This window comes from Suncus etruscus, chromosome 1 (genome assembly GCF_024139225.1).
Source record: "Suncus etruscus isolate mSunEtr1 chromosome 1, mSunEtr1.pri.cur, whole genome shotgun sequence".
NCBI lineage: Eukaryota > Metazoa > Chordata > Mammalia > Eulipotyphla > Soricidae > Suncus > Suncus etruscus.
The window spans coordinates 206,377,947-206,446,536 of record NC_064848.1 but is presented as its reverse complement, the minus strand read 5'-3'; the positions used below and the strand labels follow the sequence as shown (position 1 = coordinate 206,446,536).

Genomic DNA, 68,590 nt, shown 5'->3' with positions numbered 1-68,590 from the left:
TTAGAATTCCTGAACCCGTTCTATTTTTTTTTTCTTTTTTTTTTTGGGGGGGGGGGTCACACCTGGCAGCACTCAGGGGTTACTCCTGGCTCTATGCTTAGAAATCGCGCAGGGGGGAGGCATATGGGATGCCGGGATTCGAACCACCTTCCTTCTGCATGAAAGGCAAACGCCTTACCTCCATGCTATCTCTCTGGTCCCTTTTCTTTTTCTTTTTCTTTTTTTTTTGTTTGGTTTTGATTTTGGTTTTTGGGCCACACCCAGTGACGCTCAGTGGATACTCCTAGCTATATGCTCATGGCTTGGGGGACCATATGGGATGCCGGGGGATCGAACTGAGGTCCATCCTAAACTAGCACGCGCAAGGCAAACGCCCTACAGCTTGTGCCACCGCTCCAGCCCCCTGTACCTGTTCTTGCACCCTTTCATTGTGTGGATTATTTCCTGCATCAACGTTTGATTCCAGGCCTGTGTCTCTCTAGGTCCTAGTTTTGGAGCCTGAGGTTTCCCTTACACTCCTCACGCCTCTGGTTGGTCCTCCCAAGCACATCCTGCTCATGCTCAGTGCGAGCCTCTGCCCTATCCCCCTCGCCTGTCTCCCTGAATGCTTTCCCAGGAGCATGGAAAATCACTACGGTGCCCTGGGATGCAGGTCCAGGCACTGCTGTTGCACAAAGGCTGGGCTGACCCAGCAGGCAGCAGAACTCTCTAGTGAAGGAGCCATCTTGAGGAGAGAAGAGGTGTGACGGGAGGTGACTGGAGGGATGGTGACCCTGCTGTAGTGTAAGGGGCTGTGGGGGTGACAAGGGGGCCGTTTGAGGTGAGATGGTGTCAGTGGTGTCTGGGATCCAGAGTAGTCTGTCGGGTCCCCTCCAGGGGCTGCCTGAGGTGGGGTCTTGCCCAATTCCCCACAGTGAGAGAGAAGCACAGGGTCAAGTGCCCTACAGGATTCTGGACTCCAGCTCTAGGGAGTCTCCAGTTTGGGGGAGTCCAAGAGATCAGAGAGACAGTTTAAGGGTAAAGCATTTCCCTTGCACACAATTCACCAAGTTTGATCCCCGGCACTGCAAAGGGTCCCCCAAACATCACCAAGAGTGATCCCTGAATGTTAGATTACACTTCATTTTACCCAAAATCAGTATCATCCCTGGTCCCTTTGTATCTGTGTGTTTATAACTTAGTCTAACCCCAAAACAGAAGTTGTCCTACATGCAAACCTGGGCGGAACTGGCTCAGGATAGCTTGAGTTATTTGTACTTATTTGTACTCTGTCCTTACTTCCCACCTTGGGCTGTCTCTGGACTCAATAAAAACAACAGTTCTGGCAGGCAACTTGCTCTTGAAACGAGGTAGAAGATTTCCAGACTACATGTTTCACACTCAGCCTGGTTTGGATTGTTTCATACAGTGACTCTGCTTCCGACCTGCTCACCTGGGGTTGGAGATATGGCGCATGGAGTGATTTTATACCTGAGCACAACCAAGGTTAAGTCCTGAGCACAGTTGTATATGGCCCAAACACACTAACTAAAAAAAGAAGAAACTCTAGAAGGGGCCAAGCATCGAGTTGTACCAGAGGGCCAAGACACCATCCTCAAGGGGCAGATCTGCACACCCCAAACCCCTAAACCTGGGGTCCTGCCTGGCCACTTCTGAGCAGGTTGCCAGGGAGCACGGCAGAGACTATTTGTTTCGGATATGACCCTAGGATGCAGGTGTCCATAGTGGGACACGAGGTACACACAGCTCTGGGGGTTCTTATGAGGTGAGGTTCTGTCAACTGGAAAGCCCCAGAATTAACCCTGTTTAATGTGAAGGTGAGTGGAAGGGCAGCAAGGTGGGGAGGATGCTGATCTTGAAAGTGGTCGACCCAGGTTCAATCCCTGGCACTGGTCCCCTGAGACTGCCAGGCATAATCCCTGAGTGTAGAGCCAGGAGTAAGCATTGCTGAGCATTGCTGGTGGCCCCAAAACAAACAAACCAAAAAATAAAAATAAAGTGAAGGAAATTGGTCATGTAAGAGGCACTGCCCAGGGCCCGGAGAGATAGCACAGTGGCGTTTGCCTTGCAAGCAGCCGATCCAGGACCAAAGGTGGTTGGTTCGAATCCTGGTGTCCCATAGGGTTCCCCTTGCCTGCCAGGAGCTATTTCTGAGCAGACAGCCAGGAGTAACCCCTGAGCACCGCCAGGTATGGCCCCCAAAAAAAAAAAAAAACAAAAAAAAAGAGGCACTGCCCACAGTCCATATGGTGGTGGTTATGGATCTGGTGGTGGAAGTGGTGGCTATGGTAGCAGAAGGTTCTAAAAACTCAACAGCAAAGGGCTACAGTTCTTAGCAGGAGAGAGAGCAAGGAGTTGTCAGGAAATCTGCAGGTTACTTTGAGACAGTCGTCCCAAATCCATTAGAGGAACTGTAAAAATCTGCCACAGAAGGGGCGATGATCCATAGTCAGAAAAGTTACTGCAGCTTAAACAGGAAACCCTTCTTGTTCAGGACTGTCATAGCCACAGTTTGCAAAAGTGCAAATATTGATCAATGCAATGTAGTGTCAATTATATGTACATTCCTGAGGCCTTTTATCTGTTGTAGCTTTGTCTTTTTCTTTCTTTTTTCTTTTTTTTTTTTTTTTTTTCTTTCTTTTTTTGGTTTTTGGGCCACACCTGGTGATGCTCAGGGGTTACTCCTGGCTGTCTGCTCAGAAATAGCTCCTGGCAGGCACGGAGGACCATATGGGACACCAGGATTCGAACCAACCACCTTAGGTACTGGATGGGCTGCTTGCAAGGCAAACGCGGCTGTGCTATCTCTCCAGGCCCCAGCTTTGTCTTTTATTTTTCTTTTCATTACATCAGGTATATTGCTCTGTAAATTGTGGTAGTGGTACCAGGAATAAAAAATTAAGGAATTTTTAACTTAAAAAAAAAAAAAGAGGCACTGCCCACATCCAATGAAGTCGTTACCCCTTGGACCCTCCCCCAATACCCATCAGACCCCCAAGCCATGCTCTGCCCCCAGTAACCCCTGCCACAGCGGGCCCTGCTTCCTGCTAGTTTCTCTTACTAAGTTTATTTTACTTTATTTTTATTTTGAATTATGTGAAATACAATTACAAAGTTGCTCCTGATTGAGTTTCAGTCCTACAATGTCCCACATCCTTCACCAGGGCACATCCCCAGCACCAATGTCCCCAGTCTCCTTCCTGCCCTCTACCTGGCCTCCCCCCTTCTTCTGCCTCTATGGCAGACATTTTTCTTCTCCCTTTCTCTTCTCTCTCTCTCTTTTTCTCTCCCTCTCTCTCCCTTTTTGTCACTGTTGCTTGCAGTCTTATCACTGAAGGGGCACCATGCATATCCCTTTCCTTCCTCTCAGCACCCCGTTCCTGTCCAGAGTGACCATTCCCAACCCTTATCATCACTCTGACTCCTTCCCCTACCATTACTGCGCTCCCTTCTGGCAGGATCTCCTGACCTCCCACGCAGGCTGTCTGGGGGTCCCAAGCTGGCACCCCCGAGGTCCCCTGGAAGCTGTTTCCAGCAGCCTTGAATTCTTCTTTACATGCATTGTTCCCCATCTCAAGTGGGGCCTGCTCAGTTGTTAATCTGTCTTCACTGTTACTTTTCTGCTATGGTTCTGTGAGCTGTGTGGTGTCGGTACTAGAACCAGGCCTCACCCCACTGTCAGTCAATGCCCTGGATTCCACTGTGAGATTTTTCGGGGTGATGGGAAGTAAGGTCATACCCATAATGCCCAAGAGCTCTTCCTGGCTCTGTGGTCAGTAGGTGCTCAGGAAGCCTTGTGTGATACCAGGAACTGGGCAAGGCTATTTCTGAGTCCTGGACTCTACTGCCCTGAAACACTTCACACCAGGAGGATGATTCAAGGGGGGAGGAGGCACAACAGAGGGCACAAGCTCTGCAAATGGGAACCCCGAGTTTGATCCCAGGGTCCATGAGGTCCTTGACACCATCAGGAATGATCCCCAAGCACCAAGATCATAGACAGCACCACTATAAACAAGTACTCTGTACCAATCCCACATACCCCAAATTCCTTAAGTATCAACCGCACACTTATAACCCTTAAGTAGCAGCCCCACAACTCTGTACCCCTTAGGTACCACCCCACAATCCATACCCCTTAAGTACCAGCCAAGCACCTCATATCTCATAAATACCAACCGCACACACTCCATACCCATTAAATATCCATACACCCAAAACTTCTTAAGTACCAGCACCACAACCCTGTACCCCTTAAGTACCAAACCCATGCCCCACGTACCCCTTAAGTACCAGCCCTAAGCACCCCATACCCCTTAAATACCCACACACCCTATACCCCTTAAGGACTAGCCTCATGCATCCCTCCCCCCTTACATATATCCCCTACCCCTACCCTATCTGGAGCTCAAGCAGGCACTCACCTGCGGGGAATTCCACGCACCAGCTCCTGCTGTGAGTCAGCAGCGCCTCTCCCCATCACTGTCTTCTTTTTCCCTTCATCCCTGCACAGAGCCCAGCACTGTGCCCCCTGCCTGCCTGCCTCTCCACCTGTTCATCTCCAGCCCGGCCCCATGACAGAGGGCGGGACCCCAAGGAATCTCTGCACCGTCCACTGCCTGGAAAAGGAAGCTCAGGGCCTGAGACCAGAAGGCTGGGGCCAGGGCTGGGAAGGAGGAACCAGCTCTGTCCTGCACTCAGCCCTCTATGAACTAGGCTTGGGTTGTGTTGGACTGAGCCACTGTCCGCCTCAGCCAAGAAGCTCCTGGGCTGGGGACCTGCTGGGTGGACGGCTGTCCCTCCCACGAGCACCCCTGGGTGGGGGTCCGCGCTGGTGGGGAGCCGGGTTTGTGGTCTCAGTATCCCTCCCTGCAGGAGCAGGTGGCTCCGGCCTGGCCGCTCTATTCTGCTGGCCGCCTGGATTGGCTGGAGGCCAGGCCTAGGCTCCAAGCCGAGCCAATGGGGCCTGCCTGGGGATTTTGCCATAGCAACGGCGGCCACGCTTCCTGCCTGGACCAGGAGCGCTGAGGACCGTCGAGCCAGCGAGCTGCATCTTCATCCTAACTCCTTGGGGAGCCCCAGAACAACTCGCAGACCCTCCCTTGCTCAGGAATTGTGGGGACATCCCAGCACCCCAAAAGGCACTTGAGCACCCGTGTTGGGCTTTCAAAGCACGTTTTCCCCCACCCAGATTTAGGGGCTGCCTCTGAGATCAGCACATGAAATCTATTTTTTTCTTTTAACTTTATTTATTGATTGATTGGTCTTTGGGCTACACCCAGCGGCACTCGGAGGTCTCTCCTGGCTCTGCACTCAGAAATCGCCCCTGGGGGCCAGAGAGATAAAATGGAGGTAGTGTGTTTGCCTTGCATGCAGAAGGACGGTGGTTCGAATCCCAGCATCCCATATGGTCCCCTGAGTCTGCCAGGAGCGATTTCTGAGCATAGAGCCAGGAGTGAGTCCTGAGTGCTGCCGGATGTGACCCCAAAACAAAATATAAACAAACATGACTGAAACCTAACCACAATCATGTTTGTAATCAAGGTGTTTAAATAAAAAAAATATATGAAAAGATAGAAACAAACAAACAAACAAAAGAAATCGCCCCTGGCAGGCTCAGGGAGATGCCGGGAGTCGAACCAGGTCCCTCCCAGGTCAGCCTAATGCAAGGCAAATATCCTACCGCTGTGCTATCTCTCCAGCTCCTTGGAATCTCCTTTTTTTGTTTTTGTTTTTGTGTTTGAGCCACACCCGGCAGTGCTCAGGGGTTACTCCTGGCTCTCTGCTCAGAAATTGCTCCTGGCAGGCACAGGCATGGGGGATCATATGGGATGTCGGGATTCAAACCACCATTGGTTCTGGGTCGGCTGCTTGCAAGGCAAACGCCCTACCGCTGTGCTATCTCTCCGGCTCCTTGGAATATCTCTTTGAATGCGTCATGTCCATGTCCCAGAAGGCGGGTGGGCGCAAAGCCTTTGAACAATAAGCAACGCTCAGTTTTCTGCCGTCTACTTGACTCCGGCCAACAGGACTCGGCCAGAATCCCATCGCTGACGGCAGCTCTGTTGTTCTGCATATTTATTTTGAGCCTGAGTGCCAATGACCCCTGTGAACCGCCCTTTCCAGCACATTCCTCTGGGGGAGTATTTGGGGTCAGCTGGACCCCGCCGTTCACATCAGCACGACATTACCAGCTGCCACTTTCTGCCCCAGTCCTGTTGGCCTCGCCTTTCACAGCTCAGCTTCCCCGACCCTTCCTGGCTGCCCAGGCTGCCTGTTCCGCCATGCCAGCAATGCTATCCTCAGATCCATCCCTTCTTATTTTTATTTATTTATTTATTTGGTTTTTGGGCCACACCCGGCTATGGTCAGGGGTTACTCCTGGCTATCTGCTCAGGAATAGCGCCTGGCAAGCAGGGGGGACCATATGGGACTCCAGGATTTGAACCAACCACCTTAGGTCCTGGGTCGGCTGCTTGCAAGGCAAACACCGCTGTGCTATCTCTCTGGCCCCATCCCTTCTTATTTTCATTCTTTGGCCCAGCCTTCTGCTTTAGGTTGCTCTCTAGCCCAGGCCCATGATACACCTGTGCAGAATATGGTCCTTGGCTACTGGTTTCAGAGCTGCAGCCCCAGACATGGCTCCTGGGCTCACCAGAATCCAAGTAGCTGCCAGGAGCCAGGATCACCTTGGACCCAGCTCTGTCCCTTCCCAGAAAGGTCCGAAGGGCCCTGAGGTCACAGACAGACGATGGGCATGTGGCCTCTGAACCCACAGGAGGCTGTCCAAGGCCTGGGTTTCCAGAGCCCCACAGGCAGCCAAAGTCCCAGAGATACTGGTGGGCTGGAGTGATAGCACAGCAGGGAGGGTGTTTGCCTTGCAGGTGGCTGACCCAAGTTTAATTCCCAGCATCCCATAGGGTCCCCTGAGCCTGTCAGTAGTAATCTTTTTTTTTTTTTGGTTTTTGGGCCACACCCATTTGACGCTCAGGGGTTACACCTGGCTATGTGCTCAGAAATCGCTCCTTGGGGCCGGAGAGATAGTATGGAGGTAAGGCGTTTGCCTTTCTTTTTTTTTTTTTTTTTGGGGGGGGGGGTCACACCCGGCAGTGCTCAGGGGTTACTTCTGGCTGTCTGCTCAGAAATAGCTCCTGGCAGGCACGGGGACCATAGGGGACACTGGGATTCGAACCAACCACCTTTGGTCCTGGATCGGCTGCTTGCAAGGCAAACGCCGCTGTGCTATTTCTAGGGGCCCAGGTGTTTGCCTTTCATGCAGAAGGTCATCCGTTTGAATCCCAGCATCCCATATGGTCCCCCGTGCCTGCCAGGAGCAATTTCTGAGCGTGGAGCCAGGAGTAAACCCTGAGCACTGTCAGTGTGACCCAAGAACCACAAAAAAAAAAAAAAAAAAAAAAAAAGAAATCGCTCCTGGCTAGGGGGGACCATATGGGACGCCGGGGGGATCGAACAGTGGTCCGTCCTACGCTAGCACTTGCAAGGCAGACACCTTACCTCTAGTGCCACCTCTCCGATGCCTGTAGTAATTCTTGTGTCCAGAGTCAGGAGTAACCCTTAAGCACCATTACGTGTGGCCCCAAAAATACAATAACAAAAACAAAGAGACACAGGTGACTTGCCCATGTCTCCTTGCGGGGTCCCTGCCCCCCAGTGTATGTCTCTGCCCCCTGAAACTGCCAGAGGTCGCAGATGTACACCCCCATGGCCCCCTAGAGGAATACACAGAATAAGCATTCTTGGGGGGAAGTAGAAGAAGACATCCTGGGGTGGGGATGCAGAGAGCCAGAGGAAGGAGACAGGAGTTCGGGGCCAGTGACCTCAAATGCCCTTGTCCATGGCTGGGGATGCCCTTTGCTTTTCTGGGTCTAGACTCATCCCTTGATGCTAGGGTCAGGGCTGGCAGCCCAGAGCCCTACTCCATCCCTGCGGCAGATACTGGCAGGCTGGGTCTGCTCACAGAATCTCCGGCATCTTCCCAGCCCTGTAACCTGCTCTGACCTTCTCAAGGAGCTGCCAAGGTGGCATTTGCTGGGGATCTCCCGGCATGAGCCCCCTGGTGTACCCATAGGGACCTGGGGAAGCAAAGAACTGCTCACCAGGCCTGGAGGGGGGGGGGTAGCAGACAGACCCATGTGTTCTGGTTGGTCAGATACCAGAGCTTCCTGCCCAAGAAGAAGGACCCTCCGGGCTGGAGCCGCCACAGAACTCAGGGGTCCTCGCGGACATGCTTCTGCCCTGTGCAATGCTCGGAAACTGAGCCTGCCACTTCTTAGCAGGGCCTGGATGAACCTCAAACCCTCGTTCCCCCCTCAGCCTCTGCACTCAGGACCTCCTGGCCTGCAGATTGTGAAAGAGAATTTTCAAAGCAGCAGGAAGGGGGCCGGGTGGAAGGACAGGCAGGGTGAGAGCAGGGAGTTCCCCAAAACACAGAGTAAGGATCAGGCAGGAATACTCAAAGCACACAACAGGTAGGAGTAGGGAGCCCCCCAAAACACACACCAGGGTGCAACGTGAGCCCCCAGAACACATCAGTATGCAGGCTCAGCTCTCAGACACACAGCAGGGTGTGTGCTGACCCCCTCTCACACAGGACACTGCCCCTGCCCACCGCATCCCCCCAGCCCGCAGCCCAGCGCCTCCCGGCAGGACACGTGTTTCCAATCAGTGAGGCTGAGTCACCCAGAACAGCTGCGCCATCCCCACCCCCTGCTCACCTTTAGCTCCGCCCCATGGGCGCCCAGGCCCCCCACTGGGCCCTGTCCTTCTGCCTTTTGACTGTGTTTTCTAGACAAGGCTTCCTAATTTCCTGAACTCACTGCCCAGCCAAGCAGGGACCCCAGGGGTCACTCCCGGACACCCCTGGGCCAGGGGTATGTGTATAGAGTCAGGGGCCAAGGGGCCAAAGGACACAGGGTTGAAATGCCCCCCAGAGGGACACGCAGGCTGGGAAGAAACCAGGTACCCCCAAGCTGTCACATCCAGGCGGGCAGGAGGGTAAGCTGGACTGTCCGGCAGGGCAGGAAAGGACAGGGACGGGACACATCCACCGCACGGCTCCTACCCTGGGAATCAGGCCACAATGCCAGGAGGTGATGGGGTACCCTGGGGGAGCCCATCATAGCCCCTGCCCGCCTGCAGGAAGCACAGCAGGCTGGTGGGCAGAAGCTGGCATAGCCGAAATTCATGGGCACCGGGTCAGGCGGCCCCTGTGGAAGGACGCTTAGTGAAGGGGCCTTGCACCCATGAGGGAATGGTGGGGTGCAGGGGTGGCTGAGGAGGCCCAAGGGCCGCCTCCCTGCTGCCTGGGCCTGACTCTCCAACTCTAGAAACAGCTGCAGCTTTGTGTCAGCTGCAGAGTTGGGCTCCCCGTGCCTTCTAAGGTCTTTGTTGGGGTGGAGCCCCTGAGCCCACTTCTCTGCTCTTCCACTGGCCTCTCTAGTCCGTCCCCTGTGTCCTATGCCCTGTGGGCACTCTCTTGGGCTGGACCTCACCTAGGGGGCAGTGCCGGAGGGAGCAGGAGTGGGGTGGGGCAGGACTGCTGCTGGCAAGTGACGTGAGCCAGGACAGGAACCAAGATGCTTGAGATAGGTGCACTGACCCCAAGGCTGACCTCAGCAAGGTCCTCAGGACCCACCCAGAGAATCAGGGTGGGAGTGAAGGCGAGGCAGGAAAACAGAAAAATAGGAGGGGGAGAGGGCAGGGGAGAGGAAATTCTTGGGCACGGTCCTAATCACAGGCTTGAAGTGAAATTTCCTGCTGTTCTCAGCACGGACGCCCGCCAGCGCCCACGGCCCCCCTGCTTGGGTGAAGTGATGACATCACAGCCGGGCCCCCAGCAAGAAGGAGTGGAAAGAAGCTTCCCCCACGCCCCAGCTTCCCGGGATGAGACGGGAACCCACAACCTGGAAGGCAGCCTCAGCCCAAACCGGCTTCTCTCCCTCCTGCCTGCCTGCCCGCCCGCCCGTGTCCATGGGGCAGCCCCTGGTCCCCGCCTGAGCTCCGGGCTCTTCTCTGCTCCTGGAGCTGCTCACCGGCCCGCCCTTGCAAGGAAGCACATGACCGTGTGTGTACTGGGCAGCAGGAAAATGTGGGCACGAGGCACCCGGACATGGTTTTGGGTTTTCCCAGAGCTTCCCCCAGAGTGGATCCTGGGGAAGCTCCCTGAGGGAGGTGGCAGCAGCGAGAGGAGTGGGGCTCTGGAACTTCCCTGGGGGTCAGGGCCCCTCAGAGTCAAAGGGAGGCAGTAGGTGGTTCCTCAGGAGCACAGGCCCACCTGCAACCCAGGCAGGAGATGCCCCGCACAAGCCTGGCCCCAGAGGGTGTGCGCCTGCCTGGAAGAGGTGTCTCTGTGTTTTGTCTAAGATGCTGCAGAGGTGACCTCTCACCAGCAACACACTATGACAGGCTTCCCCAGGACAGCACCTTGCAAGTGATCTCTCTCTGTGTCTCTCTGTCTCTTACTCTCTCTGTCTCTCTCTCTCTCTCTGTTCCTCCTTGCCTTTTGTTTTTTCTCAAGACGAAATGCATTTTTCTGCTTTCCCTAAGTGAGCCCTGTCACCCAGGGCGGCTTGCAGCTTGTCCCCACCCCAAACCCAGAATGTCTGACAGTGTCTGCAGAAACATTTGGCTGGCAGAATCTGGGGGTGCACTTGGCAACTGGGGGATGGCCAGGCATGTGTGTGCTTCAGCCACTGCTGCTGGAAGGTCACAGGACCTCGAGCAGACAATCCTGCAATGGGTCAGTGGGAAACATCTGTAAAATGGATCCATGAAATGCACTGTTGAGATAGATCCGGGAGGTGCTTCAGTGAAATGGATCGGTGACCAGTGAAATGAATCAGTTAAATGGATCAATATAGTAGATCGTTGAAGTGAATCCCGTGAAGGGAGTTCGTGAAGTGTATACTTGAAGTGGATGAAGTGGATTCATGAAGTGAATCTGTGGATTGGGTCTGTGAAGTGGGTCCATGAAATAGATCCGTGAAGTAGATCCATGAAGTGGATCTGTGAGTGGATTCATGAAGTGGATCCCGTGAAGTAGGCCCATGCAGTGAATCCACTGAGTGGATCCATGGAGTGAGTCTAAAGTATATCGGTGGAGTGGCCCTATTGAGTGGATTCGGGGAGAAGATGGCATGCAGCCCGTTGAGCAGTGGCAGATGTGACAGAGGAAGAGTGACAATGCTTCAGTGTTCCGGTTGTAGCGTGAGGCCCAGATTCATCACATGCATGTGGCTCTTCCTCATGCCACAGGTGCCTGTCACCCTCGACTCAACTTCCTGTCATCTTCAGGAAGTGCTACTGGAGGCTCTTGTGGTCTGTTCGCGATGCCAAAGGTGGTGGCATGGGGGGTGGCACAGGAGAGCCAGTCAGGCACATCCAGCTCCTGCTGCTTGCAAGACCCACCCAGACCCGATGTTTCTGGTGCATTGGTATGTCTGTGTCCCACGGGCATCAGGCCTTCCTAGGCTTTCCAGAGTGTATATGTATGTATGTATGCAGGAATATGAGTTTGTGCGCGTGTGAGAGGAGAGGGCTAAGCTCTGTTCGTCCTGCTGCTGGGCGGCTGTGTGAGCAAAGCCTGGCTCCAGGAGCCCCAGTCCATACCTGTGAGGCCACTCTACCTCAGTTTCCCAGAGACATGGGAGGGAGAGGCACCAGGAGCAGGCCAGCAGTGCCAGTGGGGTGGGGGTGCATTCACAGGGAGAAGTGTGTTGTGGTGTGGTGAGGGATCCTTCATTTCCTGCCCTGTGCCTCATGCATGGACTTTGCATCCCTGGTGGTCACACTCACACCCCTCTAATGCAGTTATCACCCCACATATGGGGTCACTCCCACATCCATCTGCCCTGAAGATAGAGATGCCCCCCCATCAAGTCCTGATCATGAACTGACATATAGATCTGAGGGTGTCAAGTAGCAGTTTGGTTCTTTTTCTTTTCTTTTCTTTCTTTCTTTCTTTCTTTCTTTCTTTCTTTCTTTCTTTCTTTCTTTCTTTCTTTCTTTCTTTCTTTCTTTCTTCCTTCCTTCCTTCCTTCCTTCCTTCCTTCCTTCCTTCCTTCCTTCCTTCCTTCCTTCCTTCCTTCCTTCCTTCCTTCCTTCCTTCCTTCCTTCCTTCCTTCCTTCCTTCCTTCTTTCTTTTCTGTTTTGGAGCCACACCTGATGGAGCTTAGGGGTTGCTCATAGCTCTGCACTCAAGAATCACTCCTGGCAGGCTCAGGGGACTCTATTAAATGCCAGGGATTAAACCTGGATCAGCCACATGCAAGGCAAATGCCCACCCTGCTGTGCTGTCCCTTGAGCCCCTCAGTTCTTACCAATGTCATAGGGCTGCAGAGACAGAAGATCAGCCACTGATCAGACAGATCATCCGGCAGAAGATCAGGGCGGATGCTTGCCCTGCACAGGGCTGATGCTTGCCCTGCACAGGGCTGGCCCAGGTTTGGTCCCAGGCATGTCATAGGCTGCTCTCAGACACTGCCAGGAGCTGTCCCTGAGTCCCTGAGCACGGAGCCCTAAGCATTGGGTGTGGCTCCAAAACAAAACAAAACTAACAAGACCCCCATAAAAGCCATCAGGTGCAGAGAGGTTTCGCATAGCCCAAGTCCCTATCCAGGCCCAGGTATTAGAAGGAGATAAGACCTTTTGGGGCGTGAGAACCCAAAAGGGGAACTTCGCATTTGTGGGAACTAAGAATAGTGACTCGGTCCTGGCCTCGAGCTGCTGTCTCCAAGGCACGCAGACAGGGCCTGCTTTTTCCATTCACTCCACACTTTCCACTGTCCTGTCTGTCTCCGGTTGGCTGCGGCTCCTGGATAGTTCTTCCTTCACCGGGTCCTGCTCCTCCGGCCTGTGGGAGATGTTGTTGGGGAGAATGCCCTGGATAGCACCTGCCTGGGAGTGAACCCGTTGTCAGAGGCAGGAAGGGGCCTGGGGTCACACTCACTGAGTCCCACAGCCTTTCTGGGAACTCAGGACTGTTTTTTTTTTTGGGGGGGGGGGGGGAAATGTCCTTCAGAGCCCACATTTGTGGGCAAAGGGAGGGATCTGAGTGCACAGCTCAGCAAATGCGCCTCGTCCAATCCTGCCGCTCGGGGCTCCTGGGCCCACCCCCAGCTCTTGTTGGCTGCTCCAAAAATGTGGCCAGTTTATATAAAAATCCTGTTTTGTTCATCGTAACTCTCCCTCCGCCCCTTGCAGCGAGGCTGGCCCAGCTCCCTGACGATGCTCTGCATTGGAGCAGAGAGAATTCCCCTCCTTAACTCCCAGGTCACCCGGAGACAGGGGGCATGTCCTCCCCTGCACCCCTGCCTGGGGGCACCCCAGGAGCCCAGGAGCAGAAAGGGGCATCTGCCCAGCCAGCCACCTCCACTGCCCTACCCCTAGTACTGGACGGGCCTCGGGGTGCCCTTGAAAGGGGGGCTGCGGTGCAAGCCACATGCCTGCGCCTGGAGCTCGGGAGAGCCTGGGCCCAGGTGCGCAGCCGGGCGAGGGGCCCCCAAGACGTGCCAGGCGGGGCCCCAACAAAAGCCCCGCGTTGGGGGAGGGCGGGCGCCTCCCTCGGGGGCGTGGCCCTGAGAGCGGCAGAGCGCTCCGATTGGCTACCCGCACCGGGAGGGGCGTGGCCTCGGAGCATCAGGGGCGTGGCGTGGCCGCTGCTGCGCGCTCTCATTGGTTCCCGTCCTCCAGCGGGGCGTGGCCTCGGGGCCGCCGATGGCTATAAAAGGCGGCTCTGCCCGCGCCCGCGGCACACCGGCCACGGGAGGCAGCAGCGCAGGACCCGGTCCCGGTTCTCTCCCGGGCGCGATCGGCCCGCCTCGCCTCGCCTCGCCTCGCCTCGCCTCGCCTGCCTCGCCCCGCGTCGCGTCGCGCCCGCCCAGCTCGCTGCAGCGGCGCCCGGCTCCTCCCGCCGCCGCCCGGGCAAAGTTTGCGCGGGCCCGAGCGCACCCCGGGGTGCCCAGGGAGCAGCAGCCCCGGCCCCCGAGTCCCCGCGTCCGGCCCGCTGCCATGGGCGCCCCGGCCCGCCTCCCGCGGCTGGCGCTCGGCCTCCTGCTGCTGGGCACGCTGCTGCGCCCCGCCGACGCCTGCAGCTGCTCGCCGGTGCACCCGCAACAGGCGTTTTGCAATGCAGATGTCGGTAAGCGCGGCCGGGACCCCCGGGGCCCCTGCGGCCCCCCGCCGGCCCGGCCTCCTTTCTTCCCTCGCCGCCCGCCGCCGCCGCCGCCGCGAGCGCCGCCACCTCCGAATTCCTCCGAAAGGCCGCCGCCGCCAGGAATGGATCGGGTTCTTGGCAGGCGGAGGGCCCCGGGGTGCCAGCGGGCGGGTGGGTGGGAGGGAGGGAGGGAGGGAGGGAGGGAGCCGGGGGGGGGGCGTGGGTGGGGGTGGGGAGGGCGGGGTGGGGTGGGGTGGGGTGCCACAGCGTGGAGGTAGGTGGTGGGCGCAGGGGCAGGCCTGGCTGGGTTGGGGGGGACGCACCCCAGGAGTAAACTTTGCCAGGTGAGATGTGTGGCACGCGGAGGCTCGATTGTGCTGGGGGGCTCTCACCCCTTGGAGATGGGGGTGCGATTAGATAGGAGAAGGGAGGAGGAGACCCCCCTGCTCTGGGCATTACCCTCACCCCAGGGTTCCAAGGGGGCACAGCGGGCAGATAGAGAGGCCTGGAGAGGGCAGAAACCTCACTGTATGGATGCAGGCCTTGTGTGTGTGTGTGTGTGTGTGTGTGTGTGTGTGTGTCTGTCTGTCTGTCTGCCTGCCTGCGTCCCCCCAGGACGGAGTGCCCAAGACCCCTTGGATGGGCAAGACGAGACAGGGCCACGGCCCCAGGGCCTCCCAGGCAAGTGCCTTAAGTTAACCAGAGGTCAGTGGGAACAGGTGTGGTACCCCCTGGCCACCCCGAATGCCCCCCCCTAAGCTTCGAGGATTAGTTTTGTGCAACCTCCTGAACCAGGCCGGCCAACACCGCACCCCACCCCAGCCTCCTCCCCTGCACAGGCCCTTAAGCTGGTTTCTTCTGAGTTTGTCCTATCTTTGGCCATGGCTCCCGTCCACCCACCTCTATCTCCCATGCCCCCAGCAGTTTTTATGAGTGGCCCAGGGCTGTTCCCCATGCCCTCTGCCCTGCAGAGAGCTGGAGGTGGCTGGAGAAAACCCGGCAGCGGAGAGTTGGGCAGTGCCATCCCAGAGTGTCTCTTGGCCACCAGCTGCGCCTTTGACCAGCAAGTTGTGAGCCTGCCAGAGCCAGGCCCGGGAAAGCCTGTGGCTCCACCATGTAGGAACAGGCTGATAGGAGTTGTGGGCAAAAGGGCCCAGGCTCAGGACCACCTCCCTGCCCCTGAGACCCCTGGGGAGCTGGGCGGGGCCAGAGCAGCCCTGCTGGACTTTGGGTCCCAGAAAACAGGGGTGGGGTGAGGGACCTGCACGCCTGGAGGTCCTTAGGGCTTGGAGCAAATCATAGTATCAGGGTCACCTGAGTGAGAGCTGAGACTGTCCACTAGCCTGGGCCCAGCACCTGGCACATCTCTTGGGCCCCAGAAACCCCTATTCCCGGTGATCTCTCCCCTGGGGGAGTGGATTGTGCCCAGAGTCTATGTCCTGTGCCCACTTTTTCTTCCCAGGAGGGCTTCAGTCCGTCATCGCCCAATGGCCCTCTCCCCACTCCTGGTGACCTCATCTGAGTCCCTCCCACACTTCTACTGCCCCATTCTAGGGTGGGTCTTACCAGGGCTGCCACCTCTAGGGCCAAATCAGCTGGCAGCTCGGACATGCCAGGACCTTGGGCACCTAGAAGTTCTCTCGAAGGCCAGTCCTCAAGCTGCCCAGTGGTAACTTGAAATTAGGGAGTCCCCCACCCCCACCAACTGGAGCACAGTAGCCTGAGAGTGAAGGAGGATTTTGGGCCATACCCAATGGTGCGCAGGGATCACTCCTAGCGGGGGCTCGTGGGGCCCTCTGGGGTGCCAGGGATCTAGCCTGAGTCAACCGCGTGCAAGGCCAGCGCCTTAACCTCCAAACTAACCTATCTGGCCCAACCAGGGGTGAGGGGTGCTTTTGAAGATCCTCAGATTCAGGTTGCTTTGCTGACCCAAGTAAGTGACCAGCTCAGACCTGGGTTTTGTTGTCAGTAACCCCATCAGATCATGGTGTGCCTCTGGGCCTGAGTGAGGTACCTGCTGAGACTGAGGAAGGCTGGCTTGGGGGCACATGACTGGTTTCTTGTGGGCCCCGGCATAGCCCTGGGGTCTGGGACTGTCTGTGCCTTCTGTCATTGCTGGAGGGGCTGGTGATGGGCAGGTATAAAGCTGATCATGAGGGGAAGAGGTGGAAGCTAGCAGGGTCCTCCCAGTGTGCGCCTGTCTTGGGCTCAGAGGACAGTCAGGCCTGGCAGAACCAGGTTGCAGGGAGCCCTAAGGCCCAGTGGGATGCCTGGCAATCCTCTCTGAACTTCCCTGTGTCCAGAGGGCCGGGCTGGCAGTGTCCACAGCCCCCTAAGTGCAGACACACACCCACCTCTCCCAGTCAGCCAGTCGCACCTCCTGAGGCTGCTCTGCAGAAAAGAGGCCTTGCTTAGGGGCATTGCAGGGGACACAGATTTCCAGAGGTCCAGGGCCCAGTGGTGGCTATCTTGGAGCATGTGCCGGTGCAGAGCCAGGGGGGTGGCGAATTGGGCCCGGGGTACTCCTATGTGCAACACTCTGCGCCCTTTGAGTGAGGGTGACTTCTGCAAGTGGACATGAGCGGCAAGTGCCCATGAGCCGGGCAGTGTGAACTGAGCTGAAAACTGGGTCCAGGGGCAGCCACAAGCATGTGTCTCATGGGAGGTGAGATTTAGGATAAAATGGTTCTTAGTGGTGACCAAGGAAGCAGGGAAGGACCGCATGGGGCTGGAGATCCCTGGAGGGCGGGGGCGGGGGGGGGGGTATGGGACAGGGAGATGGGTGCTCCTGCTAGACCCTCTTCTTCTTCTTCTTCTTTTTTTTTTTTTGCTTTTTGGGCCACACCCTGTGGTGCTCAGGGGTCACTCCTGGCTGTCTGCTCAGAAATAGCTCCTGGCAGGCACGGGGGACCCTATGGGACACCGGGATTCGAACCAACCACCTTTGCTCCTGGATCGGCTGCTTGCGAGGCAAACGCCGCTGTGCTATCTCTCCGGGCCCATACACACGAATTCTTACAGTCATTACACACATTCACACCCACACGTTCTTTCATACACCATGTTCTACTCATTCAAATGCCCACTCACACACATCCACAGGGTCACACCCACACTCCCTCCAAGATCACTCACTCACACAAGCATGGATTCCAGGGAGCCATAGCTCATTGGGGAGGACGTTTGCCTTGCATGCAGCTGATCCACATTCGATCCCCGGCATCCTCTAGGGTCCTTCGAGCCAGCTAGGAGTGATTCCTGAGTGCAGAGCCAGGAAGAACCCTGAGATTTGGGATTGGCCCCAAAACAAACAAACAATCCCCCTCCCAAATAAACAAGTAAAATGGATCGTACAGGTCTTAAGCCCATCACTGGGGTGCAGGGTGGAGCAAAGGACCCAGGCAGGGAAGGTGAGTGTTGAGGGGGGTGTAGAGTAGCGAGCAGGTCAGGGGGTCACTGAGGATGTGGATGGAGGGTGGGGACCCTTCACAGGGGTTGCTCAAAGGCAGAGGCCGGATTCTGCTCTGTACCCCAGATCATTGGGCCCAGCACCAGGGGAGGGGCATTTGTCGTGTGTGTCTGACTCTCTGGGGTTGGCCCTGCGGTCTCTCCCTGGCCCCGGAAGTCCCATTTGAAGGTGAGCAAAGGATGCCAGCCCGGTGAACTCCTTTCTCAGAGCCACTTCAGCCTACAGGGCAGTGCTTGGAGCTGCTCTGAGGGCGGAGCATTGAGGACTGGGGACAGATGTACGGAGGCTGGGCCTCTCCCCGAGGTTTGCACACACACAGCATAATTAGTCATCCTAAATGCTTTTATAAACTCCTGTTTATGACCCAGAAAAAGCTTGGAGCACATTGGTTTGAGAAGCTGCCGAACCGTCTGTAGCTTTATTTTTGCATCTTAGCAAATAGAAGCATTTTATTTGTATGTTTTGGTTTGGGGCCACGCCCGGCGGTGATCAGGACTTGCTCGTGCTGGCTGGCTGGCTGACTCCTGAACCGCGCCCTGAAGGCCCAGGAGACCATACTCGGTACTGAGGCTCCAACTCTGGGTCAGCTGCCAGAAGGCAGCTGTGCTGCCCGCTGGACTGTCTTGCTCTCCTGCCTCCTAAGCTATGTCTCAGAGCACTTTGAAACGGATTCTGCTGGACGCACAGCTTAGCAAAGAGTGATTGAACCCCCAGTCTTGAGAGATGGGAGGTTGCTGCACCCCAAAACCTCACTTTATCCCTCCTGACATTTTATTCACCTCCCATTTTTCTTGGAGGTCACCCCAGTTCCAGCCTAAGAATGAACGTTCCTGTTTTTCCTTGGCATAGCTGTGCAGTTGTGTGTCTTTCCTGGCTTCATTCAGTGAGGCCAAGCTAAGGCCTAGCATGGACCACCTGTGGCTGGGGCGGGGGGGGGGGGGGGGGGATAAGGAGACTAGGGGAGGGTGGGGCTAAGAAGAGGCGGGGTCAGATGGAAGGCGGGACTAGGGATGAAGCCAATGTGAAGGCAGGCCAGTGGGGGCGGAGTCGTGTGGGGCGTGGCTATGCTGAGGGCGGGGCTCCAGCTCCATCTTCATCACCTTTGAGGACTGGTTTCCATCCCCATGCAGGCACTCACTGATGCCTGTAGCAGGCTCTGGGAACAGGAGGAGGGAGGCCATACTTAGCTCCATGTTGTGGGTAAGCTTGGAGGGATTTCCTTTTCCTTTGGCATCTTCCCAGCTACCAGGCCTGGGGACCAGGCAATACCCAACCACCCTGGGCAGGCAGATCTGGGCATTTAGCTGGGGCTGGTGATGGGACCCTGCTGCTCCCCAGACCCAGCAATGTGGGGGCTGTTAGGTCTCTTCTGTGGTATTAGGGGCAGGTCAGGCTGTTGCAGGACCGAACTTGCCACCTCCACACTCTAGGCCAGGCATGGGTCTTGTCTGTGGCTCTGTGTCCAGCCCGGTGTCTCTCTCCTCACTTGTCTCACCTCTAAGTTTTCCATGATGTGCAGCTGTTGTAAACTGACTTGGCCTGTGAGAGAAAGAGGGAGTGGAAACAGGAGATTTGCAGCGGGACAGTCTTGGGGGTCCCACAGTGCTATCTGGCTGTGCGGTCATTGATGTTAAAATGATAAATCAGTCTTTTTTTTTTTCCCATGATTTTCCAACCTGTTCCTAATATAGTCATTTCAGGTATTCCACCACAACCACCCGTGAGACTGTCCTTGCGCCAGTGTCCCAACCAGCCTCCCTGCTGGCATAACAATTTTACTTCCCTTTGTTAATGCACAGAAGCAAACCGTGCTTCTTGCATCCAGGGCTGCCCCCATGGTTCCCATGCAGCTCACAGCTAGGCCCAAGCTATGTCCCCCCAGCCTGCACTGTTTGAACTCCTCTGCAGGAGAGCGTGGAGAGATCCCTGCTGGGCACTTCACGCCCTTGCTCCCCACCGCTGCACTCCAGGCTCCTCACCTCACAGTGTCCCTTGGCACTGGGGCCTGGCTGTGTCGCCTGAGGAGTGTTCTGAGGGGCCACTGGGCTCTGACTTTGTAGCAAAGGCTTGGATGGCTGTGGGTGCCCATGCGGATCTCCCCTGAGTATTCTCTGCAGCCTACATGGCATTTCACAGAGGGACCCGCACAAGAGCAGCCAGGCCCGGACTGGCATAAATGCCACCATGTATCCGGAGGCTAGCTCTGCATGGCCATGGGGGTCACATGTGGGCATACAGTGCACACACACACATTCAGGCACATTCACACACACACACACACACACCCATCCCTGAGTACTGTCCTTCCTGGCCCACAATGGCCTGGGCACTGTTGTCCTGGGCACCATCTGGGGGAGGTGGGAGACTGGCGCACACCGCTCCAGCTAGAGTCTCTTCATGGAGCGTGTCCCTGGTTTTGGGGCGGGGGTGCTCAGAGGAAAGGCCCTGCTTGAAGTAAGTTCGACCCTCAGTCCTGCCCATATGCACCTAGCAAAGTCCTGGTGGTCTGGAGCCCCCTAGTTCCTCGCCCACCCCAGTCCCACAGCCGAGTGTGGGACCCTTGTATGTGCAGCCCTGGCCCCATAACACCAGCTCAGGTCTGGGGCTCTGTGGGGTTGAGGCCCCCTCCCACCTGCCAGTCTGCACCCTGGGGTCTCTGTCTGGCCCTGACTATCACCTGTTGTCTTGGAAGCTTTGTGGTGATGCTTCTCAGAGCTCTGTATCTAGAATTTTCCTGAGGGTGGTATGAAGGGGCAGGGCCAGTCTCCTGGGAATGTCAGTACTGCCTCTGGTCACTATGCCCATTTCCACTTCCTGCTCCCCAGTGGGCTGGTGTTTCAGTGGTGCTCAGGGGTTCCTTCTGGCTCTGTGCTCAGGAATCACACCTCGCAGACTCGGGATGTGATGCATAGGGTCAAATCCTGGTCTGCTGCATGCAGCAGCAACCTCTCACAATGTAGGTTCTTTCATTTTTAGTTTTTGGGCTATATCTGGTGGTGCTCAAGGGTTACTCCTAGCTCTGTGCTCAGGAATCACATCTGGCAGGCACAGAGGATCATATGGGATGCCAGAATTCGTACCACCGTGTGTCCTGGATTGGCTGTGTGCAAGGCAAATGCCCTCCTCACTGTGTTATCACTCCAGCCCCCACAATGGGATTTTTTTTTTTTAAGTGAGTTTGCATCCGGTGGGTCTCACTCACTGCTTTGTGAACTGGTGTGGACCACCGTGTCAGAGACGCCTGCAGGATGGACTGCAGGGGACAGTCATAGTCACAGTCACTCCAGACAGGAACATTCTGGAAGTTCTGTTCAGGATCTCAGCGGCTGCTGGGAGCTGTTGTCCTATTCTCTTCCTGGGATTGATCCTGTCCAAAGTGTACATGGGAGGAGGAATCTGGGGAGTGTGTGGCTACTCCCTACAAGGCCCCAAGAGCTCCCCCATAGTGGGTGGGCCAGAACACAGTTCACACGGTCCTTCGTCACTGGCACAGCCATGGGCCCGGAACTACATTCTTGAGCCTTTGCTCAGAGCCAATGGCCTGGCTGGTGAGTGGAGCCTCCTGAGCAATGCTGGGGGACCCAGAGAAGTGTCTGGGGGTAGCCTGGTACATCCCTTGTATCTGGACCACCCCAGGCTCCATGCTGCCCCCTGGCTCTGTTCCTGACGTCACATTCCCTATGGTGGGCCAGGGTATTGTGGGGGTCTATGAGAGGCCCTGTGGGGTGCTTCTGTACCCCTGCTGACTGAGAGCAGGCAGTCAGCACCCTCACAGCTTGAGTGATCCCTGGTCCCGCTGACCTGTGGCCGGGTCCACTGTGCAGCTGACCCTGCTGCATGCCACTGGCCCTGATGTCACAGCACAGCAGCTGGCTGGTCCCCATAGTGACTGTCCTGCCAGAGGGAGGCGGGTGGGGAGGCAGGGCCTGCTGAGAGCTGTAGGAGCCTTGATTCCAGCCATCCTTGGTCAGGTGGGTCGAGACCCCCATGGACACCCCTAGGCGGAAGTCTCTCCTTTGCCCCCTCCCCTGTACTCTCTGTGCCCACTGCTCGGGAAGGCTCCAGAGAGGGTCCTTTTAAGGTAGAAGTGAGTGGGAAGTGGCTCAGGTGCCAGGAGTGGGGTATCCTGTAGGAACAGCAGTTGGGGCTAGGGCCACAGACCTCAGGCGGGTGTTTGGAGCTGTGAGGATTCAGCACAGGCTGACAGACATTCTCTGATGATGTCTGTCACCGCACAGTGGCCCTGGATGTCTGTGGTGTACAAGGATATAATCCTGTTGTTGGAGACGGTAGATGGTGGGACTGAGCGACAGCACATAGGGGAGAGCGTTTGCCTTGCATGTGGCCAACCCAGGGTGGATCCCCAGCTTCTGAGAGCCAGGATTGCTGGGTGTGGCCCCCCCAAAAAATGGTGATAAGGGCCTGTCCCCTATCCCTCCCCACCCGCTGGGCACACACCCATCCAGGAGGTCATGGGGGGGTGCCCCTGGCCTGGACTCCCACTCAGCTGTGTCCACCCTGCCCTGGGGCCTGTGCAATTGCTTTCCCCTTGGATGTGTGTCATGCCTGTCCTTCGGGAGAGTCAGGGAAAGGGCGGTGGGAGTTCTAGGCAGTCAGGAGCCAGCTCAGGGTATTTTCACACGTCCTCCTTGGGAAGTGGCAAGTATGCAGTTTCTCATGTTGACTTGACCCAGCTGGACTTGGCTGCCTCCAGGGACATTTGGTTCACTAACCACTGAGGCAGCTTCGTGAATCCACACAGCTCTGTCCCAAGGGGCTCAGGCCAGTGTCTGTCTGCCTCCCCGTGAGATCCCCAGCCAGCTGCAGGCACATGCAGGAAGGACCAAGCAGATGTCTTAAGAGATCTTGGGTATTGCTGGTGGTGAGGTACCTACCCTGGACCAGGAGAGGAATGCCATCATGGTTATCCCCGTTTCACAGGGTAGCAGACTCAGGCCCAGCATTCAGAAACATCCCCGATGGGGCCAGGAGGTGTCTGGGGGTACATGATGTGTGTACCTGAGTCCCTGCAGGCCTCTAGCACCATGGATAACCCCAGGGTGGTCCTGGTGGCCGCCTGAACACTGCATGAAAAAAATAAGAGACACTTACTGGAGGTCAGACTGTTAATTCCAGCAGACTTTGCTATCTAGGGTTTTCCATCTAGTTGGTTCTCTTTCAGGAATTTTTAGACTTTTTCTGTGGCTCTGACCCTCTTCTGCTGGCTCTGAATCTCATGTGGAAAGACAGTGCTCTTGGGCCAGAGAGACAGTACAAGGCCCCTGTGCTTGCCTTGTGTGCTGCCGACTCAGGTTCGATCCCCGGCATCCCATGTGGTTCCCTGAGCCCCGCCAGGAGTGATTCCTGAGTGCAGAGCCAGAAGTAAGCCCCGAGCATTATTGGGTATGGTCCAAAGTGCTGTCATTCCCCCCAAAAGACATTGCTCTTCACCAATTCACATTCACCACGTTCCCCTCTCCACCAATCACGTCCTTCCATATTCCCTCTTCATCAATCACGTTTGCCCTAATTGGCCAATGTGAATGAGGTGGTGGCTCTGAACAGAGGTCCCAAGCCTTGGGAAGATCTTACAGACACTTGTGGAACCTTTTGTCCTAACCTGGCAAGTCACTCTGGGTATCTAGCCAGGCTCTGGCTGGGTCCCATCCTGATGCCCCTGCCCTCCTCTTCCTGTTGTCATGTGTCCAGGGGACCTGCCTGTTCCTTTCCCTGGCACCTGAAGTTCCTGGGTGGGATCTGACCCGTGACTGACTATGCTGGACGTTTCTTGATCTGACATTTCTGACCCAGGGCTTCGTGTCTCAACAAGGCCTCCACGGCCGGCTCATGCTGTCCAGCCCCGCCAGAGTCCTGGTGAACAACCTTTACCCTTAGCCGACAGAATGGGTCCTGCCATCCGCCACCTATGCGACCAGGTGTCCCTGCTTTAGGAAACTGGTCAGGAAGGCCATTTGCCAGCCCCCTTCCCCTGAACCTGACTGTGTCTTCTATGGGTGGGTGGGTGTCATGGGCCTCTCTCCCTGATTCAGGGAGGAGCCCAGGACGAAAAAGTGGTGACAAACAGGAAGTAATGCCACGAGGTTGATACTGTGTGCCTGGGTCTTCTTCAGAAGCCCGTAGTGTGACTAAGGAGGCTGTACCCCCTATGAGTCGGGGGGGGGGGTGTCCCAGTTTCTTTAGAACCCTTGAAGGTGGGATCAGAACCACAGCAAACAGGGAGAGTGTTTGCCTTGCACGTGGCTGACCCACGTTCGATCACTGGAATCCCATGCAGGGGTCCTCAAACTTTTTAAACGGAGCCAGTTCACTGTCCCTCAGACCATTGGAGGGTCTGACTCTAGTAAAAACAAAACTTATGAATGAATTCTTATGCACACTGCATATATCTTATTTTGCAATGAAGAAACAAAACAGATACAAATACAATATGTGGCCCGCAGGCCATAGTTTGAGGATCACTGCTAGGGTCTCCTGAGCCTGCCAGGAGTGATTCCTGAGTGCAGAGCCACAAATAATCCCTGAGCACCGCCGGGTACGGCCCAAAAACCTAAAACCAAGAAAACAACAGCAAAAACCTTGAGGGTGACCTGACATGAAGTAATTTTCCAAGAGGGTAACTGAAAGCCACTGTTGGTCTTTAGAAGACTGAGGGGTCAGCATGGAGACAGGGGAGGCGGATATAGGCCCTTAAAAGTGCTTCGCAGGCTCTTTCTGGGACTGGTAACCCAGGTGCCACCAGGAGTGGATCTATGGGCTTTCAGAGAGGAGCAGGTGTTGGGGAGACCCAGGACTTCTGGGAGGAAGTGGGGCCTGGCCAGGGGACAGGGGGACACCCCTTCCAGCAGAGGACATTCGGGGATAAGGAGCATGGAGCCTGGCCAGCCGGCCTCAGCTGGGGAGCAGGAGCAGGCCCGGAGTGCTGGAATGTTCTCAGGGCCTCAGGCCAGGACTGCCTGAGTTTGCTGGAAATCATAGAAGTTCCAGGAAACCTTGGGGCGATGGTGCTCTGGGCGCAGCCTCCACATGAAGGGTGGGATCAGTTCCGTGGGGACTGCTCCAGAATTTGGGTTCTTGAGGCCTGAGAGATAGCACAGCAGGGAGGGTGTTTGCTTTCTACACAGCTGACCTGGGTTCAATTCCTGGCATCCCATAGAGTCCTCTGAGCCAGCCAGGAATGATTTTGGAGCCCAGAGCCAGGTTTACCCTGAGCACCTCTGGGTGTGACCCACTCCCCACCCACAAAGTAACAAAACAAAACCAAATATGGTTTCCCATAGCTGAAGAGTGCTGGGGGTTATCAGGGAGACTTGTTGGATGGATCCCAGAATCCTCTGGAATTGCCACTGGAGCCGGTGGGTGGCGTTAGAGCCGAGTCCTACCGGCGTGGTGGGGTGCCTCCATACAGATGGGGGTGCAGGCTCACTGGAGATCTTCAGTTCTGGGCCACATAGCCCCATCTTGTCCCGGAGAGCTGCTGTGGCATGTCCCCTTCACTGCTGGTGTCCTGCAGCTTCAGGCCTGTGTGGAGGAGACCAGCGCTGCCAGCAGGGATGCCAGCAGCCATCCTGGCTCCTGTCACCTAGTGTCGCTGAAATGGCTTTTTGTTGTGGTTTGCTTTGAGGGCCACACCAGTCGATGCTCTGGCTTTCCTCCTGGCTCTGAGCTCAGGAATCACTTCTGCAGGCTCTCAAGAGTCCTCATGGGATGCCAGGGATCGAACCCAGGTCAGCCACGTGCAAGGCAAATGCCCTGTGTCTGATGCCTTGTTTTCTCCCTGCCTTGGCAGTGCTGTTCTGAGCCTCTGTGAGTCCTGGGAAGTCCAGGGTAAACTTGGATAATACCTGCTGTTGTGGCACCTCCTGGGTCCCAGCTCTCTGAGTTCTGCGGGACTGGTGGAGCCTGCTAGGGTGCTCTGCCCCCAGCACAGCACACTGAAATACGGTTATTTTTGTCGATGACCTATTTCATTATTTTCTCAGGGCTTGTGGGTGGCATTCAGTGGTACCCAGAAGCCTGCGGTGCTGGAGGTGCAGCCAGACCTTGTGCGTGCCAAGCCCTGGACCCCCTGCCCTGCCCCTTGCCTTCATCATTTCCTATGCCTGTGGATGACCCTCCACCAGCACCACCTGTTGAAGTCGGCAAACAGAGCAAATTCTCCATGAAATGCCACTGCCAGCTCTGCCCAGCCATAAGCTCTGACCCTCAGTCTCCACTGCCTCGGGTCCATCTCAGTGTGTGTGGGGGGGCAGGCATAGTCACCTTTCTCCTGGTCCAGAGCCCCAATCTTACAGCCGCGTGGCCCAATCAAATTTCTTCATCACTCCATGCCTCAGTTTTCCCTCCTCCCACACGAACCAGGGGTTCCTCTTGCAGGGGTGGGCATGGAGTTGGATATCTCCGTATTGTTGCTTTCTGGCTGGTGCTAGGTGGTGTCCCCCTCTCCTCGTCCCGCAGCCCCTAAGGAGAGTGGGTTCACCAAGGGGTCACAGGAGTCTCCACTAGGATGGGCACATCCATGTGTGGCCCCAGTCAAGCGCTCCTTGCGCTGTGCAGTCTCCTCCCGCCCCCTTCTGCCTGCTCCCCGTTTTATTTTTCGTTGTTGTTTGTTTTTTTGTTTTTGGCTCACACTTGGCAGTGCTCAGGGGTTACTCCCAGCTCTTCACTCGAATCACTCCTGGCAGGCTTGAGGGACCCTATGATTGCCGGTGGTCAAACCTGGATTAGGTAGCTCCCTGCCAGGCAAACTGTTCTGCTATTGCTCAGCCCCAGAGTAGCGTTTCTTCACCTTTTGGGCTTGTTCGTGCTTTGGGTTTGGTTTGGGAGCTGCACCACCTGTGCTCAGAGCTCACTCGTGGCGGGGCTTCGGTCAAGGCAACGCTGTCACTGCAGTCCCCACCTTTCTCGTTCCATCACCGTCTTCCAACCTTACTTATTTCCTGCAACTCCCACTCCCATCTGAGGCTGGACCTCGAGTCTTGTGCTGTATCCCTTATGGGTGCTGCCTGCCACCCCGACCCCCACAGGGTCACTGACCTGCCTTTGGGCTGCCCCGTTGGACCCTGGAGTCCATCAATGGCCCCTGTACCTGGGAAGCAGAGGTCCTGTGGGCCTTGTTGAAGGTGGTGCTGCAGAAGGCCCCATGGAGGGGGGGAGGGTGGCAGAGAGGCCGTGCCCGCTCAGAAGCCCCTGTGCCTTATCCACAGGGGTCCTCGGGCCAGCCACCAACACCCCGAGGTGTCTGAGTCCCTCCTGCCCCCGCGCCGTGAATCTCCTCTCCGGTCCCCAACAGCTGGCCACAGGCCATATGTCTGCCAAGGTCACCACCAGCAGGAAGAGCCGGGAGAGGGCGGCGAGGCCCCGCCAAGACAGTGACCACCTGCGCTCCCGCCCGGGGCTGAAGCAGACACGACTGAGGGACCAGGGGGACGCGGATCTGTGGCCCAGACAAGGCTCCGACCTGCAGCAGCAGCAGCTGAGGCAGCTGGCCCAGGAGCTGCAGGCCCGCTGGGTGGAGAGCCCCGACTGCCTGAGCCATGCCCTGGATGGGCTGCACCTGGCCTACCTCATCGGGCTCCAGGGCGCCCAGAGCCTCGACTACCAACTCAACTTGTTAGAGGCCCAGGGGGAAGCCCCCCAAGATGGGGTCCTCGAGTCACAGGGGACCTGGGACAAGCTCAGAGCCAAAAGCGAGCGGGGTTGTGGGGCTGAGCCGATGATACCACACCAGGGAAACAACACCCCCAGGAAGGCAGAAGCCCGAGGCAACCATCCCAGCAGACGGAGAGGGAAGTGCAAGTCCAGGCCTGGTGTTGGTGCCTCCTCAGTGGAGCTCCCGTGCCTGCAAGTGGGGAAGAAGATCCTGGGGAGACTGCCCCTAAGAAACTGCTCTGAGCCCAGGCCCCAGGGCGGGCAGAAGGGCCAGCTCTCACCGCCCGACAGCCCGCACACAACGTCCGGCACCTGCCGCAGCCACTGGCAGAGGGAACTGGAGTCGACCTTCGAGGGGCTCCTGGACACCAACCGCAGGCTGAAGAAACACCTTGGCATGCATCTGCGTGCAGATCCCCGGTTGGACCAGAACCCCAAGGAAGAGCCGGGCTCTCCCAACGGGCCTGGAGATGTAAGCACCACCTCACCCTGCCAGGCTGCCGTCTTGCAGCACGCTTCATCCCAGGTACAGCGGAACGCATCGCTGGGTGAACTTGAGGGCCAGAGTTTCCCCCATGTGGCCCGAGTCCCAGCCAGCACCAACAGGCAGCCGCTTGTCCCAGACACCCCAGCCCACCGCCCTGCGCCCCCCTTGGAGCTGCCCCGGCTGGCCACACTACCGTCACGGAGTTCACTGCTGCTGCCCCCGCAGGAGCGGGTGGACAGGGTTGGCCTCGTAGCTCCCATGCAGATGCCCCGGCCAGGCTTAGAGCAGAGGCGGCAGAACCATCTGGAACAGCTGGAAGAGACGGAGCAGCTGAAGATGAACTTGGAAGGTGCTTCACCCATGAAGGAGCCCCAGGAGAAGACAGGATGTGGGAGCCCACTTCCTGCCTCTCAAGAGCTGGGGGGCTCTCCGCTCCCAGACTCCCCCAAACTAGGGGGCTCTCCACTCCCAGCCTCTGCAGACCTGGGGGGCTCCCTGCTCCCGGCCTCCAAAGGACTGGGAGGCTCCTACCTCCGGACCTCTCGAGAACTGAGAGAGTCCTTGCATCTGACCTCTCGAGAATGGAGGGGCTCCTCGGTCCTGATGTCTCGTGAATTAGGGGGCTCCTCGCTCCTGATGTCCAGAGAATTGAGAGGCTCCTCAGTCCTGACATCCCGAGAACTGGGGGCCTCCTCACTTCTGACATCTCAAGAATTGGGGAACTCCCCCCAACTCATGACATCCCGAGAACCTGGGGGCTCCTCACTCTTGATATCCCAAGAATTGGGAAACTCCCCCTCACTCCTGACATCCCGAGAACTGGGGAACTCCCCACCGCTCCTGACTGCCCGAGAACTGGGGGGCATCTCGCTCCTGACCTCCCAAGAACTGGGGAGAACTTCATATCTATCCCCTCGAGAATCGGGCAGCTCCCCGGGCATGCCCGACCAGCACCTGGCCAGTCTTCTGAGCTCCCAGGAGCAGGAAGAGGAGACGGGGTCTCCGAGCCCGTGCCAGATACCCTTGGCCCAGCCAAGCCGGCAGCCTCGGGACCTGAAGAAGCAACATGAGCTGCACCAGCAGTTCTTAGAGGCTGCCCGGAAGCGGCTTCGCGAGTTCCAGGACGTGAAATAGCCACGGCCCTGTGTCGTTCGTCAGAGGCCTGTCCCTGCAGCCGGCCAGGGGGCTCCACAGCGTGGCATGGACGCTGGCGTCAGGGGTCAGGCCTCAGCTCGGAGGTGAGGCACCCACAGCTGCTTCGGATCCGGGTCCCAGTGGGTGTCTGAGATTACAGCCTGCTGAGCTGTGTCTCCTTGTCACCTGACTGGAGCAGACAGGAAGGAGACAGAGCCGGGCTTCACCTCTCAGCCCTGACCGGTGGCCCTTTTAGGGGTGCTGGGGAAGGTTATGCTCGAGGGGGGCAAACCCAGCAGTAATTGGGGACATCTCTTATGTGATGCCAGGGTTCGAGCCCTGCACCTGGCCCTGTTCACCCATCCCCATTCTGGCCTGCCTTGGCAGTGGGTAGGTGACTCGGGAGCTGCTGGGGGGCACGGCCTTACCTTGAGCCAGGAGGACAGGTGGGGCAGGTAAGAGCACGTAACAGACCTGGGTTCGATCCCATATGGTCCCTGGTGCCTGCCAGGAATCAGCTCTGAGCACTGCTGGGTGTGGCTTTCAGGATGTGGGTAGCAGACACTAACGCCACATAAGCACATGTATGCCTGTCTCATGTCCACATATACACTGTCCCTATGTGGGTATGTCTGCCTGTGTCCACATGCATGCATTCCCATGTCTTCACACGTGTCCCATACCCACATGAATGCATCCCCATGTCCATGTACACATGTCCTCTCCACCTGCATGCCTGTCCCATGTATATACCTGTCCTCTGTCCAGATATATGCCTTCCAGTGTCTACTACATGTCTGTCACATGTCCACATGTATGTATTTCCCATGTTTATACACATGCTGGACCCAAGCCCACACACCTTTCTGCCCACCTGTTCTATGTCTACACATGTTTCCCATATTTGCGCACATACCTGCCGCATGTTCAAACACATGCCCCCACATTGACACACATGTCTCCCCGTGGTCACATGTGTGCACATCTGTGTCCACATATGTGGTTCCATGTAGACATGAGTCTTGTGTTTGTGTACATGCCAGTCACGTCCACATACATGCTGGCCCTGTGTCCACATGCATGCTGGTCCTGTGTTTGCATGTGTCCTCTTGCGTTTTTTATATGCTGGCCACATGTCCATAGACATGTCTGTCCGGTGTCCACATACATGCCACCGTGTGTCTGATCCCACTTGTGCATGGACTTGGTTCCTGCTTGCCTTTGTCCCCTCTAGCGAGGTCCTCACAGTTTTATTTTCGAACACATCATCCTGAACCTCCTTTGGTTTTTGGGGGTCATACCAGTGGTTACTTCCACTCTGCACTCAGGAATCACCCCGGCAGACTCGGGACCTTACGGGATGCTGGGGCTCAAATCCAGGTAATTTGCATGCAAGGTAGATGCCCTGGCCATTGTGCTGCGGCCATAGCCCCTGTGCCCTCTTTGTGCACCCTCTGCGGTTGCTCTGTCCTACCCGCTCCTATTCCAGGGCATTTGGTGCTGATGGCAGATTCGGCCACGTGGGCCCCCAGCCCCCTTCCCTGTAGAGGTCACTGGCCCCTGTGCTGTGCTTTGAGGGGTCTTCCCATGAAGTGTTCGGGGTCCTAGACACTCCCAGAGCCTGGCTGCTCTGAATGAGGCCCGATGATGGGGCTCCCCAGGGTTAGCCGACTCATCTCGGCCCCCCAAGGGGTCCTGGCGTTCCTAACAGATGAGCTGGTCAAGACCTGCCCAGTGCCAACATAGGGTGATATGCTGGAGCTGCTGGGCAACCAGTGCACACAGGACTTGGGGGTGCAGGTGCAGCAAACTGGTAATGGGGCTGGGTGCCCTGTGAGGGTGCTGGGAGTGCTGACCCAATGGGAGGGTAGAGCCCGTGGAATTGAAGGCTTCTGTGGCTTTTGCCCCTGGTGATTTGTCCCTGGCTCTGCCCTCTTCCCTGCACTCACTGTCCTGGCAGCCATGTAGAGTCTGGGGGTGCTGGGTAGGTTTCCTGGGCCCTAGTAGGTGGGAGTGGTCAAGGGGTCCCCTGATTTCTCAATGCCTCCAGGAGGAGTGAGGCACAGGCTGGACCAGCCAGCCTCAAGCCCAGGCCAGGAGTTGCCCTCCCTGCTGGTCCTGGTGGGGTATGCACCCTTATTCACTCATACTGGGGGTGGGGGTCATCATGGCAGGGCCTTGGGTGTGCCAGGTGGCAGGGAGCACCCCAACATGGGGCTGTGTCCCGGCTGTCTTAACTGCACCCTGCCTCACTTTTTTGGATTTGGGGAACACCAGCACTGCTCAGGGGTTATTCCTGGTCCTGTGCTCAGAAATTATTTCTGACAGGCTCAGGGTACCTTATGGGATGACGGAGATTCAACCTAGGTCAACCGTGTGCAAGGAAAACACCACCCCCACTGTGCTCTTGTTCCAGCCTCCAACCTCCGATGCGCTCTAAACAGTCTTCTAGAACTTTCTTCTGTGTTGTGCTCTGTTTCCAAATCCAAATATGACCCTTCAGGCCCTCACCGCCCAGCCCATGGGCCCCACTCCCCGACAGAGTTGGCTTTGTGTTTCATCTCTGGTGCCCCTCCAGCCCAGAAATGTACAAGCAGGAGCTGGCTGGCCGGTGGGTGGATGGCACAGGCCAGCTGTGTGGAGTCACCCCATCCGTGGGCATCAGGTTCAAGGCGGGAGCTGATCACCCTGAGCCACTGGCTCGCTGGTCTGGGTTCTAGACATGGCCCCAGGTTTCTCATGCTGCTTTGTGTACCCGACTCTGCCAGTTCCCTGCCCTGTGTGTGAGCCAATGGGCTCAGAAATATGGGCAGGGCTGGGAGGGTCCAGAGTGCACGCAGCCCAGCAGGGCAGGTTCCCAGTGCCCCATAGGGTCCCTGGAGTCCCAGAGTGATCCCTGAATGCAGAGCCAGGAGAAGGCTTTTAATAGAGATGTGGGACAGTGGAGAAAGGAGTTGGGGGGCCCAGGAGGGAGAGAGCTTTACTGGGGTGCAGGGACACCCAACCTGGCCTAGCTGGCTTGATCCCTGGTGCCGTCTCTGAGCACAGGCGAGGAGAGCGACTGTCCAAAATAGAGGGGAGGCGGGCAGGGTCCCTGCTGATGAGAGCAGAATACAGGTATAGCAAATGTGGTGGCCGCCCTTTCTGGGGGTCTCCTATCCTGGAGAGTGGGGCCAGCTTTCTTAGAGAAGATTCATTCAGAGCTGCCTGTAGGGGGTCCTGCCTGCAGGTAAGCTGGCCAGGGCACCATGAGGGGCAGGGGTGCGGTACCCAGGTTTCCTTTAGTACCCGGGTGAGGCCCAAGGCCTGAGGGCACAGTGGTTGGGGGGTCTGGCCTCTCAGCACCCCTGCCTCCCTGATGACCACTGGCAGTGTGGGTGAGGGCATAGCCGGCAGGGCCAGTTTGGGGGTCGTGCCCCTTCCTCCAGCCGCTGATGTGTGCAGGGGCTCGGGCCGAGAGCAGCCTCGCTCCCTCCACAAAGCCGCACTGTTCTCCGAGAACCCTCCCAGGACCAGCGGCATTTTTTTCGGATGATTCAGCAGCGCGTGAGTGGGCAGGGCTGGAGCCCGAGACTTGGGGAGTGTGACCAAGGCCCCTGGGGTGGGGCCCTGGGTGCTGGGTGGTGGCCTCCTACTCCCCCTCCCAGATCAGGAGCCCAGGCAGATGGACACGGAGATGCGGAGAGCTGGTCTCCATGGTGACAAGCATCCCTGGGCCAGCTCACATGCGCGCAGCGACAGGGCCGTGGCCATTGTGGCGCCAGGCGCCCTGGACCACGCTCGCCCCGGCCTCCAGCCTCCGCCCCCCAACACGGCTGCTGCCCACAGCTGCCCTGGCAGGCTCCTCCGAGGCTCCCCGCCCCCATGAGCTCAGTGGCCTGCAGCTGGCCACGGTTGGCTCAGCCCCGAAAGCCTCGTGGTTGACTTGGGGGCAGCGCAGGGCAGAGCCGGCTTCTCGCAGCTGTCCCGGGAGGGCCCAGCTCTGGCTCTGCAAAAGCACCGGCTGGTTTGAATTACTAACTGGCCCGCCTCACCTCTCTTCACTTCCCTTCCCCTTCCGTCCCCTCCCCCCCATTCCCCCAAAGCCTGGACTTGTGGCCCAAAGGGCTGGGGAAGCCAGGCCGAGCATGGGGAGAAGCCCATGTGGGAGGGCTTCCCAGTGCAGGGCACACTCCCTGGGGCCCCTTGGATGCCCGGTTAGCCTGCAGCACCTCCCACTTGTTTACACAGGCAGCTGGGGTGGGCCAGGGAACCTGGCATCGGCTCTGCCTTCCTGTGCCCTGGGGTCTTAGCCATCTTCACTTCCCCGACCCCATCCCGGAGTCAGCTGAGTTCCAATGGGCGCATTTGAGGCCCCAGACAGGCCAGGATGAAAAGCTGTTCATAGCCCTGAGTGGTCTCATGGGCATTGTGGGGTGCAGACACAGAAGTGAGGGCTACTTGGCTCTCCTCCAGCTGAGGGCTGATGGAGCACAAGGCACTCTTTGCTAGGACCTGTGGAACTGGGGCACAGATGATGGTATGGGTGGTGGTCCAGGAGTGCAGTGGCTGTACTGGGTGCGGGCAGGCAGGTGTAGGTGCCTTGACCAGGAATTTAGCATCTGACCAGGGTGTCCGCATCTCCACTGCCAGTCTCCAGGGCATGTAGTGAGGTGACACATTCCCCCAAACCCGCAGTCAGGAGCATCCTGGAGCACTCATGATCATGTGGGAGCACTTAGGCTGGAAGCAAATGTCTCTTGGTCCTGCTGAATCAGTCCCTGCGATGGCACCTTCCAGCTGCAAGGAGTTGGGCCCCACTTCCAATTCCTGGCTTAGCGCGATCACAGCTGCTGGTGGGCCCTGGGCATGGGGTGGACACTTGAGCCAGTCCAACTGCTCCAGCAAGCTCTGGACTCCCCATAGATTCTCCTGAGGCAGGCCTGGGGGTTGAGAGAGGCCCTCATGTCTGCCACGAACTTCGTTCCAGCAGCCACACGCTCGCCTCTACTCGGTGGTGGCCCCTGAAGGCTTCTGGGTGTGGAGCTCGCCCAGATCACTGGCTGTGACAAGGTGATAAAGGAGTCTAGCCTGTCTGAGTGTGTGTGTGAGGTGGTTTTTTGTTGGGGTCCGGGTCCCCAATGTTGTCAGTCTTCATTCTCTCGCTTCCCTGAGCCTCGGAGACCCAGTGGACCCCACAGCTCTGGTGGGACGTGGGAGTGACATGACTGTCTCAGGACACTGCTTGGGTTGGGAGCACCCTGGGGGCAGCAAGGACAGTCCCTTTAGAACCCTTTCTCTGTCCATATGGAAGCCTTTGTTTGTGGGGCCACCGCCTATGACCCTGACTGGTCCCCAACTCTACACGGCCACAGGCACTTATGCCTGCTCCTGGGGGTGTCTCCCATGAGGACTCCTGCAATAATCAAACCCTAAGTGGAAGGGGTGCGACCAGTAGTGGAGGGGGGCCACTGATGGGGTGGGGCTAGAAACAGGGTGGGACCAGTGTTAGGACAGAGCTTATGGTTGGTTGGGTGAAGGCGGTGACAGGTGGGGGCGGAGCTAACAGTGAGGCGGATTCTGTGATTGGATGGAACCATGGCAGTTTAGGGTGGAGCCCATGGTAGGCAGAGACAATGGTAGGACAGAGCCTTACGGGGCGGAGCCTTGGTTGGGCAGAGCCCATGGCAGAGGTAGAGCCAGCACCCTCCCTTGGTCCTTGCTTTGTCTCCAGATGTTGGGGATAAAGACTGAAGGAAAAGAGGAGCTTTTGCTGTCCGGGAAGAGACCTTTGTTTGGGGGTGCCCAGCAGGGCGAGAATCCGTGCTAGATTCCCTTCGGCTAGGGCCTGCTCTTGCCTGAACCCATGCAAGGTTCCCCCAGGCCCTGTGCACAGTGCTGAGGGTAGTGGTCTCCGTGCCATTCATCCAATCGTCCCATGATTGGCCTCGGTTGGGCTCCTGGGACCCCCTGGAACTCCCCTTCACCCAGCCTCAGTGCAGACAATGGTTTTGGGGAAGCTCAGCCTCTGTCCTACCCCCTGAGCTTGGGAACAGCTGCTTCTCACCCTGGGCTCCCAAACAGCCCCTACATTATCCCTGCCTGGGCCTCTTCCCCCCCTCTGCACTGCTGTCTCTGGTCAAAGTCGGGGGACACGAGCTTATGGTGCTGCTGCTGACCATTCAACTCCTGGTGTGGCATGAAGATGCCCCTGGTCCGGTCTAGAGCTCGTATTCAGAGTCAGCCAAGGTCCTGCAGTCCCTCCGCTGTGGACCCACCAGCTCTTTCCCCAAAGGTGTCGTCTGCTTTAGCCTCCCTGGTGGACCATGGGCTCCTACCAGGAGCTGGCACCTCTGCCCCAAACTCCTGCTTGACCCTGTTTGGTTGAACCTGCTGGGGTGTTTTTGCTGAACTGGGGTAGGCAAGGAACAGCTTGCTGCTCTGCTAAGCTTATATTTTAGGGGGGCACACCCAGCAGTGTTCAGGGGTTACTCCCAGCAGGCTTGGGGAACCATATGGGATGCTAGGGATTGAACCCAGGATGGCTGTGAACAAGGCAAATGCCCTACCCATTGTGCTCTCACTTTGGCCTCAAGGGCCAGGTTTCTGAAGGCTGGCTCGATCCCCTAGGCAAACATTCAGTGATGCCATCCTACATGTCCAAGGCACCTCTGTCTCTCTGGCAGCAGGTGGACAGGTGTTAACAGCTTAATGGATAAAGGGTGTGGATTATGCTTAGCACAGCAGGAGGATGGAGTTTCCTAAAGGAAGTTGGGAAGGGCTATTTTCACTGGGTTTTGAAGGCTGAATAGATGTTCTGTGGGCAGGGAGGGGAAGATGCATTTTAGGAGTGTGGTCCCCACCCGCCCCCCAGCACATTCTTAGTGCTATTTCAGACTGTGGGTCATCAAAAAACCTTCTGGCACGGGTGGCAAAGGGCCCTTATCTAAGACATTCAGTGGGCAGGGGGCCAAGGAAGTTTGAGTTGCAGGGACTGAATAGCTGGTTCACCTGCCATGAGGCCATCTCCTGGAGTTCAGCCTGGGTGTAGGTGGCTCCTCAGAGGCTCTGGTGTCCAGTGAGGTGGACTCTAGGTGTCAGGCTTTGGGGGTGGCTGGGATTTGGGGCCTGGTGCTCAGGGTCCTCAGTGCTCTTGCTGACCTCTGTGTCTCACCTGCACCGACCCACAGAACTGTTCCCCGGAACACATAAAAACTCATCCAGACCTGCAGAATAACCAATGCATGGACTCATGTCACACACACACACACCCTGGTCTAAACAGTGCTCATGGATGGCCCCCCGAAGCAGCTTGTCAGGGTCACATCAATTGACCATCCTGCAGGGGGGAAGCCGGGCCATGGAGGGACAGAGATTCATGGGCTGCTGGGCAGGGACCCCGGCAGCCTCTCCCTGACCCACTCGCCCACCCAGCCCCTTCTCCCTCCATCTGGCCTCTTTCCTCCGGCTGGACCTAAACCTAGGGTGAGTTGTCCCCCTCACTTTCCAGGGTCACAGGGCCTGGAGCCTGCAGCCCTTTCTGACCAGTCTGTGTTGGCGGGTCCGCAGTCAGGCCTGGCTCTCTGTTCCCCAACTCCTTCCCGCTGAGCCCGTCAAGAACCAGAACCACCATGGAGTCATCCCCTAGCTGAAGTGCAGCCTGAGGACGCCCGGGTTCCCTCACCCCAACCCTTACCTCTGGTTCTGTCTCCGCAGTGATTCGAGCCAAGGTGGTGAGTGGGAAGGAGGTGGATTCCGGGAAGGACATCTATGGAAACCCCATCAAGAGGACACAGTATGAGATCAAACAGATCAAGGTAGGGGTGCAGGGTGGGGGGCAGGCTGGGGCGGGGACATACCCAACCCCAGAACCCCAGTTCAGTTGAGCCTTGTCCCTCCACCTATTAAGTGCCCACAAGTCCTGTGCTGTATTCCTGAGACTCCCCTGCATTCATTCCCTGAATGTTCCAGAGCCTCTCCACGAGGAATCCTTGCAGAGAACTCTCTTTAGCGCCCTCACACCTCATTTGCAGGGCACAGAGTTGTTTCTGCCCCAGCTAGGTCTGCCAGGGAGCAAGTTCTAGACCCTAGCAGGACTATAGTGTGGTTTTATAGCTGTGTAGTTGTCCCAATGGTCCTGGCAGAATGAAGAGTCAGGAGTCCGCTCTGAGGCATGTGTCCAGCACGGACTGGCTCCAAGTTCAAGCTTTGGCATTACCAAGTTGGGGGTGGTGTCAGTTAGGGGTGCAGTCCAGCACACACCACTTTTTTTTTGCCTCTTCCGTCTCCCTTCCCCCCATCTGTCCCCTTCCCTCCTCTCCCCTCCCTCCCCTCTCCCCAGATGTTCAAAGGCCCTGATAAGGACATCGAGTTCATCTACACGGCGCCGTCATCCTCCGTGTGCGGGGTCCAGCTGGACGCCGGCGGGAAGAAGGAGTACCTCATTGCAGGTGCGTGTGTGTTGTCTTAATATAAATTAAATAGTCCTATTGTTGGTATGGGGAGATGGGTGAGCCTTTCTGTGCTCGACCTGGCTCCCGAAGCTCCTATGGTCTGGCAGGTCTGAAGGTTGCAGGGTGAGGGTGGAGAGATTCCCAAAGCAGTCAGATGAAGTTCCAGGAGTCAGCCAGCTTTATTTCACGGTCCCTACCGCCACGCACACCTCCTCCCATGGCTTCTTATACTAAGCCTTTTCCTAGCAGCTACTTCTCTACTCCTCCCTGCTCTCTCGGCCTCTGTCTCCCTTTCAGCTGCTTTTTCCAGTCTGGCTTCCAGACTGACTAACCCCCTTTGGTGAAGTTACTGCTGCTGCTTCTTGGATGATGCTTAGTTGCTAATGCTAAATCTGATGTTGAATCTCTGATGATGATGCCTCTCCTACTCTTCTGTCCTAACTCTCTTTCTTATCCCCTTTGTCTTCCCCATACAGACTCCTCTACCCGCTCATTCCAGGTGTGGGCAGTTCTGATTATTCAGATGGGATAAATAAGAAGTTGGGGGAGGGCCCGGAGAGATAGCACAGCGGTGTTTGCCTTGCAAGCAGCCAATCCAGGACCAAAGGTGGTTGGTTCGAATCCCGGTGTCCCATATGGTCCCCCGTGCCTGCCAGGAGCTATTTCTGAGCAGACAGCCAGGAGTCACCCCTGAGCACCACCGGGTGTGGCCCCCCCCCCCAAAAAAAAAAAGAAGTTGGGGGAGGGGATACCCACATATATGCAGGGTGGAGAGCCTAGGAACTTCGGGGCTCTGCTATTTCTAGCTCCATTGCAGAATGGGGAGTCAGTCAAAGTGTGGCAGGGCGGGCCCAGCCCCAGCCTTGAGGGTGTCCTGGGCACTTCCATACGTGGACGGGTAGGTGCCCGTGGCCCAGTGCAGGGGCCAGTGAGCAGAACACTCCTGAAAATGGGGAACAGTATGAGTCTTGTGTCTTGCAGTCCAAAACCCTAGGTCCCACTGCAGGGAGCAGAAATTCGTTTCATTCAGAGCCAGTGACATCTCCTCTGATCGAGCCTGGGGGATGGGCGTCTCCCCAACACTGATCTAGAGACAGCTTCACATGTTCCTGCTGGGGTTCCCTGTTGGCACAGCAACTTTCTGTGGGGCACATGGCGCCTGCCTGGGGTAGCCCTCAATGCAGGGATGCCTGTGGACCCCTTTCCCAGGTGGTTAGGACCAGCCCTGTAGCCACAGACTAGGTTGAGCTGGGTCCTGTGCAGGTGACAGTGCTGGGTGGAGCTGCCCCATGTTAGGCCTGCAGCCAAGATGGGTCCAATGGATCCAACCTGACCTGTCCGTTGCAGAGGAAGGAGAAGGGATCTGAGAGACAGAACAGGGTGAGGGCCCACTTTAGACATGGGAGACTCAGGTCACTGTTGGAACAGCCCTTCCCCAACACCCCTGCCTGGTCACATGGCAGGAGCCCAGGCGTGTCTATAGCCTGGGTGTTGATGTTCTCAGTTACACACACACACATACACATACACATACACACACACACACACACACACACACACACACACACACAGGTGTGTCTATAGCCTGGGTGTTGATGTTCTCAGTTACACACACACACACACACACACACACACACACACATACACACACACACACACACACACTGCAAATCCAGGATGTGTATCACACACCTCCAGAGCTTCGTGGGAAAAATCCGGGATGGGGGGGAGTGTGTGTGCCCAAGTGTGAAAATTAAGTGAGGTAGGCCAGAGAGATAGCGTGGAGATAGTGCATTTGTCTTGCATGCAGAAGGACGGTGGTTCAAATCCCGGCATCCCATATGGTCCCCGAGCCTGCCAGAGCGATTTCTGAGCATGGAGCCAGGAGTAAACCCTGAGCACTGCGGGGTGGGACCCAAAAACTAAAAAAAAAAAAATCCAAAAATAACAAAAAAAAAAAAAAAAAAGAAAAGAAAATTAAGCGAGGTGACATGAGGGAAGGGGTGCAGGAGGGGCTGGGTCCTGCCAGTTGGAGTTGTACTAGTTTACACACAGCAGGCAATTCTCAAGGCTGACTCTTGGCTCTGTGCTCACTCACTCCTGATGGGGATGGAATCCAGGTCTGCTGCCAGGTCAGTCACTGTCCTCCCCACTGTGTGGTTGCTCCTGTCTCGAGTTGCACTCAGGCCATCACCAGCTGCAGTTCTTGACTGGGTGACCCCCCCATCTGTGTCCTTGTCCTGTCACTGGGAATAATGACAGGACATTCCACTCTGAATTGGTCACGAGGATGTGGGGGGGGACTTGAGCAGCAAGGTCGTGTTACTTAGAGGTGGTGTCACTGAGACACAGGAAACCTTGCTGGGGACTGGCGGGGCAGATTCTTTCTAGGACAGTCCCCTCCATCTGAGCGTCAGGCATTTGTGGGTCACAGTCCCCCTGCATTGTTCCAGCCCTTCTCCTGACTTAGAAGACCATCCTCAGCCCTCCTCTGCCACGAGCCACTAGCCCTTCCCCCTTCTCCCCTGTCTCTTGTCCTCTCTCCCCTCTCCCGGTCTGCTGGCTCCTCTCGGGGCACAAGCACAGACTGTGGGGGGCTGCGGTGGCTCCCAGCAGGCCCCGCACAGGAAACCGCTTGGGCCGCCAGCAAGACGTGGCTGATCCTTGGCTAATGACTCAGCAGCCCACGTGGGCTCCCACGAGACTCGGCCAGTGAGGCGCATTCCTGGGGTTCGTGCCCGCGGCAGCCGCCCCTGCACCTCTCCTGCTGGCCCCCAGCTGCTCGGCCAAGTCCTCATGATCTCAGCCGAGCGGGCGTCTCTCTCCACTTCCGGCCCTGCTGCCATGTGACCCCCACCCCATCCCCAACCCCAGTCCACAGGCGCCCAGAAACCAGGGCCTCCAGCAGTCGGACGTCCTCTCCACGTCTGGCTCCGCTCTGCCGTCTGTAATTGGTGACAGAAAGGTCGCCAAGGAGGAAATCGGAGGCAGATGGCGAGACGGAGCGTCAGGACACATGCCCAAGCAGTCGGCCCTGGGCTCGAGTCCACATTGGCCAGGAGAGGGGGCTGGAGATGGGATGGTGGAGAGTGACTTGCCCTCTGCACCTCTGATCTTTCTGTAAAGATCAAAGTTGCTGACATGGTCCAGCCACTCCGGCGATGCAGGAAAAATGCTCTCAGGGTTTAGGGATGACACAGCAGGCTACAGGGTTGGTCTTAGAGGAAACACCAGCAGCAATGTCAAGAACTGGACTGGCCACCTGAGCATTTACTTTGTTCTCTTTTGACTTTGAGCCATACCCAACGGTGCTCAGGGATCACTCCTGGCTCTGCACTGAGGGGGTTCTCTTGCTTCTGCCCATGAGGATCATTCCTAGCTTTGCTCTCTGGGCTCAGGCCCGGCTCTGTGCTCAGAGAACTAAATATGTTGCTGGAGGTTGAACCCTGGATGAAAGCTAGCAAGGCAAACACCTGAGCAGCCACCCTATCTGCAGCAGCCCCGGCCATCTAACCACTTATTCGTGAGGGTGCTCCCAGCAGTGGGGAACAGTGTTTTGTGGGGACACGCCCCTGGGCCTTGCATCACCAGTGCGGGTCCAGCGCCTTGTATCTGTTACTTCTGCTTCCTTGTCTGCACTCCTAGTAAACAATGGTCAATCTCTCTGACTTCAGTTCCCGATTCTGAAGAAATGCTCTTGGGGCCGCCCTGCCGCCCTTTCCTGCCCCGTGCCCAGTGGCTGTGCTGTGATGTCACTTCCCAGAACCACGGCCCGGGGTGGGCTTGTGTGCCAGACCTAAAGCAGGCGGTTTGGCAGAACTTCTTGACCCTCCTGGTGCCTTTGCATCTCATGAAGGGTGTACATGCCAGAGGCACATGAATTTAGGGACCTTTCCAACGGCCTACAGGGGGAGCAGGCACTGTAGGCCCAGCCCTAAGGCGGGCATTTGGCCCCGAGACTTCCCCCGGCCTGCCCAGCAGATGCCCAGGAATGGGCAGTGCTGCTGTCTTGGGTGCAGAAAGCCACGGGATCAGAAGTGCCACGTCGAGAGGGAGAAGCTCCCAGAATCGGGCCTCGGTGGGAAAAGCCGATGGGAACCTGCAGTCTGTGCACGCTGGCCCGAGTGAGCGCACACACCGGCCGTGAACAGGCAGGGACCCTGATGTGAACAATAGTTCACGAGTGGTGAACATTAGACCAGCACACACACCGGCCCAGTGTGAGCATGCATGCGCCAACCTGATGGGAACGCATGCATGTCCAATGTGAATACACACGCACACCAGACTGATGTGAACACATAGGAACCCAGATGTGAATGTGCACGCAATAGGCCTGCCTGGAGCACTCACAGCAACCCCAAGCTCGGCTCACACGCAGCATGCAGGGCGATGGTGGAGATCCGCCCTTCGAGCTGCCTGTTCCTGCCACACACCTGGGTGCCCGGGGCAGAAGCTGGGACCTTCCCCGGGGGCAGATGAATCTGATCGGAACGGAATGTGGGCCCAGGGTAGCCCCTGTTCTGACGCCCCGGTAAGGCCCACTCTCCCTGAACTTGGGTCAGGACTTACTTTACAAGCTCCGAGGGACCACCGAGTATTCCTGGCCCAGGAATCTTCTCCCCTGAACCCGGCTTCCCTTCCCTTCTCTCCACAGGAAAGGCAGAGGGAAATGGCAAGATGCATGTCACTCTCTGTGACTTCATTGTGCCCTGGGACACCCTGAGCACCACCCAGAAGAAAAGCTTGAACCACAGGTACCAGATGGGCTGCGAATGCAAGGTAAGCCAGCACCCGCCTCCAGACAGACTGGCAGGGTTTGATCGCTGCCTCCCTCTCTAGGGTAGCTCTGGAAGGGCCTTAGGACAGTGCCAAGGAGAAGTGTTACTTCCGACCAGGGAGGCTGTCCAGTTGGGACTGAGCCTTTGAGGAGCCCCCAGACACCCTGCCAAGCTGTGTTGAGGACAGAAGGAGTCTGGCCACTAGAGGCGGTGCTTCGGGGTTACTTCTGGCTCTGCCCTCTGGAATTACTCTCAGTAGTGCTCAGGGGGCCATATGGGGTGTCAGAGATTGAAGCTGGATCAACCGTACTGCAGACTCCTGCCACATCCCCTCCTAAAACCTGGGCCCTTTATAGAATCTGCTTTCTGGACGCCCATGGAAGGAGTGCAAGAGAGGCTCCCTTTCTATCCGGCTAAGCATGTCTCCAGGAAGTTCAAGACACTTTGCGGGAGTGTGAGAGCTGGTAGCATCTGTGGTGGTGATGCCTGGGGCACTTGTGATGGTGGTGTCTGTGACTCTGGTGACTGTGGTGGTGGTGGCTGTGGTAATGTCGGTTGTGGCGTTGGCTGGTGGCTGCGGCTGCTATAGAGACTGTTGGCGGCTTTGACTGTGTCATGGTTCTGACTGGTGAGGCAGCTGCGGTGCTGTAACAGTGGCTGTGGTAGTCTGATGATGTGGTAGTCTGATGTGGCACTGTGATGTCTGATGATTGTGGATCTGGGGATGGTTAGGGTAGTGTGTGTGACTGTGACTGGTGGGGGCAGTGGCTGTAGTACTGGTGGCTGTTCTAGTGACCGATGGTGGCTGACGACTATGGATGTGGTGGTGGTTATGACGGTGTCTCTGGTAGTGATGGTGGCCTTGGTGCTCATACCCCGAGGACTGAGCCTGAGGACTTGTACGTTGTTCAGCCAGAGGAAGACCAGATGCCCCAACGCAGCAAGGCATCTTGTGGCCACAGGGGTGGGAGGTGGGGAGTGCTCAGGCCCTGTGCCCCCTTGGGAAGCCTCTGGTCGCTGCTGCAGCCATGTGACCCCGAGGCCCTTGTGTCCTTCCGTAGATCACGCGCTGCCCCATGATCCCCTGCTACATCTCCTCCCCGGACGAGTGCCTGTGGATGGACTGGGTGACAGAGAAGAGCATCAACGGACGCCAGGCCAAGTTCTTCGCCTGCATCAAGAGGAGCGACGGCTCATGCGCCTGGTACCGTGGAGCCGCGCCCCCCAAGAAGGAGTTTCTTGACATCGAGGACCCGTAGGCAGGCCACAGCCCCCGGTCTGGCAGCGCCTCCGAGTGTAGACAGGTCCAGCTCTGACACCCCTTCCGGAAACAGCATGAATAAAACGGTCATCCAAGTGGGTCTAAATTAGTGTGATTCTCCCCGCCTGGCCCGGCCCGGCCCTTCTCCTTCCAGCCTCGGCTGTGGGCCTGGAGGGGGCGGCGGGCCGGTCCCCCTCTCTCATGCCTGTCCCTGCCCAGCCCCCTTTCCCAGGGCACAGGGCTCGGACTGTGGGTGTCCTTGGCATTGCCTGTCTTGGCGCTGAAGTAGATGCTATAGGGGCGGGCGGGGGCCTTCGCAGGTTCCCAGCTCCCAGCCCGGTCGGGGCAGAGCCTGGAAAGGTGCATTCGCAGACTCCTGAGGGTCATGGCAAGACTGTGTAGCGGGTCTACTAGGTCCTCCCTTCCGTCTCCAGAGAGACGCATCCCTCGTCCCTGCAGCTTCCACGCCTCCAGCCCCCGGGGTGCACCCCTGCCTCCCCCCAACACTCCCCACGCTTATAGCACACGGAAAAGGATGAGGATGGAGCTTCCTCCATCTGCCCGGCCGGCTCAGCCTCTTATGGGGCTCCTGGTGGGAACTGTCACTTTCCCCCACAAACTGAGCCTCTAGGCACTGCTCTTGTCTCCTTGGGCATCTGAGCAGCAGATTTGGGGGTTCTCAAGGGGCCACGTCTGGTAGCACTGTGGTTCCCCTTCCCTCCCAACTTCTTGCTTCCCCACTGCATCGACCCCCTTCCATCTTGCATAAAGGGTGCAGTGTGCAGGGAAGAGCTGGGCGGAGCCTGTGGTCCCACTTCCACTTCTTGGCATCCAGTTTTCTGGAAAGACCAACTCCCAGGCCATGCACTCGAGTGCCCATACGGCCGGTGTGCCAGCCTGCATGGGCATTGCTCCTCTAGCAGGGGTCAGGAGCGTCACAGGGAGCCTACTTGTACCCCAAAATAGGGCTTTCTGCTGGCAGCAAGGTGGGAGCGCGGCAGGCACTCTTTCCTTTTCCTGCTTGCACTCTAACAGTAAACTTCAGGACCCCAGAACCTAGGCAGCCTGTGAGTGGATTGTCTGCAAAACACTTCCCAAGTGGCCACCCTGTCAAGTGCCCTGAGGCCACCCCAAAGCCGCCAGACTCCTGGTTCCCCTTGTACCATGCCCACCCAGGGTTCCCATCTCCAGGAATCCTCTGTCTAGGGCTGGCTGGCAGCCAGCCCCGCTCCCAGGGCATGACTGTGCTGTGCAGCACCCACCCCCGTATGCTACACCCCATCTGCCCCCTGTGAGGTATGTTGGACCGTTTGTAACCTTGACTCTGTTCCTGCTCATCTTCCTCTGGTCTGTCCCCGCCCGGTGGTGATTGTGCCTGTGCTGTTGGTTCCTGTCGGGAGGTCGTAGGCAGCAGGCGAGCACTTGTGACTTTTAACCGGGGGCAGCCTGGGATCCAGTGTCCCGTTCCCCCCATGCAGAGCCAGCCGGATTCCTGGGTCTCCCCATCTCCTGTTTTCAGGTTCAAATTTTTACCGAGTGAAGGCTCTGTGGGTAGGTCTTGACGTGGCTTAAATCCTCTCACGGTTCTTGCCGTGTGGAAGAGGGAAAAAGCGATACCGGAGACCAAGTTCCGAGGTACCGCGTGGAGGAGGGACCAACTCCTGGTAACGGGCGGGCCGGTGGTTTAATTTATGTTCAGTTCTCGCCGCTGCTCTTCCTCCCCCAGCCTAGTCTTCTTGCAAGCATCTCCAAATATTTAAAAATGACGTTTACGTGGTTCAGTTATTGTCCATCTTGGCTTGATCAAGTAGTAAGAAATATAGGACTCGCTTCCATAATTTAAAGCTCTGTCACTTTGTTCGATTTGGATTTCGCTGTATTTTTTTTTCTTTCTGACTCTTGGGGGGAAATGTGTTTTTGCTGGAATATGAAGTCTGAGACCCTGTGTGCTGGGGACACGGGGACTTGGGGACCCGTGGCCCACGGGCGAGCAGACTGCGCATGTCTCTGACACTTTGTATCATTCTTGGTGATGTTCAGTCAATGCACAATAAACAATAGAATCCAAGGAGGCTCTGCGTGTGTTGTCCCACGCCAGCTGCTGCATCCCGGGCCTGAATGGGGCACCCTCTGGGTGGTCTGGGGGTGAGTTGGGGGCCTGTGCTTCCTCCTCCTGGGAGAAATTTGGCCCGGGTTGTGGGAGGTGGGATGTTCCATGGTGAGGTGCTTGGTGAGAAGGCTTGAAATTGGGGCTCTTTAAATAAAGATATTAAAGGGGCCGGAGAGATAGCATGAAGGTAAGGCGTTTGCCTTTCATGCAGAATGTCAGTGGTTCGAATCCCGGCATCCCATATGGTCCCTTGGGCCTGCCGGCCAGGAGCGATTTCTGAGCATGGAGCCAGGAGGAACCCCTGAGCACTGCGGGGTGGGACCCAAAAACCAAATAAAGAAAAAAAAAAGTAGGCTGGAATGATAGCGTGGAGGTAAGGCATTTGCCTTGTATGTAGAAGGACGGTAGTTTGAATCCCGGCATCCCATATGGTCCCCTGAGCCTGCCAGGAGTTATTTCTGAGCGTAGAGCCAGGAGTAACTAACCCCTGAGCACTGCCGGGTGTGACCCAAAACAACAACAAAAAGAAATCGGCATTCCTCGGTGCCCTATGCAATGTCTCCTTTGGAGAGAAGCGGGGTGCAGGGATGTGGGGCCTCTGGAACTGAGCATCTGGTTCCTCCTGCGCCCACACGATGGGGCAGGCCAGACGGTGGTGGCGCCAGAGGGCCTGAGAGTGGGTCCATGTGTGTTACCTCAACACGAAGCCACTTTCCTCCCTGTTTCTAGCTGCAGCCAGCCTGCCCCCTCCCACCAGTCTGCGGACTCAGACCTCCACTGACCTGTGACCCCGACACTCCTGGGTTTCCCATGCGTCCCCTCGGCCCTTCCATTTCCCACAGCCATATCAGCTGCCCCATTTGCAGGGCGTGCTGGGCAGTCGTGTCCGATACTTGCTGGTGAGTTGCATCCTGCATCCTCCCCTATCCTTCCGCCCCAGGCACATTCCTTGTCACCCTCTTGGCCCAGTTCAGGGATCCAGACTCCCCTCCACCTCACACTGCCCATCCCACCGGCCTTGATGTGTCAACCCCTGTTGGCTGGAGGCCCTGCCACCCCCCTTCCTGGGTTCTGTGGAAGATGCCACCTGGGCAGAGGCAGCATCAGAGCGCCCCTCTCCATCCCCCACCCCAGGAGGGGACAGTGGGCGGTTGCAAACACATCCCTGACACTGACAGCTTGTGGCAGCATTTCCATGTGTGTACAGGAGTGCGTGTGCACATGAGAGTGAATATGGACAAGTGTGTGCATGTGTGTGTGTAGGAAGAAAAGCAAGAATGCCACACAGCAGGAGCCCCCAAAGCACAACTTGTAAATTCACTTGCAGAAGGGTAAGTCCTGGCCAGAGAGACAGGGCAACCCGCCCAGCTGTGGTTCCACCCTTGGTCCTCCAGAAGCAATGGTACAGTAGGGAACACGTCAGCATTGCACACTCTGATTGGATCCTGGGAACCTCCATAGGGTCCCTGAGCCTGGCCAGGAGTGACGTCTGCGTGCAGAGCTTTAGAAGTGCACAGAAGGGCCTGGAGAGATAGCACAGCGGCGTTTGCTTTGCAAGCAGCCAATCCAGGACCAAAGGTGGTTGGTTCAAATCCCGGTGTCCCATATGGTCCCCCGTGCCCGCCAGGAGCTATTTCTGAGCAGACAGCCAGGAGTAACCCCTGAGCACAGCCGGGTGTGACCCAAAAACCAAAAAAAAAAAAAAAAAAAAGAAGTGCACAGAATAGGGGCCGGGCGGTGGCGCTACAGGTAAGGTGCCTGCCTTGCCTGCGCTACTCTTGGATGGACCGTGGTTCGATCTCCCAGCGTCCCATATGGTCCCCCAAGCCAGGAGCGACTTCTGAGTGCATAGCCAGGAGTAACCCCTGAGCGTCATTGGGTGTGGCCCAAAAACAAAAACAAAACAAAACAAAAAAAAGAAGTGCACAGAATATTCCGATCAGGTGTTTGAGGGAAAGGTGCAGGTTAGTCTAAGGTACCTCCAACCAAGGCCAAGGGAGCCAGGGGGAGCCCAGGAAAACTTCCTGAGGGAGGCAGTCCTGTGAGGGATGGCTGGGGAGGGCCAAGTGGGAGGGTCTCAGCCCACTCCTGCATCAGAGCCAGAGCACAGAGGGGAGGGCGCTGGCCTTGAACATGGCTGATCCAGTTTTTGTTTGTTTGTTTTGTCTTTTGTTTTTTGAGCCACACCCAGTGATGCTCAGGGGTTACTCCTGGCTATGTGCTCAGAAATTGCTCCTAGCTTGGGGGGACCATATGGGACACCGGGGGATTGAACTGTCATCTGTCCTAGGCAAGCGCTTGCAAGGCAGATGCCTTACCTCTAGCGCCACCGCTCTAGCCCCAATGGCTGATACAATTTTGATCCTCAACACCTCGTATGGTCCCCCAATCCCTTCCAGGAGTGATCCCTGAGCATAGTTGGGGCTTAAAAACTAACAAAAACCAACAAAACAAAACTAAGCAATGAAGGTGGGGCAGGGTGGACACGGCACAGGGATGGCTCTGGCACGAGCAGGGACACAGTTTGACTTAAACTCCTTTTGCATCTCAGAGACCCCTCAAAGTGAGGCCTCTCAAAGGCCTGGCCCCAGCTCTACCTCTGAGCTGCCTCCTAGCTTCTCCCCAGCCCCAAATTAGTATAACTTAAGTGTCTGGTGGGGACATGCAGTTTGGAAACGGAGGAGGCCAAGACAGAGAATGGCAAGGGTTGGTGGGAGACCTGCATTTGGTTTCCAACCAGGAACACAATCACCCTAATGGCCTTTTTTATTTGATTGGGGCCACACCTGGTGGCACTCAGTGGTTCCTCCTGGCTCTGCATTTAGGGGTCATTCCTGGCAGTGCTCGGTGGGGGAGGGACGGTGGCCCTATGGGATGCTAAGGATCAAACCTGAATTGGCTGTGTGCGAGGCAAACACCCTGCCTGCTGTGCTATCGCTCCAGCCCCTAAATGGCCTTAAAAGAGAGGGGATTGATTGCCACATGGGTGCAGGGACATCCTGCGACACTGGGACTTCTGGGAAGGCAGGCAAAGGGGTGGCAGAGAACCGCCAGCCTCTCTAGCACAGGCAGCAGAGTTGGGGGCGACCTGGCAGCTGACAGCAGGCACCTGGGTGGGAGACAAAGATCTCAAACTCATTGTTCTCTGCCCCCTATGCCCCCCTTTTCTACCAGTAACCCTCCCCCCATCCCAAACCTGGCAGCTGAGAAGCAGGGGCACGTATGTGGTCAGTGCATCAGCCCGGACAGGAAGGCCATGCATGGGGCAAGGCCGGGCTCCTTTCCGGGCTCCCTGGACTGACCGGGAAGGCTCTTCCTGGATGCTCGTGGCCAAGGGAGCGGCCGCCTCGCAGCCTCACATACACTTGGCATCTGCCCACTGGAATCAGTCGGGGCAGGAGAAGGGATGTGCTCCTGGCCGAGTATCCACATTACTCAGTTCTCCAAAACACAAAACAATCGCATTGCTTCCCGCCCCAGTGCGGCCCATCTGCAGCGCACCCTGCTGAGTCAACTTGCAGGAGATGGGAGGCCTCGCTGCAGGAGTCAGACCTTTCGGGCAAGACTTTTGTCATCACCGAAGAATTGCAGATCTGGGGACAATTCCAGAATCTGGAGCCAGACACGGCCAAGTGGAGCTGCTCATCCTACATGCTTTGCTGGCATCCAGCCCCTGCATTTTGTGTTGTTTTCTGTTGTGTGGCCACGAACAGCTGTGGTCAGGGATGACTCCTGGGACCAGAGCCATAGTGAAGGGTGGTGCCTGCCTTCCATAAGACTGACTCAGGTTGGATCCCAGGCCCCACAGAGCATCAATAGGAATGATCCCATATCATAGGATTAAATCAGGCCATTCTGATTAGATGTTCTGCCTGATAACAGGCCCATCCATGAGCTCAGTCACAGAGTGGGCATCTGGTGCTCAATAACCATACAGGGCTGGCCTGGCAATGCTAGGAACAAAGGGACCAATTCAGGGCCTCCTCATCTGAACTATTTCCTATTTCCCCTCCACACCTCACTTAGGGTTTTTTGTTTGTTTGTTTGTTTGTTTTTTTGTGGAGGGACACACCAGTTGATGCTCATAAATTACTCTTGGCTCTCTGAAGGCTTGTGGGATCATCTGGGTTGTCAGGAATTGAACCTGGGTTGGCTACATGCAAGACAAACAAATACCCTACCTGCTGTGCTATTGTTTTGGCCCCAGTTTCTTTTTTGTTTTGTTTGGTTTTGGTTTTTGGGTCACACCCATCGGTGCACTCAGGGGCTGGTTACTCTGGGCTCTGAGCTCAGAAATTGCTCCTGGAAGGCTTGAGGGACCATATGGGATGGGAATTGAAATGAGGACTGCCTGGTTTGGCTTCGTGCAAGGCAAACACCCTACTGCTGCGCTATCTCTCTGTGTCCCCCCCTTCTTTTAATTTCGACATGCCAGAGAGGTCAGAGAGAGGACAGCAGATAAGTCTGACCTTACACGCGACCAGGTTTCATTCCTGGCACCACCCAAAATAATCTCTGAGGGGCTGGAGCGATAGCACAGCAGTAGGGTGTTCTCCTTGCATATGACCAAGCCAGGACTGACCCAGGTTTAATCCCTGGCATCCCATATGGTCCCCAGAGCCTGCCAAGAGCAATTTCTGAGCACAGAGCCAGAAGAACTCCTGAGCACTGCCAGGTATGTCCCCAAAACAAACAAAACTAAACTAAAAACAAAGATTTTTTTTTTTTTGGTGTTTGGGTTACACCCAGCAGTGCTCAAGGGTTCCTCCTGGCTCTACACTCTGAAATCACTCCTGGCAGGCTCGGGGAACCATATGGGATGCCAGGATTCAAACCACCATCCTTCTGCATGCAAGGCAAATGCCTTACCGCTGTGCTATCTCTCTGGCCCCCCAAAACAAAGTGATCTCTGAGCATAGAGCCAGAAGTATGCCTTGGGCACAGGTGTGGCACCAAAACAAAGCTGGAGACCATCTTTGACAGTGGACTAAGAAGTGTGGAGGGTTGGAGAAATAATATAGGGCTATAGCCACTGACCCCAGTTTGCTGCGCATTGCATATGATCCCCTGATCCCTATCAGGAGTGATCCCTGAGCCCAGAGCCTGGAGTCAGACACCAGGTATGGACCCCAAACGAAACAGGGTAGAGTGTACTAAGCAACTAGTTTGAACAGAGGCAGCGTGAACCTCAAAGCCCTTCCTCGGAACCAGTTAGTGTTTCAGTTACTGGTACATAGCACCTGGCCCAGGACAAGAAACAGTTTTGTGATTTTGTTCAAGTCATCAATTCTGGGCACAAGTGGACCCCCCCCCACCGGGGACCAGGTTCATGTGACTGATGCCCAATATCGTCTAAGTGTAGCACGGGCTGGCGCCATCCTGGGCCCAGAGGTCCCATTTGTTCCCAGAAAATTAGCAGTGGGTGCAATTCTGTTCCAAGGACACGCAGGCTTGCTCTCCACCTTGGCTTGAAGAGCTGAGGATGCAGCTGCGGTTCTGGCTTGCTAAGCTTACCTTCTCGAGACAACTTTCTACCAAGAAAGAACGACAGCAGAGGGATTGGCTTTGGGGGCACAGCCACCCTCCCAATCTGTTCCTGTGGGTGCCCACTTGCAGGTGGATGTTGGGAGAAGGGTCAATGCTACTATGGGGGGGGGTCTTAAAGCCCTGCACCAGGGCCCCTCTGGCAGGGAGGGCGCTTGCTTTACACCCAGCCAGCCTGGATTCGATATTTGGCATCCCACAGGGGCCCCCAGCACTGCCAAGAGTGATTCCTGAGCGCAGAGCCGGAGTACCCCAAGTACTGCTGGGTGTGGCCCCCTAAAACCAAAATAAATAAATAAAAGCATTTGAGAGGCAGAGCGACAGCACACAAAGGTGGAGCATTTGCCTTGCACACGACCGGCCCGGGTTCGACCCCTGACATCCCACGGGGTTCCCACCCTACAACTGTCAGGAGTGATTTCTGAGCTCTGAGCCAGGAGGAACTGGTGTCCTGGTGTGTGGCCCCCAAAACTCCCAAACATAATTAAATAAAGCTCCTACAGAGGCACTGCCTGCCCCGCGCCACCCACAACCCCGCGGCGTGGAGCCGGGGCGCCTCGGCCAGCACCGCAGGGTCCGTCCAGCCCCCAACAGGCCCGCCCGGGTCTCGAACCCCAAGCCTGCGCCGGCCCCGGAAGTGCCCTGTCACGTGACCCGCAGGGCCCGGGGCGGGGCCTCTGGGCTGTGCGTGCTGCGTCATCACGCCGGCGAGCCAGGCCCCGCCTCTTAAAGGCGCCGAGGCGTCACAGAACCCGGCCACGCTCGGCCGACGCGGCGGCTCCTTTAAGCGCCCGGGTGACACGTGTGTGCGGCGACGAGGCCCGGATGGTGGACGCGGGGCCGCGGGCCGAGCAGACGCAGCGCGGCGGCCGCAGTGCAGCCCCGGGGCCGGGTACGGGGCGCGCCGTCCCCGGGGTGTCTGGTGTCTGTTTCGGGGTCCCCGGGGGGCCGCGTCGGGCTGCGCGGGGACAGGGTCCGGCCTGGGCTCGGGGCTGGCTGCGTGGGTCTTGGGAGCCTCGCGCGGGGTCGGGGGGCTCGCTGGGGTTTGGGGGCGATCGTGGGGGTCTCGGGGGGCTTGTGGAGGACTCCAGTCCTCGTGGGGGGGGCCTGGGGGCTCTTGGGTGCCCGTGGGGGTCTTGGGGGTACTGGTGGGGGGCTCGGGGGACTTGTGGGGGGCTCGGGGTGATCTTGGGGGTCTTGGGATGTTTGTGGGGTGCTCGAGGTACTCGTGGAGGGCTCAGGGTACTTGTGGGGGGCTCGGGGTGTTCTTGGGGGCTTCAGATGTTTGTGGGGGGCTCGGGGGGACCCGAGGGGAGCTCGGGGGGCTCTTGGGGGCTTGGGATGTTTGTGGGGTGCTCGTGGGGGGCTCGGGGGGCTCTTGGGAACTTGGGATGTTTGTGGGGTGCTCGAGATGCTAGTGGGGGGCTTGGGATGTTTGTGGGATGCTCGAGGTGCTTGTGGGGTGCTCGTGGGAGGCTCTTGGGGGGCTCGGGGGGCTCTTGGGGGCTTGGGATGCTCTGGGGCGAGGGCACTGGCTGGGCCCAGCGGTGCCTGCGGGGTCACCGCGCTGACATGCCCGCCAGGCCCAGCGAGGTGGCGGCCCGTGCAAAGGCTGCGCTGTGGCCGCAGTGGAGGCGCCGGGAGCGCGCTGCGGGCCTCGGGCCGGCCTGGTGGTCTCGGGTCGGAGGGGCCGCTCTCTGCACGGAATATGGCCGAGAGGCTGGCCTGCAGACCGGGACCCGGGCCCGGAACGACGTTGGGGTCGGCGTCCTGGTTCAGGGCCCGGCAGCAGCTCTGGGCCCTGCTTCTGGGGCTCCTCCCCGCCGCCGCCTGCGGCTGACCCTGCAGAGGCAGGTTCCCGGAAAGTGCGCTGGAAGGCTTGGATGCTAGCTAGGCCGTCCCCACCTGGGTGCAGTGCTGCTGCTGCTGCTGAGGATGACGACAAGGGCGCCTTCCTTTGGGCTCCTATTCTGAAGATTTGGGGGCTCCACCCACCCAGCCTGGGCCCCACTCCCCGCTGCTGTCCCCAGACCCCCAGAAGCTCTTCTTTAGCTCATTCACAGCTCAGGTCGAATCAGGGTGTAGACTCTGGTTAAAGAACCTAAATTGAGACCTTGCAGGAGCCCTGTTGTTCCCTGGTGGGAATGACCTTGGGGTGGGCTGAGACCTGGCCCAGAGCTTGCCCTGATGTGGGGTGTCTTCTCTGCCTCTCCCTTATTGCCTTCCATTCTCTCTCCCTCTCCCTCTCCGGCTGTCCATGTGCCTTTTTTTTTTTTCCGGGCCATGAGATGTTGCTGCAGAGCAAAGTTCCTCACCATGGTCGCCTCCATTTACCCACCTCGCCTATTCACGCCACGACTGAATGTTCTCACAATCAGAGGCTTTTCAGCGCCTTCATTTTCTGTAATCACAGTGATTGTGGTTGGCCATTACAGGAAGAGAAAAAAAAATATCCCTGCTCATCCAAAGATGTGCCCGCTGTTTGGGCTGGGGAGGGGTTGCATCGTGAGTGGGGAACCTGGGGCCTGCAGGGATGGGAGCGCTGTTGGGTTTTGGGGGAGAGGATCTGGCACCCCAGTCCGGAGCAGAGTTGAGTCTCTCCTCCTCTCTTTCATCCAGCGCTGACCCCCCCTTGAACCTGGCAGCCTCCCCAATTCCCAGGAACATGTGGACTGATTGCAGGGGGAGAGCGGCCTTCTGTGACCTGCCTGCCCCTTTAGACAGGTCCGCTGCAGCCTGTCTCCATGGCCCAAGTTTAGGAGCTGCTGGACTTGCAGGCCTGAGCCCTGGGCTCCCTGTGGCTGGACCATCACCCCAAGGTCAGATGACCCAGGGAGCCCCTGCTGTGCCCTTGCTCTGAGCAGCTGATATTTGGCTGGTGAGTCCTGCAAAGTCTGATTCTCTCAGCAGCTGAGAACTTCACTCACATCTATTGAGGGTTTTATCTCCTTTTATTTATTTATTTATTTTTATTTATTTTTTGCTTTGGGGCCTGTACTTCGACTTATTCCTGGCTCTGTGCTCAGGGATCACTCCTGGCAATGCTCAGGGGACTATATGGGGTGCCAGGAATTGAACCCAGGTCAGATGGGTACAGGGCAAGCTCCCTGACCACTGTTCCATTGATCCAGCTCTTTATTATGTGTCTTCTGTTTTTTTCATCCTTTGTTTTCTGGACCTCACTGGCAGTACTCAGGGGCTGTTCCTGGTTCAGGGTTTCCGGTGGTACTTCTGCCATCACTGGGGTTGGTGGTTGAGGACATACAGTACCGAGGCTCAAACCTGGAGGGTCCTGTGTTGTTAACATCTACCCAACCCCACATGCCATTTCCTGGGCTCCTTGTCTTTTAATAAGGGAGTTGTGGGGATGGAGTGATAGTACAGCAGGGAAAGGGCACCTGACTGGTTCAATCCCTGGCACCCTTTATGGTCCCCTGAGCCAGCTAGGATTGATTCCTGAGCATAGATCCAGGAGTAAGCCCAAACCAGGAGGGCAGTTTGGAGCTGAAGAGAGAGGACCGCGGGTAAGGCCAAATACGTAGCCAACTTGAGTTCAAACTCTGGCACCTCATAAGTTCCCCCAGGTCCTGCCAGGAGTGATCCCAGAGTGCAGAGCCAATAGTCCTGAGCACTGCCACATGGGGGCCCCCAACCCAAAGAAATAAATACAAGGGTGTGTCAGGGCAGTTTGGGCTGATAGTCCGGGAGGCTGAGGCTGCAGGACGACATAGGAACAAGGAGCAGTGCCCGTCTGCACGGCTCCTCACATGCCTGTGCCCACAGTGCCCGCCATGCCCATTGTGGAGAAGCTGAAGGAGGCGCTGAAGCCGGGCCGCAGGGACTCGGCGGATGAGGGGGAGCTGAGCCGCCTGCTGGCCGCGTCTGCCAAGAAGGTGCTGCTGCAGAAGGTGGAGTTCGAACCTGCCAGACGGAGCTTCTCCTTCCAGCTGGATGCCCTGAAGAGCAAGTATGTGCTGCTGAACCCGAAGCCCGAGGGAGCTGGCCGCCATCGGAGCGGTGATGAGCCACAGCCCAGGAGACCAGGTACGGGCTGGCGCTAGGGTCGCCCAGGCTGGGTTCAAGTCCTCCAGGGCCCCTGGGATGCCAATGAGTCTCCTGGCAGAAGCCAGAGTGACTCGAGGAGGAGTGTGGTGGGTGCGAGGTCCCGGGCTGGCCCTCAGACGCTGTTGGATGGTCCTGGGGTGTTCTGCCACTGTGCGGTTCCCAGGGGGCCGTCTGGAGCTCTGGCGGGCATCAGCCTTGCACACTCACCTCATCTTCCCCGTCCTGCTCTCAGGCAGTGAGCATGGCTCAGAGAGCGCCGCCGGGGATGGGGTCCCCGCCCCCCAGAAAGTCCTCTTCCCCCTGGAGCGGCTTTCGCTGAAGTGGGAACGTGTGTACCGTGTGGGCGCTGGCCTGAACAACCTCGGCAACACCTGCTTCCTCAACTCCACTGTGCAGTGCCTCACCTACACACCACCGCTGGCCACCTACCTGCTCTCCAAGGAGCACGCCCGCAGCTGTGAGTGAGGCCCCCCCCTCATTGCAAACTGTGCTTGCTTCAGGAAGGGGTTGCTCCAGCAGAAAAGGCTTGGGGGAAAAAAACCTTCCTCCCCAGTAGGGCTACTTAGTTTCCTTAATATTCTAGATCCCATTAGTTATAAAACCGGTCTTAAGGCTGAGACTTTAAAGGAGTGAGATGAAGTTGGCATGAGAGATGGGCCCGGAGGATACTGGGATAGAGACCTTCCAGTCAGGCTCAGTTTAGTTGTTACAGCAGCATTGAAAGTCCTTTTGTTTGTGTTTTGGGGCTACACCCAGCAGTGCTCAGAAAGAAAACGTACAGTGAGCTCTGGAAGGCTTTTTTCCCCCCAGAATCCCTAAAGAAAAGAGAAATGGAGGGATAGCCCATTGGGGAGGGATTTTATCTTGCATACAGCTGACCCGGATTTGTCCCCGACATTCTTAGGGTCCTCTAAGCCTGCCAGGAATGATTTCAGAATGCAGAGCACCAATGGGTTTGCCCCCCCTCCCAACCAAAAAAAACAAAACAAAACAAAACAAAAAAACTGGGACATTGGTATAGGGGTTAAGGTGCTGGCCTGCACATAGCCAACTTGTTTGGTCTTGGGCATCACACAGGATCCCTTGGACACTGCCAGGAGTGAGCCCTGTGCAGGAAATCAAACACTTCCCAGCCTTGTGCAAGACACCTTAGTTTTTGTTTCTGGGGTCACAGTCAGCGATGCTCAGGACTGACTCCTGGCTGTGTTCAGGGATTACTCCTGGCTTGAGGAACCACATATGATGCTGGAGATTGATCTTGGTCTGGAAGGGGTGTGTGCAAGGCCACGCTCTGTCTGCTGTCCTGTGGCTCCAGTCCATCAAAAGGCACTTAGAATGTGGATAACAAAATTACAGCCAGGACCACAGGAGAACAAAGAAATAACTGCTCGGGGGCACAGCAAGAAGGATGTTTGTCTTGCATGCAGCTGACCTGGCGGGGCTTAGGGGTCATTCCTTTCTCTGTGTTCAGAAATCACTTCTGGCAGGCTTGGGGGCCCCTATGGGATTGAACCTGGGTCGGCCATGGTAAAAGGAGCCTGTTGAATGTCTCTCTGCACTGGATCACAGTTGGTGGGGGAGGGTTGCTCTTGTGCTGAAAATTCCTGGTAGTAAGTAACCCAAAGGCTGCCTGTGTCCCCTGGTGCCTACATCTGTGGGACCCTTCCAGGCAGGATTGCACAAAGCCCAGGTCCATAGAGCTGCCTCTGGGAAGCCTCGTCCCTACCTTATCTAAGGTTTCACAAGATTGACTTGAGATCTAGAATTGGTCAGCTGGCTCTGAAGTTTACATGGAGAATAATAGCAGCAGGTTCCATCCTTGACATCCCACGAGGTTCCCCCCCCCCCAGCACCGCTAGGTGTGATCCTGAGCACAGAGCCAGGAGTCAGCCACAGATATAGCCAGCAGGGATCTCTGAGCACAGAGTCGGGAGTCACCCCTGAGGATAGCTGAGTATGGCCCCAAAAGCAAGAATTAAACGGTACAAAGGAGGCACCCAAGGGTCCTCCTGGACTCCACCAGTGGCAGGACCAACTGTCACCTGTAGCCTCCGGGTGGTGGTGCACCTCATATTCCCATCCCCGCACCCCAGGGCCCTCCCTCAGCAGGCCAGGCCAATCCTCGTATCCCACCGCAGGTCGCCAGGCAGGCTTCTGCATGCTGTGCCTCATGCAGAACCACATTGTCCAGGCCTTCGCCAACAGCGGCAACGCCATCAAGCCCATCTCCTTCATCCGGGACCTCAAGAGTGAGACCCCAGCACTGCGGAGCTGGGTGGGGGGGCAGGGCGGACCCATGGTGGGGCTCAGGTACTCCTGGCTTCCATCGAGGGTGAGGTGCGGGTTCTTCATGCCAGGCGGGGGGGGGGGCATCCCTGGAGACGTGGGTCCTCACCTTGCCCCTCCCTCAGAGATCGCCCGGCATTTCCGCTTTGGGAGCCAGGAGGATGCCCACGAGTTCTTGCGCTACACGGTGGACGCCATGCAGAGGGCCTGCCTGGGTGGGGCCAGGTACTGGCGGGCACGGGGTCGGGAAGAGGGGCAGCTGGTTTCTCATGGCCTCATTGCAAAAAGAGAGAGAGAGAGAAGACAGTGATAGCACAGCGAGTTGGAGAGCATTTGCCTTGCACATGACTGTGACCCGGGTTCAATTCCTGTCATCCCATATGGTCCCTTGACCCTGCCAGGAGTAATCTCTGAGCACAGAGCCTGAAGTAACCCCTGAGCACTGCTAGGTGTGAGGCTCAAGCAATAGCACAGCAGGGAGGGTTTGATCCAAACCAACCTGGGTTTGATCCCTGGCATCCCATATAGCCCCCACTAGCTTGCCAGGAATGATTTCTGAGCACAGAGCCAGAAGTAACCCCTGGCACTACCCGAGTATGACCCAAAAACCAAAGTAATAGGGCCCGGAGAGATAGCACAGCGGCGTTTGCCTTGCAAGCAGCTGATCCAGGACCTAAGGTGGTTGGTTCAAATCCCAGTGTCCCATAGGGTCCCCCGTGCCTGCCAGGAGCTATTTCTGAGCAGACAGCCTGGAGTCACCCCTGAGCACCGCAGGGTGTGGCCCAAAAACCAAAAAAAAAAAAAAAAAACACCAAAGTAACACCAAAAAAACCCCCAGAAAACCCCTCCATCCTAGCTGGTTGGGCACATACCAGGCTCTGCTCTGGGGCAGAGGGCAGCAGGCAGGGTCTGGGTGCGCCCTGGGCTCCACTGAGGGTCATTGTCCCTGCAGGTTGGACCGGCAGACACAGGCCACCACCCTAGTCCATCAGATCTTCGGGGGCTATCTCAGGTCTCGCGGTAAGTGGGGCTTTTCCTTGGACCTACCTGCTCCTGGAGGGAACCACTGAGCATTCCAGGAGGGGCTGGAGACAGGGCTGGGCGTGGGGGGTGGTCTCAGCACCAGGATCTTGAGGTGCTGTTGAGCTGAGTATGTCCCACTCTGTGGCCTGGTGCCCCCAGGCAGTGCTCTGTTCCACCCCACCTTCCCTTCACAGTCAAGTGCTCCGTGTGCAAAAGCGTATCAGACACCTACGATCCCTTCCTGGACGTGGCACTGGAAATACGGGTGAGGTTTTGGAGTGGGGTTGATGCCCAGAGGACCCAGATCCTGCCAGGACCCCCCCCCCAATCTGACTGTCCCTGACTGCTCATCCCTTTCGGTCATGCCCTGATCACCCCCTCCCTTTTGTCCTCAGCAAGCAGCAAACATCGTGCGAGCACTGGAGCTCTTTGTGCAGCCTGATGTGCTGAGCAAGGAGAACGCGTACATGTGTGCCCGGTGAGTAGCCCCTAATCCCATATGTGCCCCCAATTTCCACAGATGGGACTGAGTGGGGTGTGGAGGAGCCAGCCCGTCTCAGCTCCACCTCCCTCCTCCCTTCTAGGTGCCGGAAGAAGGTCCCGGCCAGCAAGCGCTTCACCATCCACAGAGCCTCCAACGTGCTGACGCTGTCGCTCAAGCGCTTTGCCAACTTCAGCGGAGGCAAGATCACCAAGGTGAGGAGTGTGGCGGCTCGGAGCAGCACTGTGAGGGGCAGGGGCCAGGAATCAGCACAGCCCTGCACCCTGGCGCTGACAAGGGCCCATGAAAAGGCGGGTGCAGGCAGCAGTGGGTGACTTGGACCATCTTGGGCCTATCATGCCCACTCTCGAGGCCAGGGACTTTGTGTGGAACAGTGCCAGAGGCCATTTGGGCACCCGGGTCACCCCCATGTGCCCCTATCCTGCACCCAGACCCACCTGCAGCCTCCCAGGTCTGTCTGTGGAAGGTCTATGTTTCCTGGACCCGGGCAGGTACCTGTGCCAACTAGAAGCGCTGCTGTTGGTCCGAATGTGTGTGAGCTGCGGGTGGGCCGGCTGGTGGGACTCCTGACCCTGTGGTTTGCAGGGAGCCTGTGCTCTGAGCTGGGGGCTCTGAGTCAGTGGCCAGAGGGACAGCCCTCTGCAGCTAGGGGTGGCCCAGGTACAGCCGATCATTTGCTTGTGTCCCCCCCAGGATGTGGGGTACCCCGAGTTCCTGAACATCCGGCCCTACATGTCCCAGAGCAGTGGCGAGCCGGTGATCTACAGCCTCTATGCCGTCCTGGTGCACTCGGGCTACAGTTGCCACGCCGGCCACTACTACTGCTACGTGAAGGTAGGCTGTGGCCCCCATGGACACCGGTGTCTATGCTCCTCCAGGGAGGCCGGTACTTTGGGGCCCCTTGGGAATGAGCGGGAAGCCGCACTGGGTTGACTGTGCCTGTCCCTGACGCTCATGCAGGCGAGCAGCGGGCAGTGGTACCAGATGAACGACGCACTGGTCCACGCAAGCAGCGTGCAGGCTGTTCTCAACCAACAGGCCTACGTGCTCTTCTACCTGAGGTGAATGTCCACCCCCCCACAGCCCGGACCCCAGTACTGCTTATGGCCTCACCCTTGGTTCTGTTCTACTTCTTAAGCCCTCAGCCACGCCCACCGTGCCTGGCTCCTCCCACAGGCCTGGCTCCGCTCACTGGCCTTATGTACACTGGATCCCGCCCCCTTGCATATGGCCCCGCCCATGGCCCTGCCCACTACTTCCAGCCCTGCCTTATGCTACCAGGACCCTCCCACTTTTCAGCCCCACTGCACATGGCCTTGCCCACAGCTTATCTGTCACACCTAACCCTTGCCCACAGCTTCGCACCCACTACAACCAGCCTGCCCTCAGCCCTGTCCCCAGCTCTTGGCCCCCAGACCTGTTCCCTCACACCCGGCTCTTCAGGTCCCCATTTAGCCTACCACCCTCTGTCCCCAACTGTGCAGAGGGCTGACCCCTGCTCTCCGCAGGATCCCCAGCCCGAAGAAAAGTCCCGAGAGCACCATCTCTCGGTCAGGCTCTGCCCTCTCTGCCCGGCCCAGCCCTGGAGGAGGTTCCGTGCACAGCAGGAGGCCTTCCAGCCATGGGGCCACTGGCTCCCCGCTTCCTGGAAAGGTAACTTGGGCCGGCATCTCTGGTCCCTACCTCTGTGTCCTCCAGGCCTCTCGGAGGGCCCTGTGTTCTCCCAGGGAGGGTGGGAGTGGGGGTGGGCGCATTGCTTCTTGGAGCCCTGATTTCTTGTTAGTGGGACCCAGACACAGTGTGACACACAGGTCTATTTCAGGACATTGACGTGGCCTTAGTATCTGGGAAATGTGTGTGTCTTCATGTTTTAAGATGAGCAGTGGGGGGCATGGGGCACTGGTTTTGAAGCCTGGGGTGGCGGGATGGAATCTGTGCCCTGGCTTTGGCGGTGTTTTGTTTTGGTTTTTATTTTGGCTTTTGGGCCACACCTGGTGATGCTCAGGGGTTACTTCTGGCTTGGGGGACCATATGGAACGCTGGGGGATCGAACCACAGTCTGTCCCTAGGTCAGCGTGTGCAAGGCAAATGCCCTACCGCTTTTTTTATTTTTGGGTTTTTGGGTCCCACCCAGCAGCGCTCCAGGGTTCGTCCTGGCTATAGGCTCAGAAATCGGTCCTGGCAGACTCGGGGGACCCTATGGGATGCCGGGATTAGAACCACCATCCTTTTGCATGCAAGGCAAACATTCTACCGCGTGCTATCTCTTCGGCCCCAGAATGAGCTGGTTTTGAGGGACAAAACCCAGCACTGGTTCTGCTGGTATGTTTTGGTGTGGAAGGGCAGTAGGGGCAGCAGCTAGTGGGTGGCAGGAGCCACAGCCTTAGCCCCTTCCCTCCTGGCTTCTGTCACGCACATGGCTGCTGCCACATCAGTACTTATGAACTGTCCTGTGGGTGCAGCTTGGTGAAACACTCAGCCACCAGCCTGAGGCGGAAAGAGTTCGTCGCAGAGGAAAGTTACTGTGGGGGCTGGAGAGATGGTATGGGGCAGAGGGGACTTGTCTTGTACCCAGCTGACCCAGGCCAGAAAGAAATGAATATGGGAAAAACCAGTTAAAACTAAGGGAAAGCATGGAGCCGGAGCAATTGCGCAGCGGGGAGAGCTGTTTGCCTTGCACACAGCTGACCTGGCTTCACTTTCAAGCATTCCATATGGTCCCCTGAGCTCTACCAGGAGCTGGTTCCTGAGCACGGAGCCAGGAGTAGCCCCTGAGTGGCCCTGGGCGTAGCCTCAAAGTAAAACAAAACAATGTTCAGGGAAATGAGAACTGGAAGAAAAAGAAAAATCTCCTGGTCACCCTGGACCAAGCCTTGTGGAGGCATGGCTCCCCCAGACCCCTCCTGGGCCCGGTTCCCTGCCCTGCTGTGCAGCCTCTCCATGCTGAGTGACAGCCTGTGCCCTCTGACTTGCACCCTGTGCCAGGTTTAGGAGACCGAGGTGCCCTGGTGCCCCTCTACCTGAGCCCGATCTTCCCAGGCTGCCTGTGTCTGTTCCCTGTGACAGGGTCTTCTGGGTTGGCCCCCTCTGTATCCTCCTTGGGCCCACGTCCCTCACAGCCCCTCCACTCTGCTCCTCTCCAGCGACTGGACCCCATGGCCATGCGGAAGCCGCCCCCCTCCGATGAGGTCGGGGTCCCTGTTGCCAGGAACGGCTCCGTGTCAGGTCTGAAGCTGCAGAATGGGCACGCGTCCCCAAAGCCACCTGCGGGGACCCCTTCTCCCCGACACTGTACCACGCCAGCCCACAGGCCCACAGTCCTGGAGGAGCCAGTGAAAGTGGACCGGAAGACACCGGCCCTGCAGCGCACCTCCCCGCCCCCCAAAACCGCCCAGAGCCCCACCAGCAGCAGGCCTGAGAACCGGAGACAGGGCTCCTGGGATGGGGCCGCTCCCCACTCTACCTCACCCCAGCTGCACGGGCCCAAGGTGGGCGCCGAGGGCCGGAACTCCCGCCTCTCCAGTCCCGAGCACTCAGCCGGCCGCGGCCCTCAGGGATCAGACTTGAGCCCCGGCTCCAGAGTGGACCCCAAGATCAGCAAGCCCAAGGGCCTGGGCAGTGCCACCGCACCTGAGCTCACCAGCCTTATGTCCCCGCCGCCCGCCAAGAGACTGGCCCTGTCGGCCAAGAAGGTGGGTGCCGGGGTTGCTGCAGGGTCAGCGCAAGACTGACTGAAGCCAGGGTGGGGGTGGGCCCAGAGTGAGTGGTCCTTGGGGGTCCTCAGTATAGGCAGGTGATGGGCGGCCTTGGGGAGAGGCTATTGGGCCCCACAGTGCACTGGGTGTCTGGAGGGGCAAGGTGAGGCCTGTCCCCACCTGTAGTTGTGGGGGATGGGACACCTGTGCTGGGGTGCAGCCCTGCCCTCCCCCCCCTTGGGGAGCTCCGCGTAGCACTGCTGAGTCTGAATGTCCACCCTGTCTCCTTTTTGTTTCTAACCAAAAACACTCTGATTCTTCTTCCACCCCCTCACCTCCCCCTTTATCCTCCTGTGTCGTCCCCCCCCACTGACCCCCGTTTCCCTCTCCTGCCTTCTGGGCTTTTTTTTTTCTTTGTTTTTTCTTTCTCCCTTTTCTTTTTCCCGTTTTCTTATGTTGATCTCTTCTCCACTCACGGCGACCCTCTGTAGACCACCAAGTTTTTATTTATGTCGATAACTGCAGGCCAGCACCCTGCGGAGGCCCATCGCCAATGACCTCCCGCCTCCCTCCGACCTCACCCCCAGGACGGCCTCGCGCCCCGCCGCCGCCTCCGCCAGGCCCGGCACTGCCTGCAGGTGAGCGTGGGGGGGCCAGGCCGCCGAGGGGCGCTAGTGCCGCTGCAGACCCAGGGCTGGGTGACCCTGGACTGGAAGCACCCGTGTGGGGCTGCAGGCTTGGCCCGGATGCAGTGTTCGGGGGCTCTTGGATCTTGGCTGCTGCGGTTGGAATGCAGCGTGATGAGGCTGCCCCTCGCCTCCCCTCTGGGGTACTCCCTTCACGCTCCTCAGACACCTGGAACTGCTGGGTCTCCGAAACCAGCGGCCTCAGCAGCCTGGCCCAGCCATGTCCAGCTGGTGACCCGGCATCTCTGCGGCTCCCTGTGCTCTGTGGTGCTGGGCACTGGGCCCAGAAGCAGGTGGTGGACTTTCCCCTGCTGCCTAGGAGCCGAGAGTTCGGGGTCTGGCCTTTTGTCTCGTGAGGAAGTGTCCCCGGTTCTCCCAGTTCCGGGGGTGCAAAGCAGCGGGTCTCCTGTACACAGCTGGTGCTCAGGGAGATGTGCTTCCTCCCTGCCCTTCTTTGGCAGCAGCTGGCATGTGCGACACCGAGAGGCGAGGACCTAGGCTCTCCCCAGGCAGACCCTCCGGCCAAGCCGAGCCCGGCTCACACCAACTCTCATTCCAGGGCCGTCGCAGAACCCCCCCGACCCTCCAGTCACCTGAAGCTCTCCTCGAACCCCAGCCCCCTCACCGCGTCGCTGCCCCTGGGGCTGGCAGCCCCCCCAAGCCACGCCTCTGCCTCCACCATCCCCCGGCCTCAGGTTAATGGGACCTCGTGGTCCCCTCCACACCAGCATCACCAGGGCCTCAGTAAGAAGAAGCGGAGGAAGGCACACACAAGGGAAAGCGGGGGGCCCTGTTCAGAAAAGCCAGTGGCTGTTGCACCCCCATCCGGGAAGAAGAGGAAGAGGAAGAGGAGGCGCCTGGAGGACGAGACTGCCTCTCACCTGCAGGACGAGCCCCGGCCCCCAGGGGAGCCCCCTGAGATTCGGGAAACCCCCCTGGAGGAGCAGGGCCCGCAGCAGCTCGTGAATGGCTGGTCGGGAGTTGGGCGGCAAGTGGGGGCTGCCCCGGACAGCTGCAGCAGTAAGAAGAAGAAGAAGAGGAGGAGGAGGGAGAGTGGGGGCTCGCTCCAGCTCAGGTGGGCGCTTTTCCCTGCCCATGGGGGTCTGTAAGCTGCGGGAACGGGGAGACTTGAGCTCGCGCACCTGGTCCATGTCCTCACCCCCAGCACCCTTCCCCTCACCCCCACTGACAGCGTCCAGCTGGAAGCCACCGAGGGCTCCCCAAGAAAGAAGAAAAGGAAGAGGTCAGAGTCCGGACGGGAAGCTCAGCAGGTCCCAAGTCCTGATGGCAGACAGAGTCCCCAGCCCGAGCAGAGCCCGCCCTCAATGCCAGTCAACGGCCGCCTTGCGGGTTCCTATGCAGGTACGGGGTTTGGGGTGGGCCCTTGCATGCCATGTTTGTGGGATCCTCTGGTGCTTGGGCCTGGGTGGTTAGCTGTGGGTCACTACCCGATTTTGTGACAGGCAGGCAGGGAGGGATAGCTGCTGGGCGAGGGGGCTCTGAAGCATCTGGGCAGCTTATGCGTGTGGTGGGTTCAGATCCCTTAAGTATATGGACCCCCCTGCTCTTAGGATTCACACCAGATCCTCCCCCAGCCCGGCCCAGAACTCAGGGCTTGGACGTGGTCCAGGAGCTCCTTCGCTATGCTGCAGACACAGCCTACGGGAAGAAAGGTGTGTGTGAGCTGAGCAGCTCTTCTGGGCATAAGGGTGTGCTGTGGATTGGCTAGGACATCCCTTGGGGCTCTCCTGCACCCCCAGCCTCTGCTTCTTCCTGTCTCTGCAAGCCCATTCTCTGCAGAAGGCGGCGCTGGGAGGTCCTGGGTGGTCTCGGGAGCTGATGCCGTGCTGAGTCCCACCCGTCTGCCTAGTTCTGACGTGGGACGGGGCGCTGTCGGCTGTGAGTCAGGACGCCGCCCGCGACCGCACACTGGCCTGCGCTGCGTCGGTCACGGACGACTGGGACACCGAGTTTGACCGCGGGAAGGTGTGGAGCGCTGTGGGAAACGGGGTCCTGGCTCGGGGAGTCCCGGTTGCATCTGGGACCCCAGGAGGAGCCACGCGTGGAGACCGTGACCCTCGTGTTTCTTGGTGCAGGAAAAGAAAATGAGAAAACTCAAGAAAGAAAAGAAAAGAAACTTCAACGCCTTCCAGAAACTTCAGAGTAGACGGAACTTTTGGTCTGTGACGCATCCAGCCAAAGCCGCCAGCCTGAGCTTCCGTCGCTGACCAGCCACCTTTGGGGTCCGTGAGAGGCAGCGTGGAGCGCGGGCCTGGCATGTAGGGGGTAGATAGAGAACATGTGCATGTGAATGGAGCGTGTGGACATGTATTGACTATGTAGAAGTGCACATGTGGAGATTCTTGGGTGCATGTATAGCATGTGTGAAGCCTGTACATGTGTGTAGAGCATTGTGCATGTGTTTGGGGCATGTATGTACAATGTGTGCTGCTGTTCCCCTTTTCATCAGGACCCATGTGCTTTCCTGTGGCTCCAGAGCTCGGGGTCTCTTTCTAGGGTCCGGGCCATCCCGTGGCCCACCCCACTGCTGCAGGAAGAGGAGGAGGCAGCGCCCAAGGAAGATGTTGGGACACGAGACAGCGCAGCAAGAGGCCCACGGTGTGTTCAAGTCGAGGAGCAGTGCCTGACACCCCCAAGCCCTGGTGTCCCTGCTCCTGACAGTGGCGCTCGTCCAGGGGCACCAGGGAGCAGGAGAAGGGCATGTCGGACGTGGATCCCGCCCTGGACAAGGCAGGTGCCTCCAGCGAGGAGCCCACGTCGGTGCCCCTTTCTCGGGGCAGGACCTTGGGAGCTCCAGCCTCTTTGCTGTTCTGGGGCACAGCGGAGCTCTGGCCGCATCCTGAGCACTGATGGCTGAGTAGGGCCAGCCTGGGCGTTCGTCCTGGCGGTGGACCCCTCTCTGCTTCCTGCCCACTCCTCAGTCCTGTTCGCCCAGAAGATCCTGGCATGTCAGGGAAGTCTGTAGCTTGGTAGACAGGCTGATAAGATGGATGGGCAGGCCTATTTCCGAGGTTGATCCCATCGCAGCCAGCCTGCCGGGGCTCTGGAAATGCCACTGCACACCTGGGCATCGCCCTCCCTGCTGCCCCCCTGCACCCTTCTGCCTCACTTTGCCCGGTGCCTGGGTCTGTGTCTCCCGGCGGTGACGGCCATGAAACCATACTTTGGGGAGGCAGCGCGCCTCTTTTCTTGCGGGAGTTGGCCTTTTCTCCTTTGGCTCTTCGCTTTCCTGAGTCTGTTCCAGCTGGGAGAAGTCAGCTCTTGAACCCCGACTCCGTGGGTCAGAGGGCAGCTCTCTGCGCCGAGGCCGACGCTCCTGGGAACTGTCCTCAGCTCCATGTTCCTGCCATGTTGTCATCCAGAAAGGAAAAAAACACATTTATTAGCACAGAGCATGTTTGCTTGCTCTTTCTGTCCCAAGCCTCAGGGGTGGGGACCTTTGTCTCTGGCTGCATTTCCCCTCCCTGAGGGATCCCTGTATCTCAGGGGTGAATTTCTGTATCACCTCCCACCACCCCACACCGACGACTGTGCCGGGCCATGCCAAGCTAATTCCAGGTGGGCTAGAGCCTTGGGAAATGGGAATGAAGAACGGAGCAGCCCTCCAGGCTCTGGGCTCATCTCTTCATGGGTTGGGCTGTGTGGGGAGCATGTCTGTCTTGGGGTTTCCCGCCTCCGCCATCTCCCAGGTGTTGGTGGTCCCAGATTGTTATCATCTTCCTGTGTCGGGGTGAGACCCAGGGCCCCTCTGTCCGGCTACAATAAAACAGGGTTTCTCGGACCTGGCCTGTGTCTGTCTATATTTTTTTCCCCCGGTTTCTGGGCCATACCCAGTGGCACTCAGGTTTCCTGGCTCTGTGCTCAGAAACTCTTAGCAGGCTCGGGGGCCTCTATGGGATGCCAGGGATTGTATCTGGGATGGCTGCATGCAGGGTTGTTGTGCTACCCTACTCCAGCCACCCTTGCATTTCTTTAGTAGGGTCTATTCCCTGCCATATGGGGTGAGGGCCTTCATTTGATGTTGGGGTCCAGCCCGGCCTAGCATGTGCCGGGCACATGCTCTGCCCCTGAGCCACACATCCCTGGCCCTGTAGGATTGACTGGCTGTGGGCATGCGCTGAACTAAGGAATGGGAAATTCTCATAGTGGCTGTTCCCCACGCGTCGTCCCCCCCCCCCCCCCCAGTGACCCTAGTCTGCTAGGAATCAGGAGCGAATCTGCTTGGGGCAGCATCTCAACTATGCAGCCAGGATCAGAGGCTCTGAACACAGTCCCTGACTCCACATCTCTGCCCCATTGGGCTAGGCAATGGATGTTGGGGTGGGGGGATGCTCAGGGGTCAGCCAGGATCTCCCACATGGTCTCAGTGTGGAATTGCTGAGGACTGCTGGGCTGTTGGCTTGAACCTCCGTGGCTGTGAAGTGGAATGGTTGAGGACACCCAGAAGGAAGCCTGCTGTCCCCTGCTTGGGCGAGGAAAGATTGCTGCCATCCAGAGGGCTAATCTCCAGCAGCCCTACTAGCTTGCCCAGCTCGGCAGGGTTGATGCAAACTGCCCTGTCCTGCTTTCAAGGTTGAGGGTCTAGGGGGAGTGGACCCCCAGCCACAGAAGGACCTTACAATTCCCCCACAAGGGAGTCAGCCTTGGCCTTGGCCTGGGTGAGGTCTGTGAGCAGTGCAGGTGCCTATGCACATCGCATTTCCCTGGCTGTCCCTGCTGCCACCCTACAGTGAGGCCCTGGTCGGCCTGGCCCCCTCCTCTCAGGTGGATCTGTGCTTGGACCAGTAAACCCCACAGCCCCCACACTGGTCATGAGGATGGATCAAGGCTGTCTCAGTGGTGCTCAGCATCCCCTTCCTGCAGGGCCCTTGCCCCCGTTTGCACTCTGGCACGTAGCATGGTGATGGAGCTTACGTGGCCCACCGGGGCCCTGTTTGACCCCGGCCTTGATGAGCAGAGTCAGCTTGTTTCGTCCATCCCACACTGCTCCCAGCCCAGCACCGGCTCAGCCCTGTCTTGAAAAGCAGGTCCCTCCCGGTCCCTCCATTTTTCCCGGAGCTCAGCTGATCTCGGAGCCCACGCCTCTGGGGTGGTTGTATTCTGGGATGGTTGTGTTCTGGGGCTGGTCTGTTGTCATACATATGTAAAATCACTTTATTTTATCTTCTCACCTTTTCTAAGTGTATTAGCACAAGTATCCTTAATTAAGCCAACCCTGACCCTCAGGTGATTTATATTAAACTCTGACTAAT

General features: G+C 57.6%; 2 protein-coding genes across 3 annotated transcripts; both read left to right on the top strand.

Moving 5' to 3' along the window:
- Positions 1-14,021: 14,021 nt before the first annotated feature.
- On the top strand, positions 14,022-45,474 carry TIMP2 (TIMP metallopeptidase inhibitor 2). Its single transcript, XM_049776868.1, has 5 exons — positions 14,022-14,158; positions 36,628-36,728; positions 37,253-37,361; positions 42,022-42,146; positions 43,207-45,474. Exons 1-5 carry the CDS (start codon positions 14,029-14,031, stop codon positions 43,402-43,404), a joined length of 663 nt encoding a protein of 220 aa, XP_049632825.1. The 5' UTR covers positions 14,022-14,028; the 3' UTR covers positions 43,405-45,474.
- A 6,425-nt stretch (positions 45,475-51,899) lies between these two features.
- Positions 51,900-67,118, top strand: USP36 (ubiquitin specific peptidase 36). 2 transcript variants are annotated; one of them, XM_049776140.1, is made up of 20 exons: positions 51,900-51,952; positions 54,844-55,104; positions 55,358-55,582; positions 57,264-57,374; positions 57,537-57,636; positions 58,364-58,431; positions 58,629-58,699; positions 58,830-58,912; positions 59,019-59,130; positions 59,630-59,770; positions 59,897-59,997; positions 60,445-60,589; positions 62,080-62,628; positions 63,157-63,269; positions 63,877-64,392; positions 64,483-64,679; positions 64,889-64,990; positions 65,188-65,303; positions 65,414-65,560; positions 65,788-67,118. In XM_049776140.1, the coding sequence occupies exons 2-19, from the start codon at positions 54,852-54,854 to the stop codon at positions 65,543-65,545; spliced, it is 3,135 nt and encodes a 1,044-aa protein (XP_049632097.1). In that variant the 5' UTR covers positions 51,900-51,952; positions 54,844-54,851; the 3' UTR covers positions 65,546-65,560; positions 65,788-67,118. The 2 variants fall into 2 exon arrangements, with proteins under 2 accessions (XP_049632097.1, XP_049632098.1); XM_049776141.1 differs by lacking the exon at positions 51,900-51,952 and having other exon boundaries at positions 54,755-55,104; positions 64,510-64,679.
- The last annotated feature ends 1,472 nt before the right edge of the window (positions 67,119-68,590 follow it).

Bases quoted from the DNA above. Each gene is read 5' to 3' on its own strand.
- TIMP2 (XM_049776868.1), top strand. From the start codon at position 14,029: ATGGGCGCCCCGGCCCGCCTCCCGCGGCTGGCGCTCGGCCTCCTGCTG. The intron at 36,729-37,252 runs GTAGGGGTGCAG...CCCTCTCCCCAG, and splicing joins ATGAGATCAAACAGATCAAG to ATGTTCAAAGGCCCTGATAA. The intron at 42,147-43,206 runs GTAAGCCAGCAC...GTCCTTCCGTAG, and splicing joins AGATGGGCTGCGAATGCAAG to ATCACGCGCTGCCCCATGAT.
- USP36 (XM_049776140.1), top strand. From the start codon at position 54,852: ATGCCCATTGTGGAGAAGCTGAAGGAGGCGCTGAAGCCGGGCCGCAGG. The intron at 55,583-57,263 runs GTGAGTGAGGCC...ATCCCACCGCAG, and splicing joins CAAGGAGCACGCCCGCAGCT to GTCGCCAGGCAGGCTTCTGC. The intron at 59,771-59,896 runs GTAGGCTGTGGC...ACGCTCATGCAG, and splicing joins ACTACTACTGCTACGTGAAG to GCGAGCAGCGGGCAGTGGTA.